Source organism: Platalea leucorodia (genome assembly GCF_965183815.1).
Source record: "Platalea leucorodia genome assembly, chromosome: 1".
In the NCBI taxonomy this organism is placed as follows: domain Eukaryota; kingdom Metazoa; phylum Chordata; class Aves; order Pelecaniformes; family Threskiornithidae; genus Platalea; species Platalea leucorodia.
The window spans coordinates 70,688,235-70,760,323 of NC_138823.1; the positions used below are offsets into that span (position 1 = coordinate 70,688,235).

General features: G+C 39.9%; 2 protein-coding genes across 2 annotated transcripts; one reads left to right on the forward strand and one right to left on the reverse strand.

The window, feature by feature from the left end:
• Positions 1–9,756: 9,756 nt before the first annotated feature.
• On the reverse strand, positions 9,757–17,108 carry NDUFS6 (NADH:ubiquinone oxidoreductase subunit S6). Its single transcript, XM_082317190.1, has 4 exons — positions 16,960–17,108; positions 16,023–16,076; positions 11,846–11,968; positions 9,757–9,897 (listed from the first exon to the last, which is right to left on the reverse strand). Exons 1-4 carry the CDS (start codon positions 17,098–17,100, stop codon positions 9,832–9,834), a joined length of 384 nt encoding a protein of 127 aa, XP_082173316.1. The 5' UTR covers positions 17,101–17,108; the 3' UTR covers positions 9,757–9,831.
• A 77-nt stretch (positions 17,109–17,185) lies between these two features.
• On the forward strand, positions 17,186–18,156 carry MRPL36 (mitochondrial ribosomal protein L36). Its single transcript, XM_082310114.1, has 2 exons — positions 17,186–17,288; positions 17,372–18,156. The coding sequence occupies exon 2, from the start codon at positions 17,382–17,384 to the stop codon at positions 17,712–17,714; it is 333 nt and encodes a 110-aa protein (XP_082166240.1). The 5' UTR covers positions 17,186–17,288; positions 17,372–17,381; the 3' UTR covers positions 17,715–18,156.
• Positions 18,157–72,089: the final 53,933 nt, after the last annotated feature.

Here is a 72,089-nt window from a genome sequence, read left to right on the forward strand (position 1 = left end):
GCTACAAAGCCAGGGACTCTTTTGCAACAGCAGAGTTCAAGTCCCCATCCCTCAGACTACTATTTTTGTGGGAAAACAAAAAAAGTTCAAGCCCTTTCTGTGCCTTATTCAGAACAAGGTCTGGAGACATTAACAGCACCACTGTTCAACGGAACCAGTGCCTCTGGCCGGATGCATATTTAATTTCTACAGATTGAGAATGGACCACTGCAATGATCTAATTACCTTTATAACACAGTCCATAATGGTTTCCAGATTCCAGCCTTGTTTCAATTAATACACCTTTTAGAAAATACCAACCTTAAAAAGACAGTCAGCAATGCTGCAGAATCTACTGCAATCTGTGGTAAATCACATTCATTGTAAAGCCTCCGTTCCCCTGGTCTGAATCTGCTAGTCTATAGCTTCCAGCCACTAGTTCTTATCCTTTTTAGCCAGACGAAAGAGCCCATTATGAAGGTTTTGTTCCTTGCATTTGTACTGGTAGACCCTGATCAAGGCATTCCTTAACCTCATTTGTGAGGCAGTGCAAAGATGAAGCTTGTTAGATCTTTCACAACACAACACATTTTCTACTCTTGTAATTAATGCCATGGCTTTCTCTGAACTTTCTCTAATTTATCTGCATTAATTAATGAACTGTAGACCTCAAACTGGACACAGTATTCAAGTAACAAATGCACTTGTGCCAAATTCAGAAAGATATGTCTACTCAATACATCTCTATTTATTCCTCCAAAGTTCATAATAGTTATTTGAGACACAAAATTGAACAGGAAACTCATAGTGATCTGATGATCAACAAACTCTCACAGTCAAACTTAATGTTTCCTGTTACCTGAAGTCATTAAGGCTGCTATTCACACAGGATAAATCGCAACTCAGGCTGTTAGAGTTATCACTTCACAAAAATACATATTTTTCAATAAATATGGACAGCGTTTTATTTTTCCTGTACAGTTCATTGCACTGAAACACATTCAGCTTTGTGCCAGCTTTGGCTGGGTAAGTGGCAAGGAACGACATCACTGCTGAATCCTCTTCCTCACTTAACAATGCTTCAACCTTTCAATCCTCGGCAAACCATCGGTAGCTATTACATGTTTTTTTAGGACACTGATAAGAAGCTAAGTGCCACAGGGTTGGGAAAGGATGCCATTAAGAGTCCAAGAGGAATGCATCCCCTTTCAGCTACGAGTCTCATTTTACACTGGCATTTTTGCACCTACGAATTAGCTACTCTTTAATACACGTAAAACACGTGAAGTGTTGTGGGTTGGTTACACAACTTTCATTTCTGAATGAAAGTATCATGGACTACTACTAAGTCTAATCTTCACAGAAATCGGAGGGTATTACATTAACACTTTTAGCTTTATCAACCGCTACTTCTAATTTCAAAAACACATCATGCTAGCTAGGCATGGTCTCGTTTTCCTATAACTCATGTTGATTGGCACTAATTATACAACACTTCTTTAATTCATTATTAATTAGGTCCCTTATTATTTTGCCCAGAAGTGATGTCAAGCTGACAGACATGTAATTATCCAGGTCATGCCTTTTACCCTCTTTGAATGTTGGCACGTTAGCCATTTTTGTGCTCTTTCTCCAATATTTCAAAGCTTATCAAAAATCAACATTAATGATCCAGGAAGCTCATTGGACAGCCTTGTTGAAACTAATTATCTGGGCATGCCAATTTAAAAATGTCTAAATTTAGCAGCTACTAAAGAGCAACGCCTTGAGTACCTATTACTGGAAATTATTTCATTGACTTCCTGTTATACAATTACATAATATAACAGATACATCTTTTAATTTTCCTATCTTTTTACATCACTTAATTTCACCACATCCCTCTCACATTAGACCAATACATGTTAAGACTCTTTCTGATTCTAAAGTAATTCAGTGCTTCTTATCAGCCTTAGTTATGCTACCAGTCTTGTTTCTCTTCTATTTTCTTCATTTTCCTTCATCTTTCTACAATATACATATTACTTAATTTTATAGCTCTACTAGCTGTCCTCTGAACATGGGGATAATTTTTTAAACCATGTGGCCTCCTTTAGTCCTGGCTCTAAACCAACAAGTAAAATTTCCATATAGCACGCCCAACTTTTTTTTTTTTTTTTTTTTTTTTAACCTTACTAAATACTCCCAAAAGAATCAGCTCATCATTATTTTCTGGCTTTTACAGATATCTGTGATTTGGCCTTTAAAACAGTCAATCTACCTCTTCCCTACCATTCAGGATTTTGTAGACTTCTATCATAACCCTAAGAGAGTCCCAGACTACTCAACCTGTCCTTCCTTCTACAGAAACCTTTATCTTGTTTGCCCTTCTCTAAGCTTTTTTCCATTTAAATATACTTTCTTTTTTTTTTTTTTTTTTTTAAATAGCAGGATCAGAACTGTATGGAAAATACGAGGTGCAGGTAAATTAGGCAGCAGCATAACTGCTTTCTGTTTCACATGGTTCTTTTCACAATAATTCCTAATACAGACTTGATTTTGTGACTGCTACTGACCTTTGAACTGATTTTTTTAAAAATAGAAATATGATAACCCTGGAATCTCACTCCTGTCTGATTCAGCTCAGATAATAGTTGATAATACTCGGATTCATAATTTTATATGTGCAACCAAGATTACATGCAACACTTTACATTTATCTACACCACATTTCAGTTGCTTGGGGGGATGAGGGGTATTGCCCAGTGAGTCTAAAAGCTCCTTTGGTAATTCTTCAGAATAACTTCCTCTTTACTATCTCAAATAAACTGATAAAGAAGATTCGCCATTTCACTTTCCAGCCCCTTTTCCAGGCCTTCTATGAATAAGTTGAACAGTGTTTTACGGGCACAGCTTTATTATACGCAAACAAATCACAATCATTTCTGGCTGTGCTACCAGTAGTTGTTGCTGTGATTCAGGAACCAGGCCTGCAGGGCTCCTTCTCAGCCACAGGACCAAAACCTTCCAGACTCCAAAGCCCTGACCCCAAACCACTGCAAGATCCAGCTGTACCTTAGTCCCGTTCTTTCTCCTGACCCTACACTTTGCCTTTGCTTTGGTTACAGGAAGGTCATCGAGGAGCATAAGCCAAGCAAAATAAGCCCAAGCGTGTGTTCTGGCCTGACGTCCAGCATTCAGAACTGGAGACCACAACTGTGGACTACATTGCAATGTACACGTGTACAGATAACGTCAGTAATCTTTCTGCCAAGGGCTGCTAGGAATAAAACCAGTCAGCTCAAATACCTCACTGTTCCTTCCCAAAAAAACAAGCAACCCATCCTCCTCAAGTATAAACAGAGCCAGCTTGAAGTCCCATCCAGAAATCTAGGAAACTCCGTTACCAGATCTGAAAATACCACATTTCGCCACATCCAATTCATAGGCACTGAATCCAGTATTTTAAACCTCCATAAACATACCTGTGCAGAAGGAACAAGAATCAAAATAAACTCAAGAAAGTTTATAAATCAAGTAATAAGCCAACAATATTCGATAAGAATCTTCTCCCACGCGTAGACAGGCAATAGCCTCGTTCCTGATCCTCGTGGTTATGAGTGACTAGTAGAGAGTACATTCAAACTTTAGCCCCTGTATCCCCCCTCTGCAAGTCACAGCTTGTTTTTCAGAGTTGGCACAAACTGAACTTGGAGCAGGTCCAGTTCTTACTCGAGGTGTGCTGCTGCTGAGAGCGCCCCGCTGGCGGCCACAGCTGATGGGATTTACAGCTCTGGAGCTGATCAAGAGCAACTGCTACAATCCCCCTGCTGACTTCAGCCCTTACAACACTTCATTTCAGATCTGTCCATGCCCTCTCCCCTCACAGAGGGACCTGGGCGGTTGGGGACAGTAGTGGAATTCTTGCCACATGGCAATATATATTATATTTTTCTGACAGTCTTTCATTTTCAGTGTCCAACCTCCCTTACAGTCAGGCACTCCAGGTTACAATTAGGTCAGGCAGATACCACTCTTCAATCACACTGCTGTATCCTTAGCACCTACCTGATATGCTTTCCATATTTACTCATAAGCTGCCAAAGAAATTATTTTTCTGTACAGTCTCACTACCCATGTGAAGCACTCAAAAAAACCAACCAACCAACCAACCAACCAAAAACTTCACAGTTATTTACCAAAAGGCACTAAAAGAAAGTCCCTGTCCTTACTGTTTCAAGTCAGAGTTCAAGACATAATTTGATTAGGTTAAGATTTAGGACTGTTAACATGAAATCTGCAGTACACATCAGTCACATAAGAATTCTCCGATACAACATTACCTTCTTCCCTACAGATAATGAACAGATGCTTAGGGTTAATAATCCTGTTTTGTATCACCATGTAAAGTTTTCTGCTACAGTCGCTGTTCCACCAATTTGTTTAGCAATCCATTTCTTAGTATCTAAAACACATTTCAGATTTCCTTTCAGCAGCTGATGTCCAAGAACCAGGTTTTACATTTTGTAAAGCGGAAAAGCTTCCAAAGAGCACTTCACAGTCCAAAGATGATACTTTCCTAAGTCTAATTAGGAACTAAATCATAGGTCTGCTACCAATTGCAGACTATTTAGAGAGGAGGGAGAAGATGCATCTTGTGCTCTTTTCTCCTTCCCTTCATCAACAATTCCTTCCTAGAAACAAACAACCACCTTACTCCTCCAAGTTTTCTTGAAACTGACTCTTTCTTACAACAAATCAAAGTTTAGTAGAGAAACGTATATGGCCAGAAAAACCTTTAATTATTTTTTTTTTTTGGTGTTCCTAACTACATCTTTTGGAAAAAAAATTAAAAATCATTCTGTCCCAAGTATATACACTACAGCAGGCTTCTACGCTAATTTCCCGCTCTTCCTTATATCTCCCATAGAGAAAACAAATTTAAATCTTAGAAAGTTATTCGTGCCAATGGAAGTCAATGATTTCAATATTTACACAAAGTTAACGCAACCAGAAATGACCTGCCGTTAAGACAAATCATAAGTGAAGACTAAGAGTTTATGCAATATTTTACCAGGTTGCTATACTATAAAGTCTCTTAGATCTTTCTCCTACATTTGTAATTAGTCCAAAATAAAGAGATCTCATTTTAATCATTTATGACTGTAGTGAAAGCAGTCTAGATTTTGTGATCCACACAACATTAAGAGAAAATCTAGCCAAATGCCTGCCTACTTAGATCACTTTAATTTATGCCTTAGACCAAGTGACAGAGTTTCAGAAAGAACAGGCTTTTGAGTTAGGCACCCTTTTATGGAAGCAGAGAATAAGCATCAGAGGCTGTTCCAAAGAGACAGCTTTAAGATAACCATTGCTTTGTCAAAGACCTAGTCCTTAATAAAGGGATTGGTGGGGAGGGGAGCAACAGAAACATGGAAGAGGACAAGAATGAAAACAGGAAGAAAGTTAAAAAAATGTAAAGGAGAAGATACATCCAAAGCCAAACATTAAAAAAAAGGTGGGGAAGTACCTACGAAGCTCCAGCTAGTTTTACAAAATCCATGATGTTTACGTATATTTTCATTTCACGACTGGATTCACACTGCTTAGGGAGAAGAACTTTTTGCTTGAATTCTAGCACTCACTGAAATGACACCTCTGCTAGAAAGTGCTGTTGATAGCATTTGTCCTGGCATACAGTTGCCAGTACGTCAACAAAAACGTGTGAACAGCAGGCTGATGGGGAGGACTTCCTAAAGCAGGATGTTGCATCAGCAGAAGATGTATGGATAAGTGCAGTTATGCATATTCTCACGGCATTTGTATCACACTAAGGGAAAATAACAGCCCCTTTAAAAAAAGAGAGGCGCTTTAAGGCAATGTTCCCAGTGCTCCATCACATCATCTCCATATTGCACAGATTACACTCCTGGTTCCTCTGTTGCACTTCCATAATCTGTTCTTCCACATGGCAATTTTTGCTTTGTCAGCTCAATTTTTGACACCTGAATGCTGAGGATTTTGGATGGTGAAATGAGCATCAAGTGATTGGATGGCAATGCAAACCTGGAATAATCAATAATGACTACATAACTTTCAGGTGCAGAAAACTAAGTTCCAGTAACTGTCAGTTAAATTCACTAAGTCTCAAAGACATCTGAGCTCCATGAGCTGCTTTGCGCGTGGAAAAACGGATAATCATCATGTTCCACTCACAACGCCCTGCTGCAATCAATCAGTAGAAAATGATTTGGGATCTGGAAACCTGGAGCGAAAGCTCTCACTACGTGGGCATGCGAGGTCTTCAACCCATGTCTTGTTGCACAGGCTACTGACACTGGGCAATGCTTGACAAATATACAAGCATGTGAAAGGATGATCATCCACATCAGTGACATTTACAGCAACGATACAGATCATGTTTCTAATTCTACTCTTTTTGCTCTACTATATTGCCTCTCATTATGAAAACTGAAACTGCTCTTCTTCCCTAGTTACACAAGTCCTAATAGACGTCTGGAGAGGGAGACACATGATAATTTGCACCATGAACTTTATGACAAGGTGAATGCAGGGTCATTTTTCCCAGATCAGTCTATTCCATTGGCAAGACTGAATTGTCAGAGGTGCTCCTCAAGGATCCCTGGCTTTAAATTTAGACAATATACTCTGAGACCACCACAAAAAGATTGAATTGCCTCTCAAAACAATGAAGACCAATATCAGGGAACACACCAAAGAATGCCAACAATGTGGATATTACAGACCCAAACATTTCTATAGCTATTACAGTACGTTGTATTTTATCTGATACTTGCAATAGCATTAAATAAAAAGTGCAAGTATTACTGGCAGGTCAGAGAGTAAAAAGTATGGAGATGATATTTGCTGATTTGGAGAAGCCTGTTACAAGTCCAACTTCCAGAGCACAATCAGATGCCATGCGACTGAAAGAAGTTTTAAAATAGGTGCACTTGCATATTATGCCGTAGTCATAGTAGTGCTTTGTGCTCTTGTGAACAAACAGGACTTGCCTGGTACATTCATTTTACTTACTTTTTAATTAGAGGACAGAGAGCTACCAAGTAATATGGAGAAAAGGATGGATGGTCCTTATTTGTTTCGGAAGTTTAAATACATAGTGATTTTCACCAAGAAAGGCTTAATACAGGTGCCAGTGAAGGGAAAAGAGGCTATCTGGTTTTAGTAAGTAAAGGCAAGATACAGTTGTTAAGACCAGCTACACATCCATGTAGAGTAGTTCATATTTCCATAGGGACAGAGTATAAACTATGTTTGTATTCTGGTAATCAGAGTAAGACACCATAGTTCCAGCCTTGGATGAATCATCTACGAAGAACAAAACAGTGACTGACAGAATTTAAGTCTGAGAGTTTTATTCCATATTGCTTTCTAGTCTGAACTTGTTGCCTGAGAACTGTAATGCTGATTTGGTACTTAGGTGTTTTAGTCTATCCTCGCTTTGATACTAATGTGTTTTAGTCTGTCCTCATAGATCCATTTTCACATGTATCTGCTTGTGACCACCACAGTAAAAGTTTCTGCTTTCCCTCACTACTTCTTTCTGCAAATCAAGGTTGGCCTTTCCACAGGTATGTGGATGGTGTGGATCAAAGTGCAAGGCTTCATATAAACGCCTTTCCCAACTAGATATATAAACTTAGCACACAGAGAACAATAAGGAGCAAAGTCTGAAGTTTTCCTATGGAGATCACCAGAGCTAAGTAGAGACCTTCTTTGTTTCACTAGTGTCAACAGCTTCACATATCAAAAGTACTTTAGGGAGAACACCCAAGAACAGCATTCCATAGTTGAGACCAGTGGGATGGGATTTGTCTGGGTCCTCAGCAGATGCCATGCCAATTTAAACATTGTTAATTTATTATGAGCAGCAGTGATCCAAGCAGATATATTATTCATAAGGAAATCAAAGGCCCAAGTAAGAGGACCACATACAATTACTTGTTTCAGGTCTCTTTGCAGAGACAATTGCACCATGAGTGAACTGTGCCAGCCAAGATGCTCTACAAACTGGCAGATAGCCAGACTAAAAAGCAACCACATTTGTGCTTAAAGACAGACACTACAAGTTCAAGTAATTATTTTATATTTAGAGCATGAGATGGACTTACCAGAAGACCATTTATAACCTCATATTTATGCTCAGCTGACAGGTCATTTGCATAAGGTCAGATAGGCTGAATGCAAGTTACTGGGCTTTATGAAAGGATCCTTTGCCATCTTTGTACACGCTCAGGTGCTACGTGAGACACAACGTACATTAAGTCTTCTTGAACTTGGCCACTGGACTAACATTACAAAACTACAACCATCATACCAGCCATCTAGCCTCAGTCAGACCCTGGGCTTATAGAGAAGTCAGTGCTCAGTAACCTACACAGAATTTACAATGCATAACTCTAATATTACTTCCTAAATGTAGGTCATTAGAAAGAATGAATTGAAGGCCAGTCAGATGATCACTGAAACCAGCAGCAATGGAAAGGAGAATAAGAGAGAGAAGGAGGGAGAAAGGGAAGAAAGGGAGGTTAAGCCCTTACAGGCAGAATGAATGAAAAAAGAGGTGTACGCGCATGTGAGTAATTGCAGTACAGCCTCTGAACACACAACTCCTACAGACAGAATAGTTCAGACCTTGCTTTAAGCCTGACTGCGTTGGTTCAACTTCATCTATAAATTGATGCAAGCAAGTTAAGGAGCTGTAAGCCCACATAATTTGGTTCAACTTGATACCACATCAATTTAACTAAAGTGATATAAACAGCAGGTTTAGAATCATGCCCTGTTAAACTTTGGCCTAGCAGTAATTACTACCTGGGACCACGTTCTATCACCAGCATTAAAAAAAAAAAAAAAAAAGTCACTTACTGACAACAGATTAAAATGCTTTCTGAAGCAAAGACCAAAGCTCAGACCCCCCTTCCCCAGACACATGCCCTGTTTGAGAGTCATGCTTATATGACGGAACGCTACGTAAGTGAAATTAAGCATGAAGGTAGATGATGTCCTACAACCAGCCTCACACAGCCTAGGTGATGTCACACATAGGTGGATGCTCTCATTGTCAGATTATCTGTACTAAAGGAGCAGAAACTACTACCTGTAATGGAGCAATCCCTACTTTGAGTCCGACAAGACCCAGTTCCTAAGGAGGTTTTCAAGGGCGTGAATCCCAAGCAGAAGCAGATATTTACACCCTGATCCTCTCAACTGGAGGACAAATGCTTACATCCTCACCTTTCACGTGTGCCAGCTTAGGTAGTTCTCCAGCTCACACCGATTACCATTCTAAGGCACTGGCTGTTTCTTTTAAACAAGTAGCAAGTGTAGCTACTTAATTCACAGACGACAATCTTGCTTCCAGGTGTAAGTGTTGTAATGCTGAGTATCATAACATCTTTGTGCTTCCATTTGTGAATCTAGCTATAGATAGTAGGCCATGAACAAATTAAGAATGTCAAACAATGCCAAACACCTAGGATAATTAATTCCCCAGTAAACATTTACATCCAATTCAGTGTTGAAAACAATACAAATCTACCCAGTACAAACCAAACCTATGCTGCGGCCAAACGCCACTTCCAAGCCTGCCAGAAGTCTGCCAAACAAGGCAGGACATTTGTACCATGAAAACCAAATTAAGTACAAAGCAGATACTGTAATACCATTCACCTCTCAAACACTTGACAAGCTGGGTTTTAAAAAGGTACAGATTGGACTTTCTACAGTTAAGAAACACAAACGCTAACATTGGGTTTCTAAATATATCGTTTATTTATAGTTAAACATTAGCATCTGAACAGAAACCTGCAAGCACGCAGGGATAATCTTTCAGTGATGTTTCTGTTTAAACTGAAGTCCACAGTAGCCACACGTTCCGGTCTTTGTATCTTTGTCCTGCAAAAATATAAAAATACAACAGCTGCTAGTTTCACTTTATAAAACTTTTAGAAATTACAAATTTTCTCTTATTTATATGTGCCATCTTAAAACAGATCAATGTAGCTGAAGTACAGAGTTTAATCTTATTTGAAACACTGGAAGTAAGAATGATGGTATGAGGTTCATGCTTGATTTCTGCATCCTACGCAGCTTCCCTTCTGCCAGCCTTTTAACTACCAGGCCTAATCTCAACAATATAATTTTAAAATCAAGCCAAGTGATATCTCTTCCGCAGTAACGGATCCTCTTACCAAACTGGACATCTTAAATCAGTTCGGTCATATCTGTTCCAATGTTCTGAAAAGATCATTTCATAATTATGTTAATACATAACAGGATTTGGCATTTCCAAGTTTTATCTAGACAAGAATTTTAGCCAGTAATGTAAACTGACAGAGTTAGTTGAAGGAAGGAGGAAATCTCAGTAGGATTCTGGGAGAAATGCTGAAAGAAAACAGTTTAGAGAAAAGCAGCAATTACTACTGTATAAAATGGTATTCTTCTCTCCAAAAGATACACATAATTTTTTAAAATTTAGAAGTGTGACTGACTGCAAGCTGTTGTTGTAGTCCTCCTTAATATGACAAAAGAAAGACAGTTAAATAAACACTAAGGGATCTTCTGTTATTTAGCAACCTGACTATTTGCAGTCATGAAGTGAAGTAAACTCTTATTTCCCCTTCCTTAATACAGGATTAGAAGTGAAAAATCCAGACTACTCTCCACCCCGAAAGCCTGGATTCCAATTGTTAGAGCTAGGGGAAACAAGCTGGTCTAATACCATTCTCTCTTTGCAGACATTGGATTTCAAGAACTAAACCACAGACGTCTTGTAATTTGATTGTTAACACAAAAAGATCTCAAAATTCACAAAATCTAAAGCATTCCTCAAGAAGAGCATGGCACAGGTCAAACAAATAAACATAAATGCAACCGATCAGCAGTGTGCTACAGGAGTTAACTGAAGGCTGAAGAACACAAGCTTCCTAAGTTTTATGAATTAGAACCTCCAAGCGTCTGACTTTGAATAATGTAAAATGAATCATTATAAAGTGCTTACTTCATTCAAAACAGAAATGCTTGTGATTATACTTAGGAGTTGCAACAACACTGCCACTAAAGGACACCAGCTCTCCCCCACCATTCTTTTGGTATTAACCAAATGTCAACGTTTAAGTGAGCAAGATTTTAAGACATCTGCAGTCAGGGTCTGCCCAAGAACAGTACCTAAGCAACAGGTCACTGTTGATTCCACCAAGGTCATACAACAGCAGCCTCAATATTCTTACCCTCTAGAATAAGAATACACTGAAAACTATCACTACTGTCAGGGTAAATACAAAGATAATAAGATACTTATTCTTCACCAATTCTCTCACCGTGATGGAAACTTTCAGTCTTCAGAACTACCAAGATTCCCAAAGACTGCAAGTTTTGTTTGTTTGGTTGGGTTTTTTTTTGTTTGTTTGTTTGTTTTTTCCCTTGAACATGCAGGATGCAAAATAAATTGTATATTCTTAAGAATATTGCAAATGTATCCTCAGTCTACACGGTGGCATTTAAATAATTAAATAATTAGTTTCACAAAACACAGCAACTATATTATTTTTTGCTCACAAGGCACTGCTTGCTTATATTACTTCGTAGTTAATTTATTTTTTCCAAAAAATTATTGCCCTATCAAGCAAATCAAAATCAAGAGCAAGAAATGCCTGGTAACTTCAAATGGAAACCCTCTTACTCTTCTGAGTAGAAATCTTAATTTTATATTAGGCACCAAATAAAATTTACACCTCAGGTGGTTAATCCTTTTACTGTGTTAAACTACCATGCCAAAAAGTAGATGATCTTACAAACAAGAATTGACAGGCAAAACATGCTATATACAGATCAAAGATATTACCAAGTTTATGTAGACCTTAGGATGTCCCAAAGCTCCACCACCACCATCGCATGATATCACTCTGCTTTCAACTTCACTCACAGGCTGCTCTGCTATCAAATCAATCGCAAAATTCTTGTTCACCTGTAAGAGAAAAAGGAAGCTTTCAGATACCTTCCCCACACAAACAGAAAGCAATTGCTATTTACTGCCTCCTCAACCAGTTCCACCACAGCCATCTTGAGAAGTTCCTGCATATGGTTCCTCCCACCTCCTCCACCAATTCTTAGGCTGTGCTATAAGCCAGATCAGTGAACTAAGCACGTTAAACTCTGCAAAAGTAATCCCCTTCCCCCTACACAGGCCACATCGGTGCTCAGGTTTACAACGTGACCTCAGCAGATTCAGCAGAGAGGTGAGCAGGAACAAGCAGCCAAGAACAGAAGATATTTAACTGACACTGCCTCTGTATTCTGTTTTAGTGACTACACGATAAAATTGCAAAAGACTCACTGCTGATAAACTCAAAAATAATGGTGGAACAAGCAAGGTCAGGAGTGAGATAAAACAACTGCTGGTAATTTAGAGCCTCTCACCATGCGCCTTATTCTAACACTGCACAGCAATCTCAGGAAAACATGAACATGGTGAATAACAACAGTCAGAAAGGCAAATTGTTCAGCACTAGAAAAAAGAAAAACCTCTAAATGTCACTATGCCACTCTGTCAATCCATCTTATACACCCTTACCCAATATGCACATCACTGACAAGTCGGGCTTTTTCCTAGAGCACGTCTACGTGGCCTGGCAAACGGATCCACCTCTGCACAGGCCTGCGGCACAGCAACTCGCGGCTCAGCAGCACCTCCAGCACCCAGCCACCGCGCTTTCCCCCCCTCATCCGCACCAGCCTCTTCCAACCTGCTCCGAGCCAGCACTGAGCAGACAACCACCCCTACCCCTCACCTAAACATGCTCCAGGAGGGGACAGCTTTTTCAAAGGCAACGTTATACGCGCAAGAATATAAAATAATATGCACACCCAAAGAAGGCACTATCTACTGCTCTGTGTATAAGGTTCATAAACATGCTGGTATTTGAATGAAGTTGAGATTCTTAGGAAAAAGATAGCTAAGTGTCCATTAAATGAATACCTAAGAACTACAATGGTGTTTTTAAATAGTTCTAGCACACAACAACTTAGGATCTTTCACCAAGCTTCCAATTAAGTCTCAAATTTTAATTTGCATTTTTAGTACAGCAGTGGAAAAGTCAGTTTTGCCAAAACCAGATTTTCTTTACCTAAAGAAGATGATAGCTAAATAAAGTTAATGAAAAATTAACTTTTGGTATTGAAGCAAATTTGCAACATCAAAAACCTCACTGCCTGGGGCCTGTGTCTGCAAGTCATATGTAATCTTTGCCGACCTGCAAGGATTTTTACTGCTGGTTTTCATAACACTCAAAATTGTGCATCCTTCATCCCATACTAGAGAAGGAGGGAGACAGCACCATGATGCACCTCTGCTTCAAGACCAGAAGCAGAACTCCACTCTGCCCAACACTGCTTAACCACAAACTTATTTGTGGGGCGAGGGGGGAAGCAAGAACCTCTCATCCACTGCACAGCTATGACTTGTCTGTGGTTCAGCCTACCAAAAAAGAGTCTAGGAATTCACAGGGAAAACATGCTGGGAAAAAAGAGAGACTGAGAAAACCTGTGAGGAAAAAAAGAAGTGGTTTCAGTTACATTGTGTCCCTTCAATGAAAGCACAGCAGTAGTTAGCGGGAAGGGGCCATTTCCCTCAGCACATCTAAACGCTCCTTGCCCAATGCATCATTCAATGAGCAATTTCTCCCCTGGCCATAGCGCCAGTTTGACAAACCCATTGCTTCTTCTTTCCACCTACTTGTTTGTGCCAGTACATGGTCTGGGAGACTGAGAGATAAAACCAAAGCTGGAATTGACCCAGGTCCAAAGATCCAGAGGGAAGGCAGGAGGTTACATTTAAACCGGACCAGCTCCAAGCTCAGTTCTTGCAGCTTCAGCTGCTGTACCAGCCCAACAGAAAGGGTAGAGCCGAAGCGGGAACAGCGGTGTCAAATTAGGTCCTGTGGTACCTTAGGGGTTGCACAAGGGCAGGATGACCCTCGTCGGACTGCAGCAGATGCAATTTAACGGTTGCCATGCTCAGTTGTCTCGCAGCTACTTGCTTTAGGCCCTTGCTGGAGAGCACTGACCCCCTGGTTCTGCATATCCAGCGCAGAGAACAACAATTTTAGCTACAACACATGGATTTCATTAACAATTAGGCTGGCAGAACTGAGGGGACAATAGCCACATACTCTGGGCCGTGCCCCTGGGCCTGGCCACTGCCCGGAGAGGCCACATGAGCACTCAGGCGTGGGCCCAGACATCCCCACTGAGGGCACCTGCGTCCAGAGGCTGCGTCCCCAGGCACGAAAGCTGCCACGGCTGGACTGGGCTGATCACAAGCCAGACTCGACCACCCGGAGCGTACTGAAGGTGAAGAGAAGAAGCGACCGAGAAATTACAGTCACCAACTTCGCAGGCTAGCTTTAGCTTCAGAAACAAGACAACATTCGGACTACAGACATGGCTGTGAAACCCTAATACTAGCAGCTGAAACACGCTGGGGGATAATGGCAGAGCCCCTAGAGAGAAATCCCTTTAATAAGCACAGATGAGGATCTTTTTATTATTTAACATGTAAATTTTGTTCCAATTTCACAATTAAAACCTAGCATTAAACCTTGCTCGGCAGCCTTAAAGCTTGTCTTTTGCTGGAGAAGAAGGAACTGGGCCGAACTAAAAACCCTGGCTGTTCCTCACCACAGAGAGTCTGAAATCAGCTGCTGGCAAAGGCATGTCAGTGGGACCTGTGGCCTGTGGAGAATTGGGCTTAAGGAGTATTTCCTACAAAGTTACAGAAGTAGCACAGAAACAGGCACTGCATTTAGGAGAGACCTACTTTGTCACTATCCTCCCAGAAGTAAACTACTTCAGCATTTTAATTGACATTTTCATTTAACTATTTCCCATGTAGAATCCCCATTTTTCCCACACAGCATGAGTTAAACTGTATCCATGACACAATAAGGTAAACGCAATACGAAAACTCAGAAATCAGCATAATTAGTTCAGGTTAATTTAAGAAGGGAATAATTATACGCAACTACATTAAACATCTACCACACCTTATATTTAATGCCTCTACTACACATACACATTCATAGCATTAACACTAAGGCACTAATCAGATGCTCAGGCACTGAGGAACACAATTTAGCTGAAACAATCTCTGTTTCTCTCCCAAAGGCCAGCAGATCCCTCATGGAGCTGTCCTCCTCGATTGTTAGAGAGAACTCAGTGCTAAAGGACTTAAAGTTTCACGTACCCACTCTATTGATAAGCAGCAGCAACAGGCCCACAAGATAACTTCACAGTAGTACACTTGGATGATGCTGGTGTTACTAGACTTTGCCTTTGAGGCTCTGTTATTTCAGAATACTCTAAATTTTAGTTTTATTTGTTACATCACTGCTTCAGCAAATGGTTCCCAGGCTCTGGAAATGAAGTGGCCTCATTAAAAACTCAGTTTGGGTAAAGACCAAGATTTTAACTATGCAGAAGGAAATCAAGCTTCAAAACACACATTTAAACAGATATATAGATGCACAATTCAGCAGAACATTTAATTATGTAATTTTTCTGAACACAAATGGCACTAAAATCATGCTTAAAATTTTCTTAACACACATGCTTAAAACAAAAAGTGGTCCAAATTTAAGATGCTCAAATGCCTACACTTCCACACTAAATGTAAACACTTGACAAGCGTAGGTCAAGTCTTGAATTTTCCAAAGTTGCCCAAAGTAGGGCGGTACACAGAAGCTACTATAAGCTATCCTTAAAAAAGAATTTTCACTATAGTGAAAAAAACACCAAAAAACAAAATCCAAAACAGTTTGGTTTTGGTAGGATTTTTTTTGGTTGGTTGGTTTTGGTTGTGGTTTTTGGGTTTGGCTGGGTTTTTTTGGTTTTTTTTGTTTTTTTGTTTGTTTGGTTTTTGTTTTTTAATGACAATCAAGTTGAGGACATCAATATCAGGTATAAAAAAAAAACAAACCCCACAAACCACGCCCTCTGCAGTGAGTAAAAGTAGGATGAGTTACCTCCTTTTGTCGTCCAACAAATCTAACTCTTCTATAATCCTTTTCTTCATATACCTAAAGTATAAAATAAAACTTGATCTTATTTAAAAAGCATTAACCATAAACAAAGAACACAAAGGCTTACAGCACTGTTAAGACTAAATAGTTTACATCATTTTCTCAGTTTTAAGTACTGCCATCATCTTACAAGTATGTACTGCACACAAAAACTAATTTCCATTTCTCTCACACAGGAAAATAAATTTTAGGTCGGAACGGAGAAAAGAAAGGGGAGGTGGGGTTTAAAGCCAGTAAATAGGAGCCTTAGCGCTGACCGCAGAGGCACACATAACATTTATTACTTATCATGCTGTTCCTTGATCCCACACTGCCATCTGGAAGGTGAACTAAACTAGAAAATTCAAGTTTCACATGTATTTGTGTTCGAGCCAAGTGACCACAGCGAGGGCCCTCCCACGTCGGCTCCGCCAGCCGTGCCTCTCTCGCACCCCACGAGCGAAGCCTCCCTCGCTCCCACGCTCAGTTTTCACATTAAAGAAGAGATAAAACAGAGCTAACAAGGCACCGGCACAAGGGTACCTCCCACCTGTCAACTCTTCAGCTGTACCAGACCACAGCGCTCCGTAGCGGCTAATGACCCTCCTCCTAATTAACACTCTTCGTGGTTTGTTTTGGTTTGGTTTTTTTTTTTTGAAACCGCGCGTACCTGTTCCCTACGTATCACCCAAGAGCATTAACTCCCACAGCGCGCACTAAGCGAAGCAGCGCATCTGCGTGCCGCTCGCAGCCCCGGCACCGGTTTCCCGCAGGCACCGGCACAGCGGGAGACGCGGCCCGGACGCGGCCGCCCGCCCCGAGCAGCACCGACCCCCGGGCAGCGCAGGGGCAGCACCGACCCCCGGGCCGCCCTCCTCTCGCCGCGGCCCGGCACCCTCACCTGCCCCGTGTGCGTCACCAGCTCGCCGGTTTCGGAGGCCCGCACACCGTAGGGCCGAAGGGCGGCGGCGGCGGCGGCCGCCCCCGGGCGGGACGGCAGCAGCCGCAGCAGGCGGCGGAAGGTCGCGCCGGGCGCCGCCATCTTGAGCCGGCCACGTGACCCCGCTCGGCGGGCGGGCGGGCGCAGGCGCGGGCGCAGCCTCGGCCCCGCCCTCTTCCGCCGGGCCGCGGCGTGCGCGCAGGCGCGGGGGCGGCCGAGGCCGAGGGGGAGCGCGGGCGGACGCCGACTGACGCCGTCTGACGAGGGGAGCAGCGGCGGGGCCGCGGCCGGTCAGTGCCCGCGGCCTTCCCTGAGGGGCGGGGGGAGGCGGGGAAGCGGGGCGGGTGTCCTCACCGGTGCGCTGTCCCCGCAGGGCGCGGAGCATGCTGTCCCTCCTGGCCAGGGCCGCCGCCGGGCCGCTCGCCTCGCTGGGCCGCTCGCCCTTCTGTTCCCTGGCTCCGTGGTGGCGGCGGGCGGCGGCGCTGCCCGCGGCGGCCAGCGGGGCCCTGCCGCTGCGGGGCGGGGCGGCCGCCCCCCGCGCCCTGCTGGCCGTCCCGCCGCCGCCCGGGCCGCTGCCGCCGCCGCCGCTCCTGGCGGGGCTGAAGACGAAAACCTCGCTGAAGAGGCGCTGCAAGGACTGCTTCATCGTCCGGCGGCGGGGCCGGCTCTACGTCTGCTGCAAGACCAACCCCCGGCACAAGCAGCGGAAGCTGTAGCCCCGCGGCTGGCCGCCTCTCCCGGCGGGGAGCGCCGCTGCGGGGCCCCGGAGCGGGGAGAGTTAACGCGGTGCTCGTCCCTCGGGCCGCGGGTGCTGCTTTCTGCGTCCCTGCCCCCGGGACGGCTGCCTCTTCCCTGGCTGCCCCGCGGGAGCTGGCTGCCGGGGACACAAATCGCCAAACGGCGCGGGTGACAACGCTTCATCTTAACGCGGACGCAGAGCGGGCTCAGCTCTTGCCGGCCCTCGCCGTAACTTCAGACCGTGGACGCCGAGAACTGAAATGGGAGGCCGTGACTTTCAGGACCTCTCGTCAGCTTAGCCCTGAAGCCTTGCTTACAGTCGCCTCACTGTTAAGCTAGTAAGGGAGAGGCTGAATCATCTGGGGTGCCTTTGTGTTTCATTAAAGCAAAATGAAAATAAACACCGCTGATTGTGCATTATTACAATTCGCAATGAATCTTTTTAAAAAAAAAAAGAACAAAACTAGATGTTGAAGGCTGTGATAACAGAACCAGTAGTTTCAAACTCAGGCGGGCTCTTAAGTGTCAAATAATATTAAATACGTTGCATTGAAAGATGATGTTCTAGCTTTTGGTTCATAGGTGAGTAAAAATTTTTTTTTGAGTTGCAGCAGACATAGTCCCATGTAGCTTCAGTAACGCCAATGTAAATAACCCTTGCTGCTTATGGTGGGTTTTGAGGGGAGATGGTGATATTTTAATTAGTATAAAGTAATCAACAGTTTTTTAAGTTTTAGTGTCTAAAGTGGTATATGGTATATACCATATGGTATATCGACCATTCACAGTGTATTCGGAAGTATTCTTAGCCTCCTCTTCCTTCAGAGAAGTCCTCTCTGATGTTCCTGATGTACCTACTATTCTACAGTTTCCCGAACCTTAGCCCAAAGAAAACAGCAATACCTGGGAACCATTGCCTTTTGAGTGGAGTTTGCAAACCATTTTGTGTAGCTGTCTACAGCAAAGAAGATAAAAATAGTAATTTCAGATTCCAACTAATTTGCCTTAAGTTTCTGCCAAGCTTTAGGCTCACTCACATAAATCAAGGAGGCTTTAGAATTATACTTTTTTTCCTTTTTTTTTTTTTTTTAAACACAACTTTTCCTGTATGCATTGAAACAATTCTCTTGTCATAGAGCTGTGGGGAGAATGCCTGGGAACAGTAATGCCTCAGAGGTCCCATAGCCAAGCATCCTGTTGAATGCAAAGTCTAATGGGCTGGTACCGTGAATTACAATTAGCCAAAATCGCTACAGTCCCCAAAGGCGTTCCTCATGCTTCTGGGTATGGCTGCGCTTGAGGCAGGAGTGTTCGATCTTCCTGTGAACCACAAGTTCCCAACACAAGGTACCAAACTAAACTTTTGGACAAATAACAAGTTACTGCTACGAGTTTGCCAGGGTACTGTAAGAGAGCTGTCCCCAACTGAGAAGAGGTGAAATTGGTTGAGCACTGTGTTTGAGGTTGCTGTAACACTGGATAATATGATGTCCTCCTGAAGAACTTTCCTGCCCGGTTATAATCCTACAACTTTAAAAGTGCCGTAACTTTCATAATTACGTCTTTTTTTACTGGGTGCTTGGTGGACAGTGAGAAGCTAAGCCTGGAAAGCTGTGGCTTTCCCACGTGCTGGGTGGTTCCCATGTGCTGGGCAGTCTGTCTTTTCGCTCCTCTCTCTCATCACTGGGAATGCGGGTGTGGAGAGAGAGGAGCAGGTTAGTTAACATACCTCCATCTTGAGGGGCGTCAGACAAGTTCGTGGCAATGAGGGAGAAGAGACATGGCTAGCTGCATCTAACTAAAGAGAGACAGACATTCAAAATGGAAAAGCTTCCTCAAAACCAAAGAACCTTGAAGTAGTGGAAAACTTGCTGTACTTCAAAAGGTTTGGTTGAAGTTTAGGCACTCACAAATAAGAACAACTACTTTCTAAATACCTGTAGCTTGCACATGTAAATAAAATGTAAGCAGACGAATTTCTTGGAAAAGTTTTACGCCTTTAACGCACTTTGCCAGCTACGTAGTCTAGGCAGTTGGAGATTTTAAAAGCTTTAATTCTCAGGTTGGAGTTAATGGTATGCATTTCTAGGTGTGCGCTGTGTATTTTGTTCCGGCAGAAGAAAAGGCCTGTATGCTGTGAACCCCCGTGATACCTCGTGAGTGTACCTATTAGTGCACCTTTAAGGTAAACAGTGTATGTATGTCCAGAAAACCCAGTGATTTCCAGGCCTACCCACTTTCCTGGAGGATTGTGAGGAACGCGCAAGCACTGAGCTGTGGATTGGATGAGTTGGCCATCAGATGAAGTGAGGGTCTGCAGCAGATTTGTTTTAGGAAAGGTAACGGGCAGCTGGTCTTACCGCCTCCTGAACAATTCATCCAGCCCCTTGGTTCTGCCTGAAAAAAGGGGCAGCTCTCTGGTGCAAGACAAATTGTGCTGGTGGGTCGCTGGGGAGGTGTTCAAACAAGGGCTCGCTTGCCAAGAGCAACGTCAGGTGGTGAAGAGAGAGACCTCGAGTACGAGCTGCCAGGGCTCGGAGCAGCAGTCGATCTCTGGCCAGGCTTTTTGAATGCAGTAGTGTGTGGGACTCAGGGCCAGATTTACTCGCGCCAGGCTGGTGTCTGTTAAATGCGGTCTACGCTCAGCAACAAGAAGTGAAATTCAGGAATAGGATTACTGTACAGCGGAGGGGGGCACAAATTACTATGTTTTCATCTCCTCCTTTAGATTAAGACTTAAGTTTTTATGCAATGCTGACTCAGCAGCCTATTTCAACACCTTATAATCAGGAAAAATTGTTTCACAATTAAAGCCATTGAATTTAGCGCTGCTAGTGAGAAACTTGAGATGTGAAGTAATTTGAATTCAGATGTTTAATATGGCTGTAAATTATTCATGTGTCATCATCTGAACAGTCAGTTTGTGATACCTGGGGTGGAGTGTTCAAAAGAATGGAGCCTTCACGGCCATCACTGAAACAGCATATTTGGTTGTGCTAATAGATTTTGGAAAGAGGATTATAGGATTAGAAACTAGAAGGCTCTGAATTGTAATTGTACTCTGCCATTGACTTGCTGTATAATCTTGAAAAAGTAATTTTGCCTTTGTCTCAATTTCTCCATCTGTTAGGCAGGAGTACTGAATCTCACAGTACCTTTTTTTGGTTGACGTCCACAAACTGTTACAGCGGTGTTCTAAAAAAAATCAGATTCTATAGCTTTCTGTAATTTGGATGACATGAGGAAGGTGACTAGAGCCGGTGGTGGTGCATGTTTATTTTAGGCTTATTTACAACAACTACAAAATGAGAAGCTGAAATAATGTCAGCCAGTAGCCTAGTTGTTGGTAGCTGTCGGGGTTTAACCCCAGCTGGCAACTAAGCACCACACAGCAGCTCACTCGCTCCCCCCCGGTGGGATGGGGGAGAGAATCAGAAGGCTGAAAGTGAGAAAACTCGTGGGCTGAGATAAAGACAGTTTAACAGGTAAAGCAAAAGCCGCGCACGCAAGCAAAGCGAAACAAGGAATTCATTCGCTGCTTCCCATCGGCAGGCAGGTGTTCAGCCATCCTCGGGAAAGCAGGGCTCCATCACGCGTAACGGTTACTTGGGAACACAAAATGCCATCACTCCAACCACCCCCCCTTCCTTCTTCTTCCCCCAGCTTTACATGCTGAGCATGACGCCATAGGGTACGGCATAGCCCTTTGGCCAGTCTGGGTCAGCCCCCCTGGCTGTGCCCCCTCCCAGCTTCTCGTGCATCTGGCAGAGCACAAGAAGCTGACAAGTCCTTGACCAGTGTAAGCACTACTTAGCAACAACTAAAACATCAGTGTGTTATCAACATGATTCTCATCCTAAATCCAAAACCCAGCACTATAGCGGCTACTAGAAAGAAAATTAACTCTGTCCCAGCTGAAACCGGGACAGTAGCTGAAGGTTCACATCCTTTGTTACGGACTTTCTGAACATTGTGCTACTTAAACAGCTTTTTTCAAAGGATAGAGTACACACAACTGCTACTTAGGCTACCCAGGCCAAAAATTTAGTCCTGGAATACTAAAAATACTAATCTATATTAATTCCATAATTGTATGTGTTTTCTTTTTTATTTCTCCCCCCTCCACAGATGTTGTGTGGGCAGAAGATGAAAGGGAAGGGAATGATAAGGAGAGCACAGCTAGAATGCAAAATGGTTTAGGGGGGTAATAAGACCCAGTAACACAGGAAGAAGAATCCATGCTCTGAAAACTGAAATAAGACTCAGGTTCCAAGGACATTTTCAGCTTCCAGTTTCCTGTTGGTTTTGTGTCTAGGCTACCCCTTCCCGAAATTCTTCATTCTTCTTTAAATCCCCACAGCAGAGTAGGAATGTGACAACTGATGTCCCCTATGACTGTCTCCATCATACCGTTATGAAAATCATTTGCAGTTGTGAGTGACTGAACTTGCTTAACTCCTCAGAACTGCTGTAGGGAATGAGACTGTCAGATTCCTGATACGCAACAGGTAGAGATGTATTTAGGTCAACCGGAGGATAAATCTTAGAGCTCATGTATACTAATGACTGTCAGATTTTGTCTGTGGTTGTGTGTATGGGAATTACAGTATTGGTTGCTGAATTAAGGACAATGGCTCTCCAACAATGACAGGTGAGGGAGAAGTCTTTGGGAACTGTACTACTGGGGGAGCTGTGTCTGCTCGGATCGAGGCAGCAGACGCAGAGGGTAGCTGACTGACAGGTGACTTTTCCAGATTCTGACACCACCAAAGTCAGTTTCCCAGACTCAGTTAAAATAATAGCTATTTTTTGGTTCTGTAGACACCATGTTGCTCTTCCAATTGTTTTATCATACCATGAACATAAGCAAACAAATGAAAATAAGCACAAGAAAGAGCAAACCTTAAGAGCAATTCCTAATGCCTTTGCAAAGTATTAACAATTGGAAACTTTCCTTTATTTGTAGAGGCGAAGCAGATGACTCTTCTGTTCGGTAATATCCATGAGTCTATGACTAGGCAAAGGAAAATTAAAAGTTGGAAGTATTATTTTACAAGAAAAAACAAAATGAAAACGTAAATACTCTTAAAAAAGGAAAGTGAGAAGCAGGCTGCTTTCCCTTATTTGTTTAACAGTGCAAATGGACACATCATGCTACTGCAGGCACCGTTCAGAATATCTTCTCCATAACGCCAAGGTCTTTCTGTGGTTTCAGTGGGCTCCATGCACCTGATATTAGAGAGGTTTCATTACCAAAGCTAGTTTACGGGTATCTGCAGTGTCACCATATTCTAAAGTTCTGAATCAGCAAGGCTGGACATACCTTGATATACACGGCTGAAAACTAACAGATGGCTTTTAAGATGCAAATTGAGGATACAGTAGTCCCATTCAGTTTAATAAGGCTGATTATACATTTAAATACTTGCATTCATTCCATTGCAGCTCATCAGATTATTAACTTGGAGCTTGAAATCTGTACCAGTAGCTTAAATGGGGGGGGGGGGGGGGCTGAACATGTTTGCCCCAGAGGCTGAGAAGGGGCTGGGTTATTTCCAACGAGCTGGGACAGTTTAACCGACCACAGCTATGAGGGCTTGTGCCCCGCTCTGTTCTGTCTCCTCTGCTCTCCAGGACTGGATTTTTCTTCCTGTAGGAATAGCTGAAATTCCCACAAAGCTGCTATTGAACTGTCACACTTTACAGCCCAGTTTATTTAGGTAAGTGGTGGTGTTTTACTTCTATACCTCTGGGAGATAAACTGCAGCAGTTTCGTTATTGCTCCGTATCCCATTCGTAGTGGAGGCAGCAATCTTTATAAGAGCTTCATCACAGTGAAGACATTGAACCTGATCTGAAAATGATGAAAGTGGGTACGGGGAGAATATTGGCACCCAAGATGAAGCTGTCACTTGCTGGAGTTATCCACCTGCCTCCAGAAATGGAAAATTCACCATTTCACCCAGAAGCTTGTGCATTAGACTTTGAAATGTGTTGTCTGTGAATACGGTGTTGAAAAAGAGCAATATTTTTCAAGAAGCCACCTGTTTTTATGTGCCACATTGTGCAAAAATGAAAAAAAAAAAGTTAACTTTGTGAAGTTGTTTGATCTAAAAATACTTTGATTCCATTTAACCGTTGAAAGTAAGCAAAGGGAGTAATATAAGCCTCTCTGTTGTATATGACTGAAGATTGGTAACAGTGCCTAAATGAGGAAAAGGCTGGGAACAAGCAGTCTCAGAGTCGATACAGTTTAAAAAGGGACTCATCACTGCGAAGGAAATAACCTAGGAAGGTAGTCTTTATAAAAGCAGTGACTGAGATATCTAAAACAGGTCACTTTCATAGGAAGTTCAGGCTTTGGTAAGACCCATTGCATGTAGATTATGTGCCAATTCCTTTGGTTTTGCTTTGAATGCTCATCCTGCTATTAAATAACAAGTTGGTTTCAAGAAAGTTGTCTGGTTGTTCATTCCGATCACCAGTTGCATAGTCACAAAAAGGGAATTTATTTGATGTATTTAAGTGAATGACGATACAGTAAATATGAAATGGTAACCCGCAGCTTGGTCTGAAGGCTGAAGAATTCTGTTCTACCAGAGGTAAAGGCATGAAGCCTAAACCAGAGCTGCAGCCAGAGACCACGTAGTGGATAGGCAAGCAGCCAGTCATGCAGCTATGAGTCTGCTCCAAAACACTGGCACTTCACTGTCAAAAATGTGAGCTTGTTTGCTTTAATTTGCAGTTACTGAATTTTGTTGTGCCTTTCATTGTTAGAGTCCTGTATTTTTTTTCTTCAGAAGGTAGAGTCACTAAATGCAAGTCACCCTTTAGCCTTCTGATAAGCTAATGAGAATAATCATCTTAGGTTTCTCGCTATAAAATATTTTTTCTAGCCTTTGGCTATTTCTATTTTCTGTACCCTCCCCCCATTTCTTTTTAAAAAATGCAGACACAGGAACTGTAAGCAGAATCAACCTTAGTGATGCTGAACGCCGAGGCTAAAATGCTTTCCCTAAAGAGTTCTTTAGGGAACTTGGCTACTTGTAGGACAAAAACCTGTGCATACTGGTATCACAAGTAAAGACTCTGAGGCACCAGCGTAAGCTGGCCCATGAGTTGTTCAAAGGCTTTGCAGTGCTTAACACTTCACAGCCCGCTGTTCTGCAGGTGTAGCTGCAATGCCTGCTTGCTGGATGTACAGCTTTGCATTTATCTGTAACAAACCAAAAATTTTTTGAGCAGGTTCAGTGTGTTGAGCAGCATAAAATTTTCCCTGCAACTTCCCTTCATTATTACCTTTTTGCTGATTTTTATTTTGTCAGTGCTTGATCTACATCACTCCTCAATCACTAATAAAAACAGGGTATCATCTATCACGTGTCCTAGTGCCTCTGAAACCACAGTGAAAGACATTCAAATTTCATGATGGTTCCCATTTGCAGTTACGTTTTGACGTGTTACTCAAGTAGTTGTTAATTCATACGCATATATTAGGGTTTTCTTAGAGTTTTGAAACATAAGACATCTCATGAGTCAGTTTGAATCGCATTAAGGCTCTCAGTGAGAGGCGGCGTAGTCGGGTGCTAAGCATGAATCAGACAATGAGGGGCCAAGGCAGAGGTCATTGGTGGTAAGGCCTGTGAAACGTTCAGCATTTGGAGTCTCCTTAAGTGCTACATAGTTGTAGTGCTTCCAGGCACTTTAAAAGATGCTGCCTATGAGTAGTGTGGTCACAATCAGCTCTAGGCCAGCTTGCCAGGAGAATGGTGATCACTGGAAAAAGTCATAAAGGCAATATATATACATAGATTCCAACTCCCTGCTATTCTGGCAAGTACTTAATATAATTATTTAAATAAATTCATTGAGTTCTGCATTGAAAATTAAGTGTCTTTTGCTAATACCACTGTTTGAAAGACAGTCTAGAGCTTCCCTCCTCTTCCCAATCTTCTTCTGACTCCAGCTCTACATTTATTTAGGACTTCTTGTTTATACTTATGCTAACATTATCTTTTATGTTAAATAGCACTTCTGTTCCTGGGGACTTTACCCGCTTGATATTTATTTCTAGGCAGCTCTGATGTCCTTTCTCAGTCTTTGTTTTCCTAAGCTAAACAAGTCATTTTAGTCTTTTCTCATGAAGCAGACTTTCTGCTCCTTTCATCGTCCTAATAGCCCTTTTGTGTAACTTTTAAATTTGTGAGATAAGGTTTGTAAGGAGAGGTAATATATTTTATTAGATCACTGATATAGTTAGAAAAAAATAGGAAAGCTTTTGGGTATACAAGTCATTCTCATGTATGCCCAAAGCTTACCAGCTTTTTTTCCAACTGTCTCAATTGTCTAATAAAAGATATTGCCTCTGCCTACAAGCATTTCCTCTCATACATTCTTAGACATTATTGGCAACACCATACACCGTTTGAGTTAATCTTTCCTGAAATATTTTATATAATTCTGCCCTCCCAAATATTTCTGGTTTTGCCAATATGACAGATGAATATCTACCTCTGTGTTTCTTGGAAACACACCTCACCCTAGATATTTTAGGACTGCCTTTGAACAACTCGTGGGCCAGCTTACGCTGGTGCCTCAGCATCTTTACTTGTGATACCAGTATGCACAGTTTTTTGTCCTACAAGTAGCCAGCAGCCTCCTTTCCTTCAGTTCATGGGTGATTTTATGCTTCCTATACAGTATTTCCATTTTCCCCCATATTGGTTTCCAGTTGCTACCTTGCCTGCACATTTGATTGAACATTGCACTTTTTGTGCTAGGTCAGAAGGGACACACCACTAGCTTCTCTTCTCAATAAATGTTTGGGGTTTTGGCACACCCATCTAACACCTCGCTTTTAGTCACTTCCTTACTAACCTTAAAATTCGTTACGTAATCCTCCCTTTCTCTGTTTTAATTAACGGCATAAATGAACAGTCACATGTTTTCCTGAAGTCCTGATAGATTAGATCTAATGTATTTTCCTCTTTTAGAAAAAGTCAAAGAAAGATACTTTCATTTGACATGATGTACACATGCTACATCGTGTTTCATTTAATCCTGTTTTCTGTTTATTTTCATGTCATTACTTTTTTCCATATCAAAACCCTTTTACACTGCAGTATTTAGCTTACAAGGTTGTGGTACTTTCAACTGCTGGTATTTCAGTATTTTAAAAAATATATGAAATCAATAGGCCAAAAAATATCCTGAGCCAGCTCTTTAAAGTCTCCTGGTCATAAGCTAACTGACCAGCTGCTGTAATGTATTTATGCCTAGATAGATACACACTAATTGTTGTCTGTCATCAAGTGGTTTGATTGTGTAAGGCTACCAAAAGACTGAACAACAGCTTATGTTTTGGGGTATTTTTTGTTTGTTTGAAATAGCAAATAAGAGCAAAGGCTATTTTGCTCTTCCCCCCCCAAGTTTAAACATATACAAGAGGTCATGTTTTCACAAAGGAAAACAACATGCCTTTAAAATGCTAGCTAATGTGTACTCAATTCCTTATGAGCACAGGAAAAGTTTAGTTTCAACGCATGCTACCAGGGGTGTCAAAAACTCCAGCAGTTTCTTAGCCACCCAGTGCATACAACCATAGAAATCTCTCTGCTTACACAAGGGTTTTTATATCCTTCAAGTAGTATGTATGACACAGTAAAAAGAACCCTTCATTACCTTTCAAAAGGTACATGTACATGAATTTGGATACTGAAATACATTAATATTTGAAAATAAATAAAATATTAAAAATAAATAAAGTAAATAAATAAAGTAGATAAATAAACAAATAAAGTAAATAAATAAATAAATAAATAAAGTAACATAGCACAGGCCTGATCTAAACCCCACTGAAGTAAGTGGGAGGAAGCTGAGTGACTTCAAGGAGAAAGATGCCATGTGTATGTTCTCCGCAGAGCACACCCTGTCAGAGGTCTGTCCCCAGAAGAGGGGATAAGGTGGGAGCTGGGATGTGTGAAGCCTGTCCAGTGATTCATGCCTGTGCAAAACAGCTGATCTAAGGGCTTGAAGAGTCCCTCAAGGACACGCAAGCTGCATTTCTAATATAATTTTGAGTGAAGATGGTTTCCTTTCCAAAAGTCATCCTATTTTCAGCTCCAAATAATAGATGATCCTGCCAAAATTATATAAAAATTAAATGCCTTATAAAGAAGAATGGTATCCTTTGTAGGATATCAAGTGCACTCCTCTTAAACAGTCTATTTTTAGTGATTTCTTAAGAAATTTTATGCGTGTTTGTATATGTGAAGGTTTGACTGGACTCACCAATCTTCCTTTTTTTTAATAAACCAGCATAAAGTAGAATTTATTTACATAATGCAATGATCCATGAAGGTTACCATAACATCAAGGGACCATATTAACCGCTTGAATGGAATTCATTAGAAATTAACTACCACTTAAATTAATTTTCCCACATTCACAAGGCTGTAATGGTGGAAAAAGGAACCGTCCATCAGCATGTACTGACAGGAGAGCTGTCACTGCTTTTATTTATAGGTGAATACATTAACCCATGAAACAGCCTTTTCAGATCAAATCTTGAGCTTCTGTACAAATAAGCTCCTTCAGAAGACTTTTCTTTTAATAAGTAATCCAGCCTCAGTTAAACAGGAACACATACTGCCTAACACTTTTGCCACTGGCTATATACGTTGTAGCCTTTTCATAAGAACAATAGAAAAATTTGCTTCTAAAAAATCCAAACTTCACACTGTATGTCATTTATTTTCAGTGGATAATATTATTGATTAGATCTAGTTGTAATGATATGGTGTTATCAGTATTGGTAAAACTATACAAACAAAAGATTTTCCATTGATTCTTCTTATTTTGTAATTTGTTACATCATTTGAATTTTTTAACTCTCTTACTAATGAATATATGTGCAAATCTCCAAACTGTAGGGTGAAAGACAATGAGACTTGCACCCGTCTGCGATCTAGGTATACTTTAGGCAAATTTACTGCATTACATTGCAGTAATCAATTTGAATAAGCTGCAATGGGAAGGAGCTTTGTGGCACCTGTTAGATGACCATGTTGTCGCAAACCAATACAGCATTAGAGGGGGGTGTCTTTTATCTATGTAAACCTCGTAGCTGAAATGATCTTAGGACAATTTCCTGCACAGTTTAATCCAAACATTTTTTTTCATGAATAATTATAGCTCAGAGCTAAGAACTGGCCCTTACTGATTAATAACACTTTTTGTTTTCTTTTTAACAGAGAAAGTTCAGTAAGAAAACGATAGGATTGTTAGCTTTTTAAGAAATGCCCCCTACCTCTCTCTGTTCGTGTTAAAATAACAAAATAAAATCCATTTTACATATTTTTCCATTGAATGCTACCATATCTAATAAACACTGGTGACACAAGAACATCAAATGTGGCTGTATGCCAGCAGTACTGCTCACAGAACTGTTTCACTCTCATTGCTGTCCAGAAAGAGAAAATACAAAAGTTACAGTGAATCTCACAATGCTGTGAACACTTTCTCTTATGCTCCTCCATGGTTTCCATACCAGTGTCAAAGGAAGCTTCACCACACGGTTTCTCGTATGAAGAATTTGGAGGGCGGGTGGCCTTCTCAGGTATTTCTATGAGTTTATTGCTGTGTTCAGACACTTGGCAGGCATAGAAATTATATGAGCTTTTCCTGGGTTACCCACAAGTCCCTATATTCTAGGGAACTAAAGGCTGTCCTGTCACTCCAGTGATAAAATTGCATGTTGTTATCTTTTATGTTGTCCCCTCTGAACAGATTCTTTTCAACAGCTTCGCAGAGGTACAGAGATGTTACATGCTCAGGGCTAAAAATATAAACTCAGTAAGTGAAGAGAAAATCTTTTACATGCTTTTCCCCACAATAATATATGTAGTCTTCCATTTCAGTTATTTAAATATGGCAATACTACGCTGTTCAACTACACTGAATTAAAAACTCAATGTTAGCATTACCTAAAAAGACTATCATTGCAGTTACATCAGTCTCAGCCTGATGTCACACAATGTAACAAAGAATTTGTTCGTGTTCCCTTTTCTTATTTTTTATAGTTATATTTTAATTAGTTAAACTGAAAATCCGTAAGTACTTCTACCAATGGCTTGGGATGCTATTTGTTTAGAATATAGGCAAGCAATTCTCCGATGTTCTCATGGCAGCCTAAGGAAAGCTTGTAGCTGGAAGCAGACTAGCCACTCGCCTTCAAAAGCAGCAACTGTCACCAGTACAACATACGATTTATTTATTATTTAATGGATTTAGAGCATTTAAAATCTTTACAAACACTGTTTTGTCTAATTCTTCCACATTTTATGTGGCACTGCCTTTTAGTTTGTCTGATTTGTATACGCTAATGTACACACATAATGTATAATGTGAATGAGTCAGACAAACTAGAAAATTATGCCATTCTACTTAGTTCTCATCAGGGACTATGGTTAATTTGGTTAATTGATACAATATTGACTAAGTAATGACTCTCACTTCTGTCAACATTTTTACATTTGTTAAATTCCCCTGCCTGATTCTGCTTTTCTGCTTTATTTCCTTTTAAAATTTAAACATCTTAAAAAAGGCTCTTCTCAATTAATGCATTTCATGATTGAGGAACACTGAAATTAACTTTTAGCCAATTAAATTTTTACGAGTATTTGCTATTGTCGACAGTAGTAAAAACTTCTGTTTCAGCCACATCAATAATTAATTTAGAAGCACATGCCTGAAATACTTCCCCACATGCCAAGGAGTTATTATTCTCCCACCAGCCATCCTGGTGACTCCCTTGGCACTAGTACGCCATTATTTTGTTGGCAGCATTTTGATTTCTGCATGGTTATGATTAACCTGTACAATGTGTTCCTCTTAATGCAAAGCTGTTTTTTTATCCCTTCAATTCTACAAACTGGAAAAAGCATATAGCCGGAGGCCACACAGAATAATACCAGTGTCAAGCTTTAAAAAACATATTTGTTTTGTGTCCTCTAAGGACAAATGATAGACATGTAAAAATGTTTTCTCTGTTTCTCTTTCAGGGAATACTTACTTTAGAATTAACTTCTGTCACAGAAAACATAATTTGAAGCATCAACTGTATATTATTTCTGAGCATTTCTGCTATAAAAAGGGAAAATAGTACATTGTGTATGACATGTGTGATTACAAGGTTATAGAAACTCTTTATGTTTCTCTTGTTGTTATGGTTTCTCCTTAAGAAAGCTTGTCACTGGAAACAGAAAAGCGTCCTTCCTTCAAAAGAGTCAAGTATATAATACTATTGAACAGCGCAGTGTAATGAATGTAATTTTTAATTGCTTTATAATACTTTAAATTCCTACACCTCTGAAGCACTCAGCATTCTTCATGCAATCCAGTCATGTATCACTTTTGAAATATTTCAGAGGAAAGAGATTTTTATGATACATGCTTAAGTGTCCTGATGATTACACATGCTGTAACCTATTTCTTCATAAACGCACTCCATCTTTAATTTTGTCCTTTTCAAGATACAATCATCCTAGTGTCCTTTTATTCAAAATGATTGTTCTTTTACATACTTTCTCTGTCTTACCTATTTGTTAATTCTGTTTCTCTGTGATATCAAGCATACTTCATTTCATGCTTCATTGTCCAGGTTCTAGTTTCAGCTCCAATATATTAAATGTTCCCACCCTTTTGCTCCATGTTTTATAGTTGACAGTACAGAAGTGTTAAAAGCCTTTCTCAAGCAAAGAGAAAGATGAGTGTTCTTAATGTGGAATTCTCTTCCTTCAGAAACTTGATTGACCCCAAATCTTATGACTCCACAGTCAAGAAAAATAAAACTCATTCAAGGCAAAAAGTATCTCAGCAACACTTCTCTGAAGTTAAAATATTATAATTTTTCTCTTTTTTCCCTATTTCCCACCCCTTTCCCTTGAAATAAAGATAAAACCTATACATTAAAATGGAAAAAAAAATGATTAGCTGTATATTTTTTGCTTAAGTCTACATATTATTAGGAATTTTATGTACCCTTGTTTCTGATACCAAAATGTTCTACTTCATTACATTGAAGACTTCACTTTTTGTTTGAAATCCTTAATTTCCTGGCTCAGTTGTTGTAGTGGGCCTGATCACAGAAAAGGATTTCCAGGATTTGAGGAAGTCCCGATAAAAGGGGGGCAGCTTGAAAAGGTCTCTTAGAAAACCGTATGGCGGATGTAAAAGAGATGCTAATTATAGCAGAGTCCTTGGAGACTGAGGAGATGCTCATAAAATAGTCATGGTTCAGCCTGTCTATCATTTTCTTTTGGTCAAAGGCTAGGTGGCTGAATGACAAATGATCCTGATAAGTCAATTAGAGAAGATCTTGGAAGCAGCACAGGTCATCAAAATAGTTGTGGTCTGAGAAAGTACAGGTTCGGCCTGAATGGATGACATTCCCCAAACTGGATCCATGCTGTAGAGAAATAACTTCTCTATGCTCTTAAAAATCATGCCGAGAAGGCATATGTGGCACGTGGTCAGCTCATGAAGGTTGGCCTTCAACTGCAGAGTGAGCACAGCCCACCTCCCTGGGAGAAGGAGCATGCAGTTTCCTGAGGACTTGGTCAGGAACATGAGGTGCCCTGGGCTGAAGATCCATGGTCAGTACCCAGGGATTTAGTAGTGAGCACCCAAGAGAGCACCTCCAGGGGTTTGGGCTGAGAGGTAAGTAGTCCCTTCAGCTATTCCTGGTCACACTGAGTCATGGGGGAACCAAGTGCCAGCAGTGAGAGTCCTTCTTCAAAGTCTCCTCTTCACAGCAATCCAGCAGGGGAACTACAGCAATGGCTCGGACAGCTTGGCCTGGTGGGTCTCATCAACCTGTGTGCCAGAGGGCCCATAGCAGCCTCAGCTGTTGTGCAGGATAATTCTCTCTCCAAAATGGAGGGAAACTGAGCCCTGGTTTGTGCTTTCCTTCCTTTCCCTGGAAGATGAAGTCTCTGCATTTGTTATCAGAGGGTCTGGAAGCCGTCAGCCAGCAACAGCACGCAGGGCAAAATGGTCTTCCCCCTTCAGACAGCCTGCTCTCATTATTTCTTACAGCCTCTTCTTGCCATTGCTGGCACCCTTGTGTCAGTAGGGTGGGCATCCATGGGCCAATGCCCCCCCTGCACGTTTTGGGAGCCAAACACTCCTCTGTGCTGGCCCTAGCTGAGGAGCCGCTGAGAGGAACAGCACAGCATCCCTCTGCACTGGTGGTATCTGCATGGACCTGCCTGCAGCGGGGAAACCCCCTGCGGCTGAGCTGAAGAAGGCTGAGAGGGGAGCTTGTGAGGGCAGCACTGGGGAGAAAGAGCAGGGCAGAGGGGAGACTTCTTTCGTTGTTTGCACAACAGAATGATTTCTGTAGCTGTAGACGCCTATTCGCTCTCTAATATCTGTTGTATGATGTGCTGGCACTTCTCCAGAGTAGAGGGTAAAATACGCACGGGATGCTTTTGTCTGTTTTGTCCCCTTTGCCTTTTTCATAGCATCTTTTTTCTCAAGGACAATTAAATTATCCTCAACTTTCCCTCTTCAGTTGCAAAGCATTCTGCAGATTTTCTGCCTAGAGGGGAATTGCAAGAAATTTTTGAATGTATTTGACACAGATATATTTTAATTAAATGTAAAATTCCAGCAGTTATTATTGAAATATTGTCTAGGTCTTGGGTTCAGCTGGGTTTTGGAGAACACACTGGAAAACAATGACAAAGAGCAGTTAAACAAAGACAGAAGCACCAAGAATCCCAACAAGTAACAACTTAAAAATAGGGAAAAGGTGATATCAATGAGTAACAGGAATAAAGCTAAAAATATTGGCAGCATTAAAAATCTAAAATAAGATAATTTTATTACAGCAGAATAACAAAGCAAACCAGCCAGCTATATAGATCTTAGTTGTCAGTTGAAATGCTTTGAACAAGACTGTAGAAAATGTAGATGTTATCTTTATTTTACCTTGTGAACTGATTGCTTCAGAACTGAAGGAAGATACTATTTTACTGATGGTACCTGGATAGAACAGAAAGAAGCACATGTGTTCTCCCTGATCACGATCCCATAGTAGTAATTAAAAACGCAGAGGAAAGGAAAGATTTTTCTGTCTATAACAGTTGGCCTCATTAACGTATCAGCTACTCCTTCTTTGATTTAATGGAGTATCAAACAGGTTGTGCTCCCACTTACAGTCATTAGGCTTGAAGTGCTGATTGCTGTATATTCAAAGCCTCCGGCTTCTCTGTGGCACCATCACGAGGAATACCCACAGGTGTCTTTCTTACTGTTCAACAGTCTCGTTTGAACGTGCATTAAAATCTGATTAATTTGTCAATGAACAAAGCTGATTTCTGGGCAGGTTGAAAAATTTTTTATTTATATGTGTATATATATACATACACACACGTATGTATACACTTCTAAAAATTCCTAGGTCAGAACTTCTCCATATAATATATTAATGATTTAAAGCCACACTTAACACTTTTTAGCACACTTTCTTTTCTGTGCATGTGCTTGAAAATTCTTATAAATAAAAAGATGATAATTTATTTAGGTTGACAATGGTTTTCCATTATTTCCATTAGGCAGCAACTAAGAAACTGAAGTACATTGTTACTTATAATTATGGCTGCTCTTAGAAAAATAGAATTTATCAATCGAATTTCTTCACGGATCAACTGTTTTTTATGGGCTACACCACTGTCTGCTGTCCAGGCATTTTAGTTCACTTTGACAGCAAATACATTACCCATTTTGGTGAAAAAATGAGAGCTACTTCCTCGGAATAAAAGGGCCGAGCCTTGTTGTGATGTTTCTGTTGTTTGTAAAACAAACTAAATGGTATGCTTTACTGCTTCTGCTTGGACCACCATGCTGTGGTGTGGCACAGAGTTTAAAGCAGTGAGTGTCACAGATAAATGCCTGCTGATGAGCATCATCTGTTGGTGGCTCTAAAAAAACCCCTTCCTTTGGAGGCCCAGTAGTCTAAGTTGGGGAGCCATGCAGTTCAGAACCCTAGCATACCTTGAGCCCTAACTCATGCATCTGTTGAATGCATGAGCAAAAGAAAATTGTGGAAGTGCTTGGGTGGTGTTTTCATTTTGCTTTTATGTGATTGCAGTGTGGCAATTAGTAATTTTAGAGAATAAACAAGATGACAACTGCCTAACAGCAGAAGGCAGAAAGAAAGAATTCATCAGTGCTGGCGTACTCCCACTCCCATCGTCCCATTCACATTATCTCAGTCACACACCATAACTGGAAGTTAAGGCAGCAGCTCTTTTTCACACAGCATAAAGATATACAAATAACAAGCATTAAATAAGAAACATCGCACCACATCAAGATTAACAAAAGTAATAATGCTGACCTTGCTAGCACTCAAGTCTTTTCAACCGCGAATAATCTTCCATCCTGACAGGGAAGAGCAAGACGCCTAATCCTCTAGCATGTTCATGATAGAAGAATTGCCACTCCTTCCCAATTAATCATTATCTGAGACAGTTCCCTTATACTTGAAAAGATTATTCCTTAGCCCTTTGCCAGCTAAGGTTCCCCTTGTACAGAGAAGAGCCAGCTAGAGGTCTCTTAACTTTGTTCCAGTGATAACCCTTGCATTTCAGATCTAGCGTGTTGTATTTGCCCAGGCCCAAATGCCCACCCCCCACCCTTAAATGGCTGTTGGCTGCCTTTGCCCCAGTATCTTAAAGAATCTAAATATTTTTTAGGTTTTCTACAGCTCAAAACTAATGTCTATTTGCAGTTTTTGTAAACATGCTTTGGGTAGAGCTTTAGCATGGTATGAAGATTAATGACCCTTAAGAGGAGTCCTGCAGGTTTCATTTGTATTCTTTGCGCTGTTTTCACACTTCCAGAGAGCAGCGCTGAACTTCTGAACCACTTTGTCAACCTTGTTAATTTGACAGTAATTTACATCTCTCTTAATTCATACTGGAATATCTTCAGCTGTAGCTGTTTATTAGTTATCCCACTCAGAGGGGGAAATCCTGGACTCACTGCCACAGCACAAGGTCTCAGCACACCCAGCTGTGTAAATGACCTTGACCAAAAGCACCCATTTTTTCATCCCATATTAGTATCTGAGTGTGTGTATAATAGAAGTCAGGTGCATTGTGTATTCTGTTTCCATTTCTTACTCAGGACCTAAGTGTCTCAAATCTTTCTCTTCCCCCCTGAAAGGAGAAGAAACAGGATCCCCCTTCCTAGAGAAGTAAATATGTACAAGCAGATGAGACAGTCAACAGTGTTCATATCTATATTCATGTGATTTTTGTATAATGACTTGAAAAAAAGTTGGGAGTTCAAGGTTATGCCTAATAAAATTCCTGCAAAGGCTGACGCAATTACACCTGTCGTTAAAATTATTCAGTGTATTCTGATAGTGTACACAAACAATATTCAGCACATCAGTTCTGCAAAGTTGTACTTGCCCTTACCTAGAGATACTGACAGTTTCTCTGGAAGGACTGGCTTCTAACCCAGCAAGCTGCAGAAACATCTGCAACCGCTGCAAACTTGGCTGAACTGTGTTTCATACTGGACAAAAGGCTAAAGCAGGGGCTGACTGCCTTATAGGGCACCATCGATTTTACAGAAGCGATGTTTGACGAAATTTCTGTTATTAGGCTTTTCAACATACCTTTTGAGACCATGGAGCACTAGAATGCAGCTGCTGTCAGCTGGAGGGTGGTCTCAATATTGCACCGCCTTAAACTTAGTGAGTATCTCTTCCTTTTTTACATATATTGAAAAAGTAGATCTCTCCCTCCAAGGTCAGATTAGCTGTCTGTAGGGTACAATTACATTCTATTTTTTTAGGCAAGGATGAGCAAACTCAGCTCCGCTTTCCAATGTATCTTGTGGCCACATGGCTCTAGTTAGTATTTTGTTAAGAGAAGTCAAAAAGCCTTGAGCAAGACAAAATGTATTGACTTTGTCTCAGCAGTGCATTAATGCTGCTAACTGATTTTTGCTTGGTTTGGAACATGGGCTAAGTGATATGGATAATATGTGTCTTTGAAGGACTATAAAAATATACTCTCCTAACCTCAGCATTGGACAGGAGGGTTCAAGTTCAGTTGATTATTCATAGTTGAATATAAATGCTTCTCAGTTGCTGCTTCCTAATACACAGCCTTTTCCTCTTCCTTAAAATGGCACTGTACACTCCCCATCATATTGTAAGTGATAAGTGATGTATGTTGTACTTCTCTGAACCAAAACGTATAACGATAATTGGCACCCAAATTTGTAAGACATCCAGTTGTTCCATGTAGGCATCTTATTATTTACAGTTCCATCAGTATTGAGGTAACCTGTGTTACGGACAATATATCCATTTGATTATGTATTGTCATTTACAATTACCACTTGAGATCAACAGACTGTAATCAATTCTTTTATTACTGTTATATTGATTTAGCTTGATATTAACCTTTTAGCAGAAATTGTGTCTAGCTGCTGCTACAAACTGTATGAAGTTCAACAAGGCTCAGTGCCGGGTCCTGCACTTGGGTCACAACAACCCCATGCAACGCTACAGGCTGGGGGAGGAGTGGCTGGAGAGCTGCCTGGCAGAAAAGGACCCGGGGGTGTTGGTCGAGAGCTGCCTGAACATGAGCCAGCAGTGTGCCCAGGTGGCCAAGAAGGCCAATGGCATCCTGGCTTGTATCAGGAATAGTGTGGCCAGCAGGACCAGGGAGGTGATAGTGCCCCTGTACTCGGCACTGGTGAGGCCGCACCTCGAGTGCTGTGTTCAGTTTTGGGCCCCTCACTACGAGAAAGACATTGAGGTGCTGGAGCGTGTCCAAAGAAGGGCAACAAAGTTGGCAAAGGGTCTAGAGCACAAGTTTTATGAGGAGCGGCTGAGGGAGCTGGCGTTGTTTAGCCTGGAAAAGAGGAGGCTGAGGGGAGACCTTCTTGCTCTCTACAACTACCTGAAAGGAGGTTGTAGCGAGGTGGGGGTGGGTCTCTTCTCCCTAGTAACAAGCAATAGGATGAGAGGAAACGGCCTCAAGCTGTGCCAGGGGAAGTTTAGGTTGGATATGAGGAAAAACTTCTTCACTGAAAGGGTAGTGAGGCATTGGAACAGGCTGCCCAGGGAAGTGGTTGAGTCCCCATCCCTGGAGGTATTTAAAAGACGGGTAGCTGTGCTGCTTGGGGACATGGTATAGTGATGGACTGGGCAGTGATAGGTTAACGGTTGGACTCGATGATCTTAAGGGTCTTTTCCAACCTTAACAATTCTATGATTCTATGCTTCTAAACAGCTAACTCATTTTCAAAAAGTTTGGAATGCAGCACAAACTGCACTCCTCCAAGTTTATCACATCATCTGCTGCTTTAGGATAAGGTAGCCAAACTCTGTCATATCTTTAACATGCTTTTATTCTAAGCAATCTGAAGCTTGTTAGATGATGTGATCTGGTACAATATTGAAAATTTGCAAGAAATTCTACTGTTACTTGAGATATGATTAGACTCTTTCACATTTTTATCCTTAATCCAGTATATCTAAATGCATTTTTTTTTCACTTTAAGGGACTATTGGTGTATACGCTTTCCCTTTCTGCATGCTTTGACAGGTGGCACTAGAACACCTAGAGAGGCCCAAGCTGTGGGTGATAAAGTTTTGGGCATTTCAGTGTCCATCTATGGGGATTTATGGCACCTAGAGGCCTGTAGACTTCCATAAAGTTTGTCCTTAGAAATAAGTGTGTCCTGCCAAATGCTTGCAAGGACAAGAACTGAGGATGCATCTGAGTGAAATAATTTTATGAACTTATTATATGTATATCTAAGGCAAACTACATGTATATCTAGGGGTTTTTTTGGATGCCTAAGTTGCTGGTACAGATCTACCAGCAAGACCGGTAGAAAAAGATGGTAAGTCTTAACAGACCAGCTGAAAGAGTTGGCAACAACTGACATCTTCTATCTCAAACCTTCTAGGCAGGTCTGATGAGAAGCCACAAAGTCCCAACAAACTCCAGGTGAGACACAATTGCTCTTCTGCTGTGATGCCTCCTGGAAGTGTCCAGCAGTGGTACTGGCTTCAGGGTCTTCCGCTCTTCTCTCCCTTGCCGTGTGCTGTCCTGCTGTCTCAGCCATGCTGTGCTAGCCCAGCTGGTTTTACTTATGGTACGTGAGCTCCCTTTGACGGGGAAAGATCAACAGGAAGCTTGTAAGAGGCAATAATAGTCTATATTTCTAAGTCTATATTTTAAGACTGAGAATGATAAATGCAGTCATTTTATCATGTTGACAGTTTCCCCACAAAAGATAAAAAAACTTCTGAATTGTATGTTTTTTTCCACAAGAATTCTCACAACAGTGAAATTCTGGTAGTACTACTAAAATTAAAAATTCAGAGTGTGGTTCACAAAAAAGCGATGTGAACTGAGAATAAGGCAAGGACCCCTGGTTTGGATAAAGCGATCACCTTTGTAAAGTAATAATTTTTGTTCTTTGAAGGAGGTTGCTCTGTATTAACATTCTTTAAAGGTGTGAACTTACATAAAAAGAGTGTAGTATTTGTTGAAAGGAAACTGCTTTCCATATACTCTACTGTCTGTTATATTTCTCTAGAATAAGCATTGCTTTTAGTATTCAACTATTTAAATTTCTGTGAAAGTTAGGGTTATTAGCAGTAGTAATAATTATATGAATTGTAACAGAAGAGTAAATTTTCATTAAATACACATTGCTTTCCTGCATTGTATTTTTTTTTAATCCAATTAATCGTCTAAGTGGAAATTATAAATATTGCTACAGATTTTTTTCTTTATTCACTGGGGGAGACTTGCACATAAAAGGCTTACTTACATTATTTTTTAGAATCATTATATTTGAAAAGAACTCAGTCTCTAATAAACACTTCTCCCTTTAAAAGAACAAAATCAAAAGCATTAGTTGCTTCATGTGATATATGTACTTCAAAAACTTAAGTGTATATGAAGTCACTGACACACTTTATGCTTTACCAAACTTTGCAGGAAATTGAGAACAGCGAAGAATCTGCAAGGTTTTTTTTTTTTATTTTAAACATCATGGTCTTTTGTATTAATCTTAATCAAGCATCATACAAAATCAATGACAATTTGAGTTAAGGAATTGGATATCAGAAGAAAATCTCTGTAAGGGCCCTTTTCATCAATAGGAATGTGAAGGCATTTTCTAGTAGGCAAAGAATGGCATAGTTGCTGGCTTTTTTTTAATATATATTTTTAATTTATGAGATAAAGAATCCTAGTTTCAGAGATACTGCAAAACAACATAAGCACTGACTACCAGGAACTGTGGATCCAGTTTTGAAATTCAAATACCAAACCAAAAATATCCATAACTTGAGAAAGCTTCTCTGCATAGTTTCAGGGAGAGGTGAAAGACACATCCACAAACAGAAAAAGAATACAACTTCCAATACACTAAATCATTATTACTATTATTTTAATGCATTGCATCAGCACAAGCCAAGGATAGATTTACAGTATTTAAAATGGCAATAACACTGTAGAAAAGGCAGAATTGTTCAGCAAATACTTCTTACCTGATCTAATAGGTAGGGCATCCCACCCTGCCTATAGTTAGCATGGAGATCCCTACAATGTGTCCTTCTTCAAGCTCCTCCCTCTTTCTCCCACTAGCCCTCTGAATCTTCTTTTTTTTTTTTTTTTTTTTTGAGTGTAGGTTGACATCCCACTAAAATAGGAAGAATGAACTTGTGCAAAATGTTGGTTTAAAGCCTCCTGGGCCAGAAAGGGAACTAAATTCAACTTCCATTACTGGGTGAATGCTCTACTTGCCAGATTAAAAAAGGTATGTAACCAGGTGATAATTTTTCTTAAACATGTCTTCTTTTTGTCTGACTCTGTTTTAAATGGATGCAACTACAGTTTTGGCTACCGAATCCAGTCTGCAGGGAGGCCCAGAGACCACAGCTGATCAGCCTCCCATGTGGCATGGGCAGAGAGGCAGATAGTTTCACAGTGCGGCTCAAGCACGAGCCTAAACAAGCACAGCTGGAGCAGAAAAGTCCCTCCTGCTTGGAGAATTGGCAGAAGTAAAACTCTTTGCTCCTCAAAATTTTCAAGGTCAAAGACAGGAGCATCTAGGAAGTTTAACTGCTTCAGGAATGAAAGACAGCTGAGCAGAAGTTTACGGGATTGCAGCTTGGCTTGTCCTCTGTCTAGCACCTCTTCCAGTCTTTCATTTTCCTTGTGTGTGCGGCCCAAAATGGCTAAGCTACGATTGCTTGACTAACCTTGTTACACCGACTAGTTTGCAGCATGACTGCTGTAGCCAACAGAGAAAGCAATGCCCCTCTATAAAATGGGAATAATGAATCTCTTTTCCCTTCTAAATCTTTTGAAACATACAGATGAAAGTCTTACACAAAAAGTAAGTTCCTATTTTAAAACAAGCCTGCAATGTTGTTTGCCTGCAAAGAAACAAAGGTTACATGTTTCAAAAGTTTGCACAGTAAGTACTTACAAGCTGCACATTGTTTTTCATTACCAATGATTTGTTTTCTTGCAGAACAACTTCTTCTAAAATATTAAACATAGTCAAAGTGACTAATGCATTTTTTTAATCTAAGAATTGCTTAATTAAAAATTTACAAGGCACGCAATTTTGATTTCTGCCGACAATAGTCAAAACTTGTGTATAAAGATTAATTACTTATAAAGTAAAACACATCTCTTAAAACCTGACATTAAATTTGCATCTGCACTGTATATTGGATTTTATTCTACTCTCTTTAAGCAAAGGACTTCTGATGGACTTTTGGTACAGTTTTAAACTGCTGATGGAAATGCACTGTATGAATTGACTATACTTGAAGCAGCTAAAACCGAGAAGCAAACCGTATTTTATACTTTTAGTTCTGATGTGTTCATTATACCCTATGGACATCCTACTTAGCAATATAGAAAATATACTGAATTTTGAATTACATTATATTATTGTGAATTATTGTCTTATGCCAAAAGGTATTCATAGTTCATATAAAATTAAACAACTTTTTGTTAAAATCTTCTTTAAAAATAGTTGCGCTTTTTTAACTATGTTACAACATTTTGTACTGACTCTACATCACTGAGGTTTCTAATGACAGAAAAATTTATATTTCTTTTACTATACCAAGACTGCCCTCTAGAGTCTCATTGGGCCAAATTAATCTCTGGTGTAACTCCTCTCTCTCCAGATGAGCTTTGAAATGCACACATCTTTACAGGCCCCATTATGCAGTGCTCCAATTTGAATGATACAATGCTTGCTTGAAAAAGTAGGTAATACAATTTCAAGACAAAGATGGGAATTTTTTTCACTTACTATGAGCTCTGATAACTCATTACAAATAATTACTTGTAGCTTCTTTGCTGCACATATTTCACATTCCAATTGAGTCATAAAATATTAGGAAAATGATGAAAAAGAGAATAGTTTTAATCTCTTCCTAAAACCACATGAGAGATGTGTATGTCTATAAAAGATGACAGAGGAAATGCATGCAGGATAACCGAATTAGGCTGGTACTTGTTCTTTCTTTACAAGTGTTAAAAAGCAGCACTTCTCCCCTCTGAGGGTTGGATTAAGCTTCCACTGAAGCCAATGGCAAACCTTAAGTAATCAAGAAAACAGAATTATTGCACTGATTGCCAGAAGCATTTGTATTCAGTTGTTAAATTAATAATGGGTATCTGGTTCAATAAACAGTTGTGTTTCCCATTAAATTGTAGCTGCAGTGCTGCTTCTTATTACTTACCAATATATTATGCAAAAAAGGCAGGGGAAAGAGGACAAATGTGAAGCAAACAGACTCACACAATTTGGTTTTAAAATATACAATGCAATGAAACAAACTCTTAGCGCACACTTGAAACCATGTACCACCTTAAATCATTGAAAGAGAGACTCATTTTCGGATTAAAAGATTGTAATTCGTAATTGCAACTCTATAATTTAAATCAAATAATATAATAAAAATTAAGATTTTCTTTTTCTTCCCTCAAAGAACTGAATTTTCACTTTTTTCCTGTTTCCCAGCTCCTAGTAGGAATGGCTCATTCAAATCAGGTTGCACTTTGCATTTATTATATATTCTAAGGCAAATCTGGGATAAATAGCCCCAGCGAGCTAACTGAAATTGGCTTCACTTAGATAAAGCCAAAAGGATTTGGCCCTCCATTGATATTTACAGCAGATGCATGTGAGACTGAAATATGGTTTATTGAATTATTTACTGGAATCTGCATTTATTCAATAAAGTTTTTCTTTATTCTGATCTCCCTGTAGGAAGTAACAAAAAAATCAATCTGGACCACAATGAATGGTGCAGAACTAGTAACTGATTTTTTTTTTTACTATAATTTTGTTGAGAATAAATCCCCGTTACTTCATCATTCTGTATTATATGGTCCTAAGTTCTAGTAATGTAACTGCACCAGTGTCTGTCTTACCAGGGAGATCCGAGAGCATTCCCTCGTAAGCAGCAGTGCACAGTTATTCTTGGCCACTGTGACTGCCACGTGAAGAGTTACAGGCAGTCATTTTGAACGTCTAGGACCAATTCCATATCCTGAGGGCAGGGCATGCAGGAGAAACACTATACACACAGAATACCAAGAGCCTTTACTTTGTTTGGGAAGGTTGCACACAACCTGGGAAATATTTCATTAGTATAACAATGCAAAGAATCGCAAACATTATAGACCAAAATTGACAAAAACACTTATGAAATAAACTATTTTTTTGCATCTAAAAGAAATGTTTGGAGGTTAATCTGAAGACCGCTGTAGTTAGTGGAAGTCTTTCCATTGATGTGAGTTGGCTTCTTACCTGTTCCTTCTTATCCTCTGTATACTTGAGATGGCAGGAATCAATTTAGACCATCTCCTAAACACATCTACACAACCTAATGATCACAGGACACTGGATGAAGAATACAAAAGCCTCATACATCTCCCTGCTGTTCCAGGAAACCAGTTTTGATATCACTTTCTTCGGTACTTCCCTTGGCAATAATAGGAAAATATTCTACATTTCTCATTATCTCTTTTAAATTGGAATAGGTTTCTTATTACTCATTATAGTTTGGATCCTCTTTTTCTGACTATGCCTTGGAAATACTTGCAGTCATTCCCAACATAAAGATATGCTTTTATCTTTTAGGGAGTATTGATTTTTTTAATCTTCTAATTTTGTTGCCTTCAAGCCGATCATTTTTCACTATTAGGCCACTCTTTCACTAAAGCAGAAACACAGAGCAAAAAAGAGGCATTTTAAGAAAAAAAGCTCACTACTGATTTTGTCAAAAGTCACATCAAACATTTTTCCCCACCTACCCCTATTACAACCATGATTTCGCAAATAATGGATAGTTCATTGGATTTGGGTGCTAAACCAAAGAGCTGTTATATTTTCATGATTTAGAAAGATAAGACGCACTTTATATAACCACCTGCCGTAACACATGCATGAAGGATGTGAGCTAGAGTTTTGTACTCAACTGAATAGCATCCTAACCATTAGCCTGCAATTCACTTTGAGGCACCACTTTTCCAGTGTCCCCAGTTGGAGCAGTTTCACTCTGTCTGAAATCACTGTGATAAAGAGTAAGCTTGTGAAAATGACTCCACTCCTTGGTATTGATGGTGCATGCTTACATAGTGGAACTATATATAGTGTTCATCGCATTCATAGCATACTGTTACCTGCTTTTAAAAATGTTTAATTATTATAGAAAAGGAAATTCTGTAGAGAGAAGAAATCAAGAACTTATCCTTTCTCCTTTTTCCAAATATTCCTTCTCTTACTGATTAGGACAGTGTTTAAGAGTAAGATTTGTGTGTACTCCCCACAGTGGGAAAAGGGAATTGTATGAATGTGACCAGTTGACACAGTGATCGATTGAACCACTGTAGACGGGGATCCGTGGACATTTCATCTGATCTGGTGCCGATGCAGAACCGAGAGCACATTTCTGCTCTGTGCCTTGCACTGGCAGTAATGCAAACAGGTGAATAGCCAGTTCAGGGAGCCGATCCAGCTGAAACCTTGCAAAAATCAGGATCACCTCTGCACGTGCAAAGGAGTGGAAGGGAATGCATGGCGTACAGCTGAGGTGGAGGGAGGTACAGCAGCCCTGAGAGAGGGCAGCTTTAGCAGAATAGTGCCTGAAATATTTTGAGCAGAACCAATAGCCTGTGGTTGGTATAAGAGGAGGTCTAGTTCCTGCTCTTCTTCTTCTTTATGATATTTGCCCACAGATGGTTTTCTAATCTCATATTTCAATACTGAAATAAGTAACTTGCCTTTAAAAGTGCTGATGATTCAAATATCCTCAAAGACATGCTTAGACTACGTTAACAATTTTACCAGAAAGTTCAGCTAGAAATTGAACTACAAACGTGGTATCTGTGGAGAAACAACACTAAAACAGTTTTCAGATAGGAAAGTCACACATTCCCCCATGTTGTAATTGCTTCCCCATATTATTTTCAATACTATCATCTTCAGATTAACTATTTCTTCAAGAAGGGGATATATAAAGAGGAAAATAACTTGAACACAAGCAATAGAACCTCAGTTAATTATTCTGTCAAAACTTTCTTTCTTCTACTTATTTTCTCCTTCCACAATACCTTCCATTTAACCAAACATGTTTCTTTTTACATCTTGGCATTACCAAGTTCATCCTCTCTCTAACATCGATTACACATACAAGAACTGTATTGTCGCTTTTGGAAGGAAACTGCCACTCAATGTTGTGTGATTGCCTGACACTCCATCTCTGATTATTGTTTTAACTTTTTTTAAAACTGTTATTTACAATCCTAAAGTCCAACGGTGTGAGAGAGAAAGAATTATAGCATATGAGATGTCTAAACATACTATTATAAAGGTATCATTGTATTTAAGCTGGTAGACAACAACACTAGATCTGTGTGTGTCCATGTGGGGGTGTATTAATTTCAACAGATGTCCATATAGCTAAATTAAGAAAGAAAAAAGTCTATGCTTTTTTTTTTCCTAGACTTTCAATTTATTGCTCTTGCTACATAACATTGATGTCAGGTAAGGATTAAAGATACGGTGTTTCTTCTATAATGCAGAACAACAATGCTCTAGTTAATCTAGAGTCAATTCTGAATTTGGGGTCAATTGTTCACACCTTACTCCTAAGGGCGCAACACCATCCTAACTGCTGTCCCAAAGAGAAAACCAAAATATAAACTGAAATTTTGTCCCAGCATGGTGGATGAGCCTTTCTGGTTCCCCCAGCACAGGAGGTGCATGTAGAAGCCATACCTCTGGAGACAATGACATATGCTGCATCGCTGTGACTTCCCTGTGAGTCTGCACCAGTGGTATTGGAACTAAGCCAGATCCTGGAGTGATTAAAGCTTACAGATTTGAAATTATTTTTGCAAAAGCAGCTTGAAATAGCCACTTAGAAACTCCCTAGGTTCTGAGATATTCTGTTGAGCTGGCATGGTCTCATTCTGAATTTATACAATCTCGCCAGTAAATTTTGAAATTTCTTCAGAACTTCCTTCAAGCTTTCTTTAAGGATCTTTCTGAATTCTTCCCTGTAATTAGGGTTATCCAGATAACAGACATAATTGATCCCTTGCATTTTTTGTTCCATTATTCTTCGGATCCCATAGGCTGTACTGGTTACCCTCCTCAGTAGTCCTTCACAGCCAATATTGACTTTATAGTTCCCACAACTTCTCACAATACCTTCACTGCATGAAAGGCAAACACAGAGTCCTACAAGTAATCTTGAGTCTGTAGTTCATTCTGGTGCTTTTCCACAGGCTGTCACACTATGTGTGTCACAGGTCTAGCTGTAAAAGATACAGGAGCTGCATCACCAGCCACAACTGGCCCTGAAGTGACTACCTTCTACCAATTGTATGTCTGTACTAAATGTCTCTGACATTACCCTTGTGCTTCCCAGTCCAGTCTTAAATTTGCAGCCAATTTTTTATTCTTGTGGAACAAACTTCTACTGCAAATATCTCCAAAAGTAAATACATTCATAAGCTGCAGTGGCAGAAAGCATGGCAGAGACTGCATGCCTTTGGTAATAAATGCACTTTTTTTAGCCTTATTCCCACCCTGGAAAAAAAAAAAATCTACTTTTGTCCCGTAATAATCACAGGTGATTAAACTCCTAGAAACACAGAGGAAGGTGCATATAAATGCTGTCCTGTAGCCAAAAGTCTGTTCCTGTAACTGAAAAAGATCTTAAATGTGGTTCACTGGAACGTAGGACTAGGACCCTTCTTGAGTCCTGGCCCATGCTATCACAAACAACTGTATCCTAAAAGTGATTTAATAAATGTATTTGGTTTCATTTCAAAGTTAGGTCTTTTTAACTGCAATGACTTCTCTGGAAGAACTAGGATAATGCTTAGGAACCTTCTTCTAACTTTAGGTCTAAATGCATTTATAATCTTTTTACATCCACTTCTTCTTATGCCAACATTGCCTTTTAATTGAAATAGTTATTTCCCCTCACTGTGTTTACACCCTTGATATATTTATAGATCGCAATCATAACCTCCTCCGCACTACAATCTACTTAGATAAACAAGTCAGCCTTCTGCAATGCCCTTTGATAAAGATGGGTTCTCTGTTTTTCTAGTCGTCTTAGTAGCCTCTCTGTGCACCTGATCCAGTTTCAGTTCACTGCTTCAGGGCATGGGTAAGAAGAATTACCTGCAGTACACTAGGTAAAGTCTTGCAATGTCAACAAGCGATGTCCACATGTAATGTCACTAGCCCTTGTCCATCTCTACTGCTCGACCCTGTAGTATTCCAGAAGTCTTCAGTATTGATGGAGCTTTCGACTTTGTACCAGCATCATCAGAATAATTCCAATACAATTGTTTTGTTCAATCATGAAAATATTAAATAAAGTTGACTCCAAAGTTCATGAGCCTAACTCGTAACATTTCACCCTTTTATTTTAACCTGCCCCTTTCAGCACTACCTGTTCCAGTCTTCACTCACCTATTTTCCTTAGAATCATAGAATCATGGAATCGTTAAGGTTGGAAAAGACCCTTAAGATCATCGAGTCCAACTGTTAACCTATCATTGACAATTCCACCACTAAACCATGTCCTTGAGCACCACGTCTACCCATCTTTTAAATACCGCCAGGGATGGGGACTCAACCACTTCCCTGAGCAGCCTGTTCCAAGGCCTCATTACCCTTTCGGTGAAGAAGTTTTTCCTAATACCCAACCTAAACTTCCCCTGGAGCAGCTTGAGGCCGTTTCTTCTCATCCTATTGCTTGTTACTTGGGAGAAGAGACTGACCCCCACCTCGCTACAACCTCCTTTCAGGTAGTTGTAGAGAGCAATAAGGTCTCCCCTCAGCCTCCTCTTCTCCAGGCTAAACAATCCCAGCTCCCTCAGCTGCTCCTCTTAAGACTTGTGCTCTAGACCCTTCATCAACTTCTTTGCTTCCTACCTCCCTTACACTTTCTCCAATAACTACCATTTTCTCAATTTTGCTTGAGGTTTCCCTCATGTCTCTTCTTCAGGTCCACTAATGCAAATCAAACTGACGAAATATACTCCCTCTGTTTGTTTGCATATCAGTCTCAACAGGTCAGTCCCACAGGATTTTCTTTTGATTCATTCTTATTGCACATTGCATCATTTTCTATTTTCTTTCTATATGTTTTCATGTGTTCTTCCAGAAATTCTTATAAAGTATAATATGTGTTTGAGATGAGGTTTTGAGGCCTGCAATTAGTTTAGGTCACATTTTTTTCATTCTGTAAAAGAGGCATTACATTCAGTATTTTTTAATCATATTCTCAGTCATCCCAACACCAGTTCATACCCCAATATCCTTCTCCTCATCTGATTGCAAGACTGTTGAAAAATATCACTTGTGTTGCTTTAACTGGAGATTCCTTTGCCAATTTTTTGAGAAATCTCAGATTATTTGATCTCCCCCAGCTTGAATGCAATAACGTTTCTTAAAGTGTTACTCCTGTCTCAGTTGAAGCTGTTTATGCTTCCATAATCTTATTAACATTTTCCATCTTCCTTTTGCTCCCACTAAAACACCACATTATTTGAAACTGAATCAAAGTATTCACTTAGTCTTGAGGCTAAACTGAAAATGCCTTCCATCTAGAAACTGTGTAGACGCTTTACTTCTTCTCCTTTAGTCCTTTGTCATTTGTTTTAATATTCTTTGCAAGGTCTACTTCATGTTGAGTCTCTGCTTGTTCTTAATGTCCTTCTTGAAATGTCTGTTCATCCAGTTAGCTCTGAAGTCCTTTCCATGATTTTTTTCCCATTTGTTTGAGACAAATTTTAATAATGTAGGCACCTTGGGTTTGATGTTGAAGGCCCTGAGACTTCATTCTACCTGGATTCATTATCTGATTCCCTTTGTTTATTTTTTTTTTTTAATTACTTTACTTGTTTATTACTTAGCTACAGGTCTGTTCATGTTTAGCCTTACTTCTAGCTAAAACTGAATTGACTTGTGAACACTAAAGTTTTCTTTCTGTTTTCTATTTTACTTAAATGTCCTTATCACTAACCAAGATGAAGCCTGAAATGGTATTATCTCCTGTTTTAGCAGTGACACTTTGGTGGAGGAGATTGCTGCCATGTAACATGGGATGTCTGTATCACACCATAGTCATTAGTGTTTAGCTATTTCTACATTTTTGTTGTTTATCATCTTCTGCAAAATGGTTCAAACCTCTGTTTCATCTCACGCCCATATCACACGTTCTTGTTCCTGACAGAAATCACCACTGCTATGTTGCACTAGGATTACACTGCAGTAGATGCACATAGATATAGTGGTTCAGTAAGAAAATTTACTGTTATTAAAATGTAAGCACATTGTTAATTTACAAGTGTAACCAGTAATGTTTTTTAAAGGATTCCCACTTCAGTTGTCTAGGAACAACTGAGCTCCTTTTCAACTTTCTCAACTCTATCAGCCTCAGAAATGTTAAGACTATGGGGGACTATGCGATGATCATATTGTCCCTCCACCTTTAACATAAGGTGCTAAAGTTTGATCCACTTAACTCTCTCCCAAGATGTTTCCTGTGTAAAAACAGAATATTTTTAAGGAATACATAAATTTTGGATATGAAGATGGAAAATCCATTTCTTCCCATGGTAATTTGAATTTGCCTATTTTTAACTTCTATTTTTTATTATATACTTCTACACTGGGTTTAAAAAAAATCCTTTATCATTGGATATTTTCTCCCTTTAATCATACTGCCTTCGCATCACTTGTCAGTCTTCTTTTTCATAAACTAATTGAGCCCTTCAAATTTCATACTTTAGAGTGTTTTTTCCAGCTCTTGAATTTGATTGCTTTCTCCAGTTTCCCCACATCCTTTAAAAAATATGGACAGCATGAGTGGTGATAATAATTTGGTATGAGTCTTAGTGCTACTTCCATTTCTAGTGCAACTTGCTCTTCTCTTATTCATTTATACTGAACAGCCTTATTAGCTGTTTTTTTCTTGGAAGATACATAGGACATTATCATTACCATTATCAGCATGTGTGCACGAGGTGAGCACTAGAGTTGTCAGCATGCTAAGATAAAAAGAGTGGTATTATTTTGGCCTTGTCCCCCCACAAAACACAAAATATCAGTCACAAGTGGTGCTGATGTGCTGTGCCTCCATGCTGATCCAGACTGTCTGAGATTTATTTTCAAAATGGTGGAGGGTAAATCAGGAGGGATTGTCTCTCTCTGTTGTGCAAGGTGAGAGTAAAGATAGGAATGAGATTTAGGAATTAGGCACTGTACCACCCTGCTGCTTGGCTGCACTACTGACTATCATATTCTTGGAAGAGAGACATTAACGTGGTCCCTGATAGGTGACTCACCTGAATGAAGGAAAAATACTGTGACAGTAACAGCTAGTGAGTGTGAGTCAAAATTAATATTGCAGGATGAGATGTCTACTTTCTTGAATTTATAATTGCTTAGCAATGAAAATATGAGATTATAGTTGTCAGGTACTCTGCTTTTCCTGACTTGGTCTTGCTATAATTTTCAGCGCTCACAATTTCTTTGAAACTGAAATTCAAGAATTGCAAAACTCAAATGTCGATGGAGTTTTAAACTGTCCTGTTACTAAAACTAATATAAACTACGATTTTTAAAAAGCACAACAAAAAGAACAACAGAATAATCCTGAAACAGAAAACCATTTCTCTGATGATTCTGTCTAACAGAATATTACTTCTGGATGCACCAGTTTCTATCAAAGAGAAACTTTTTTAAAAAAAACAACTATCGTTTTATGAGAAGATAGCACTCTCGTCCTCTCTAGTAAGTCTAACAGGGTAAAGTTATCAATATACACAACAGTGTTTAAACCCTTCTGCAAGAAAACTTTGTTTGCCACATGGATTTTTTATTGACCTGTGTTTTTTCTTTCAAAGACCATAAGCTCTATACACTTTTTAGTACTTAAAACATTGTGTTTGCATGTTCTGGACACTACAGAAAACTGTCCCCACACTGAAAATGTTTAATCACAAGCAAAAAATGTAACCCTGCCTAACCCCTTCTAGTGGAAGTGCTGCCTGGCAGGGGGGTCATCGCAAGAGCCGCGTGCCACATCCTTACCAGTGCACATACCCGTGCCGGTACTCAAAATATGGCACAAAGGTAACCGGTGGTGTGATTTTCACTGGCCCTCTCTAAGGGCTTCATTTTAGTCTCTAAAAGCACCCACATAGCCTCAAGGTTCTCAAGGTGAAAGAGGTGACGTTATGTGAAGAGTCTATTGAAGTTTGGGTAGGATACCACTGTTTTAACAGTTAAGCGATGTACAGCAACTTCTTCGTTCTGAAGCTGTTGAAAAATCTCAGAAACAATAATGTTTTTGTCCACTGCACTTTTCTATGTTTTCAAAGAGGCAACATGACTTACCTTATGTTTAACTGCAAAGTATAAGTGCACACTGTAACAAATAAATGTAAGCGGTGTAGGCTGGAGCCCTGGGACACATATTACTTATACATATCTTGTTGGTAACAGAACATAAATACTTCACTAAAGTCTCCATTTGTAATTTGTGCTGAACGTTTCTGAACATATGAAATATGAATTACGTTTTGTAATGGCCCTTTGTGTTGAGGTCTAGCGGGAAAATATTGTTCTCCATGAGACAAAGTAAATTGCAATGATTCCTGAAGGGACTTGACTTTTGTACAAGAAAATACATTTAATCTGACATAGTTACTCTAATGATCTCTCATGTTATCTTTTATTGAACACAAAATGAGGTACAGCCATCAAAGTTTAGCATGCTACTGAGTGCACCATCATTAGATTACCAATATAAGGCTAAAGGGAATTTACTTAGCTCTACACACTTTTAGGGACTCACAAGTTTAGTAGAGTGGTCTGTGCCACCTGGTATTTAAAGGAAGAAGGCTTGCAAAATGTAGTTTTAGGAACATGTACACTCAAAAAAAGTTAGAAACAATCATTCTCTCTTCAAATGTATAAGGCATCAAGGGATCTCTTCTTAAGAGAGGGCTAAGAGGGGAATTCATCGCTGTCTTCAACTACCTACCGGGACATTACAGAGAAGGCAGAGCCAGACTCTTCTCAGAGGTGGACAGCAAAAGGACAACAGGCGATGGGCTTAAGTTGAAAGAAGGGAAATTCCAATTTGATATTAGGAAAACAATTTCACAGTGAGGTGATCAGACATCAGAAGAGATTGCCCAGGGAGGCCATGGAATTTCCTTCTTTGGGGGATGCTCCAAACTTACCAGAAAGGGCCATATGCAACCTGATCAAACTTCAGAGCTAGATCTCGATTCAAAGTCAACCCTGCTCTGAAAGGAATTTGGGCCAGATGTCACCACAGGTCCTTTCCGACCTACATTATTGCATGAATCTATGATCTTAGCCTAGATTTTATCATAATTATAATGTAATGTATCTATTATGTGAAACCTTATTTCATCTGTAAAATGGAGTATAATCATCTGTGACAGATGTTCTGAAGAATACAAATACAGTACAGTTCCCTATGAAGAATACAAAATTACTATTGTCTTGTATTATAGATATGACTAATAATACTTCTTTATGGTTAAATCTGCTTCCAGTTAGTTATATGAGAATGAATCTGCTTCAGCAGAGGGTTTTATTAGCTTTTAACAGAATAACTGACAGCATAATCAGACTTTTTATTATTTTGATATTCTTCATATACAAACAATTGTTATACATGAACTTCATAACTATTTTGCTATTTCCATGATATCCCTTTCTTCATCTGATTACTGTTCCTAATCTCAGCACAGGATGAGACAGCACTGTGGAGAAATGGCGGGGTGGGGGGAGAAGTATAACGTATGTAAATGAAGCCTGCTGAAGCTACACTTTACAGTCTTTTGTTTATGCTGTTCAGTTTGGTCTGGTCTATCTTCCTCCTTAAAGAGGGATCAGACATTTTTCTTCTTTAATATTCTCATTTGCAAAGCTTTTGCAAACAACTTTTTTTTTTTTTAAACCCAGAAATATCAGCTCCAACATCAAAGCAAGCTCAGAGGAAACAGCTGCACCCTGTACATTGATTTGAGTTAAACTAGCACAGAGAAAACGTGTTCCTGAAACTTGCAAAGGTCTTTTGCAAAACCCAGCATCACATGTTTGATAGTATACAGTTTCTTTCTGGGTTTTTGATGCTTTGAAAAAGAACTTCTGAAACTATATAGCCCGTTCACCATAACATTCAAGATTAATCTCAGTTCTGTTCTGATATTGTAATACAGAGCCCAGCAAAGGTTTGTGGCATTCGTGTACATTTCCATGCCTTCACACATATGACTTTATTTCATGTATGATAGTGGCAATTAAGTATTTTAAGTTCATAATGCTTGTTTTCATTATTATATCCTTTTAATGTGTTAACTATACGCTCAACTTTAACTTCTCATGAATGTGGTTTTGGGGTGGAATTGGTTTGGGGTCTTCGTTTTCATTCTAGGAGATAAGGAAATGAAATAAAAATTTTCAAGCATAGAAAAGCTGTTACTTGTGCCGGACTTTGTCTTACTCAGCCTAGACCTTTTGAGAAGTTGGGAGTAGTTAAAAACTTGTCCTTGGTAGCTTGATGTAGCTTTTTGTAGTAGATGCTTTTTGTTAGTTAGTCACTAAGGAATTTCAAAGGTTAGGATGAATGCTGAAGGAATCTAGAGGAAGTAGGTGTATCAGTTAAAGAGACATAATTAATTAGGGAGATGCACAGCTGTTACTTAATTCTGTTTTTTAATATAAATATAACACTTTCTTGAAAAGATTAAAGAAAGGCAGAAACCTCTCTATTTACATTGCAGTCATTTTCCATTATAAGGCTGTATTTATACTTCTTTGCAATATTGTCTTTGACTACTTATTTTAGCTGAAATTTATTCTTAATCTGAAGGTGAAAGTAAGGGGTTTTGCATATTTAAAAAAAGAAATTAAGACATGGTATGCTGGTTTTTTTTAAATGAACCTCATTTAAAAGCTTGACCTATCTATGTGCCAATGGCATGCAGAAAACCTCATTTAAAAGCCTGACCTATCTATGTGCCAATGGCATGCAGAAGAAGTTCTAGTTAAACAAAGTGTATAGTGGTATTTAGTTACAGATAATTTCAGACTGAAATGCCCCAGACTCCAGAAGATAACACATGGGTCTCTTTAATACTCACGCTGTCAGTACCCTGCCCACTGCTGCCGCATCTGCTGATCCTGCGTTCGCCTCTGTGGTCATACTTGACATCTTCTCGCACTGTTTCCACCCCACCAGCAGCCTGCTTCTTTCTCTGGCAGGGAGCATCACTCAATGAAGGCATGTGTCTGTGAGGTAGGACCATTGGCCTCAGACTTCTGGGACCCAGAGGACTCCTGCCAGAGACCTGGGAGGCCAGAGGCTGCAGCCCTCTGCTGTCTGTGTGCCCAATCTGGCACCGTCATCAGCAGCGGATCAGGAAGGTAAGATGTCAAACAAACCTGTGAGGCCAGCTAGTGCCGAAGAGCATCAGAGCAGAATTTCAGCAGATTCTTGCCCCTGTGAAAGTCAAAGAAGATCTGATTTACATCTGCTTTTCTCCCCTTTCCCTGCACTCACTTCACACAGTCTCTTCTTTTTCCCTGCACATTATCCGAGCAGGCAGTGTCTCTCCGTAGAAAAAATATTAGTCACAAAAGATATATGTAGACTGCCCCTAATCAAGAGGCTCATCCCACTCCCAGAGTAGGATTGTGGGCATCAACCATGCATCTCCAAGAGTCAATGTCTCCACTCCTTTATCCTCAGTCCTACCTTCCTCCCACCATAAATCCCAGAGCTGCCCTACCCAGGCTGTTTCTTGTTTTGGAGCTGGTTTTCCTGCCAGCTGACCCGTCTCTTTGAGAGTACCACTGCCTCACCCTGGGGATCCCGGGAGCAAAGAGGGCAGTACGGATGATGACGGAAGCAGAGCCGGTGAGTGAAACAGGGAGTCAGCCAAGCTCACAGCACTGATGCACCTGACAGGAGTGTCTTCTGCATGGATGTACATGGTGAGTCCTGGAACCATGGAGTCACATTATCGTGGTATCTGGCTAGCAGCTGCCTGCCTAATTTAGTGATGTTTCCCCTGAATATTTCCCTGGTATCTTAAAATTTGCAGCTCTGAAGTTTCATGAACTGGAGGTGATAATTTTTTTTTACTTAATAGCCCCAGTGAGATTTGTCCTCTGTTACTTTGTCTTAACACTTATTGAACCTGTGCAAACTTTTGGCATTTACACCATTTACGCCATGTGGCAATCGGGTCCACAGTTTAATGAGCCTCAGCATTTGCCCAGTAATTGGTTGCAGTATGAGCTTGAAAACGAATAGTTTCTCTTCCTGCATCAGGACAATGACCCATTGACTCCCATGGCCAGCTCAAAAGATGCTCTTTTTATATTTAGTGAAATAAAATAAAAAAATTAGTAAACAGATAGTTCAATAAGTATTTAATGTTACTTGACAACCAAGAATACTATTTAAACCCAAATGATACTTTTTTGTAACGCTAACAGCCTGACAACACAGGCAGGACAAGGTTTGTAGAAGTAATATATCTTAACAGAGCAAATAATCTAGACCCACTGTTCTAATAAATGATATTACCTACAAATCTTATCCTACTAACTGAACTAAGTATAATTTAAAATTTTACAGCTTAGGTCACTTCTAGAGATGTTTTTGTAGCATCATGTTTGTGTCTTGTTTTTAAACCTGACAGACTTTTCTGTCAATAAAATGTAATACAGAAGGCAATATACAGAAGAATATTTTTCTTTTACCAAGAGTAAAATGAAGCTTAACTACTTTCCAAACACTCAAAAGGGGATCCAGACGGGTTCAGGCCTTTTTCACCATGCATTTCTGAGATGGAGATAACAAGAAACAGAAAGTTTGTGATTCATCATATACCATGCAGCAAAAATCTCACAGATCTTGATGGACCATCTTGCCACAAGATACTACTTTACCGGACTAATTCATATTCCTCAGCTTGGCCCAATTCAGCAACCCCTCTTCTTGTCTACAAAGCACATATACACTCAACTTCACCTACGTGTCATATTATGTAACTCAAATTAAGCACATGTCTAAATCACTTGGGATTTTAATTAGGCAACTAGTGAAAAAGGCTAGCATCGTAAAGCTACAAAAGATTTTGAAGAAAAAGGCTTGGAAGCAAGAATTCCAGCAAGAAAATATGAATGAAAATTGATACCATTAAGCCCAAAATGCCATCAAAAAGCCATAATTCAGCAGTAATGAAATAGTTCTGCTGCTTTAAGTGACAAAATCAGCAACACAATATAAAAAATGAATAAACAAGTGCTAAAAAAGAGTTATTGAATTAATAATGTAGATTTTATATTAAGAAATGTAACTGTCAAGGAATACAGATATCCTAAGAACGTATCAGTGAAGGTTTTTTTACAGCATGGTTTCAGGACAAAAGCTTATAATTTTAACTATCCAGCAGTAGCAAAAGAAATCCCAGTAACCATTACAAATCCATTTCTATCAGGTGAGAGAATTTGGAAATGTCGATGAATAGTCAGAAGTGTAACATTTGGGGGCTTTGTTTTAAAGGCAGAAGAGAAATACTTATCAAATTTTTGAGTTCGTGTCCTTATTTTTAACATTATCTAAAGAAAACATTAGATAGTATCTACTGAATGTAAACATTAAATCATCAGTTCTGTATAATTTTTGCATAGATTTTCAAGGCACTGCCTGGAGAGCAATAGCCGACACACTTTTAATAACTTTTAATAACTACTGAAACTGTAAGTGTTGGAAGCACTAAGGAAGTGCTGGGAACAGAGGGAAAAACACTGTTGTATGGTTGTTTTCAAAGGGAAAGGGTAATGATCTGAATAAATATGGGCTAATAAGTCTGATGTTGATACCAAGCACAACAATACAGCCACTGGTGTGGGAGTATTACCAATAAGGAATGGAAGAGCAGACATATAGTGGAGAGACATGTCTGCTACAGAACCAGTCTGCGCCACTTTGGTCAGCAGCACTGCACAGTTATGCCAGCATGAACTCAACTTTCTTCACTTTGTAAAGGGTTTCCACCATAGAAGGACAGTCAAAGCCTACCAGCAATCAAACAAAATAACCCTGGAACGAAGCCACCTGGAAGGAGCTGGTGGCTTTAGTATGGTTTTGGAAAAGAAATCTGACCTGCGGGGGGTCTCAGTGACTCTGCTCAGGTGTGTGCTGTGCACTGTGTGTTGCTGAAGCACTGCATAACCATGGCGGGTGGTTGGTCCATGGAGGAGTAGCCACAAGATAAAGCAAATTAAATACCATAATAAGAAAAAAACTTTCAGCTGCAAGTTAATAAAAACTTTTTTTTTTTCTAAACCTATATTAAATTACTGGAACCAAAGCTTCTGATCTAAAATATCACAGACATGGGAAACTTTGTTACAGAACATAGGTGGATCCCTGGCTATTTGATAATATCTAACATTTCTACAAAGATTCTACACTTCTTCCCCTCTGCAAACTAACAACTGGCCGCATGGTAGCTGTTCTTACAAAGGGAAGAATTTGAGCTATAAATACTTCCAAAGACACTCTGCTTTCAAATAGGCAAAAGACAATGCAAAGTCATGCACTGTGGTGCCATATCTAAATTTTACCTCTTTCTGCAGCTGTGATGCTTATGCATAAAATCTGTTTTTGAAAAATAAAGAGATGAATATTGTTCTGTTGCAACACTTCGTCTTGTTTTTTTTTTTTTTTTTACTTGAGTTAAAAGAAATGTTAAGCTGGCTTAAAAATGTAATCAAAATATTTGGAGGTAGTGGAAAATGCTTTGTGGTATTTTACAGAATGATTAGATTACAGAAATAACAAAAAGAAAGACAACAACTGTAAGAATTTCATCCTAGTGCTGCCACTGGTAGCAGGGTTACTCTAGGCAGGCATCTTTTGTGCACTCTGCCTGGTAAGTTATGCTTTTGAATGCAAAAGTTTTGACCATCACTTTTCCTTAGTACTAACAGAAACTTTAGAACAATATTACAACTGTTTTCAGAAACAGAATTTGTCTCAAGAAACTAGACTGATTTGTTCAACAAGATATTCTCAATGTCTACCTGCATTGCAATCAAATTAGGCATGTGGCTCACAGGGTTCAGTTCAACTACAGAAGTGCTCAACTGAGTAAGAATTTGCTTATCCTGAGTGATAAATATGTATTCTGACCCTCTGTTGTCTAGCAAAACACACAGAGGATGGATAACGTTGCATGTAAATGCCTAATGACAAGTGCCAGGATTAATGTGACTAAGCCTGGCAGTGAGATAGACCTACTTGCTGCATATTCTGCTAATGGATCAAAAGAAGAATTGTACTTGCACAACGAGTTGCAGCAGAGGTTAATGCATCTTGTAGAGAAAGGGAAGATCCCAATCTCCTAACAACAGCTCACAGGAAAAACTCCCTCTTTGACTCTTCCTAGGGCAATTATATCTAACATCTAATTGTTGGGGTTTGCTTTAGTTCAAAATATAACATGACTGTCTACATTGTGTGCAAGCAGTTCATTGTTCAACAGAAATATCACTTGTTTTATTAATTGTATCTCATATAAATCAATGATAGTGATACCTGTGCACGTAAAGGTAAAACAAAGTTTTGTTTTACGATTTGACTTGTTTATAGGCAGCCTTCAAATGCTTTGTGTGAAAGAGGTTGGTTGGTTGTTTTTTTTTTTTTTTCATTTGTATTTGCTAAAGAGTGATTCCTCCATCTTTAAGTATAAATGAATATTCAGTTTTTTTCAGCCTAACTTTTTATTCAGGGGATCATCCATCTCAGTGAGAGAGAATATTTGTTACATTTAAAATTTATTGTCACATTCTTTGTGGGAAACTCAGACTTGCTAAGAACAAACCATTCTGAGCACCGTGCCAGATCTTTCTGCCTTTTCCTACCCCTCTCTATGCAGAGGAAGGATGTGAAAGTACGGCATCCTACCATGGCCATGCGCAGTGGTCTCAGGAGGGGCAGACAGACCATATCACCTTCCTGAAAGGAGAAAGGCCAAAGGTCTGTGAGGATGGGGATGAGCTCCGCAGGGATGAGGATGCTAGCGTGGGTTTGGGGACATTTACTGACCCTGAGCATGCCCGTGTCTTCTAGCTGCTGTGCTCAGTGCCCCAAAGCTCTGCCCCACAGCCTCCTTTGCTCACATGCCCTGCCCCAGGCTGAGAGGCTCAGGAAGGCACTCACTGACACTTCATCTTCACCTGCCATGGAGGGGTACTCTCTCAGAAAAATGGCTCTGAAGATGGTCTCCTATGAGTTTTTCATGTACCTCAGCCAGAGGGAGGACTCATCTGGAAAACTGGCAGCCTCCTGGCAGGGAAGATCTGGCTGCCTGAAGGGAGAGGACCTTGCAGGGTGTACTGCAGGGATATGCTGTGTTTCCAAACGTGGAACTGTCCCACATAGACAGTAGCCTGGCTTCATGAACCAGCTAACAGAGCAAGACAGAGATGGGCAGGCTGACATGCTATGCTTCTGACAGTAACAGAGCAAGAGATGGGCAGGCTGACATGCTATGCTTCTGACAGAGCTAGACACTTGGTTATAGCAACTCAACTTTCCCCTTTGTCCCCTGTAGTATGACATCTCTCTGATCTGATACCTTTGGCTTTCCCAGACTAAAACTTCTCAGTCAATCTGATGTTAACTGCTGTTTATTTGATCACTTCTACTCTGTTTCTTTCAATTTCAAGACCACCTGTAGCTCACAGCTCTCTAGCCAGACCCTTCTCTGTCATGGCATCTGGCAGCCAGTCAAGTGCACTGCTGGCATTTGCTGGCACAAGTGTATTTCAGCATTTTCCCATGGTAAACACCACTGTTTCAGGGCCACGTAGGAGCTCATATGGCTAAAGAAACATCTTATTGTCTTGTGGTTTGATAATGCTTTCATATTGCTGGAGCCTTCTAACAGGCAGCATCTGCCTTCTCCACAGCTGACTAATGGTAGCTCTGCTCTCCAGCGGAGTGCCAGCTATTGCTTTCAGTTTCTTGGTCTCTTTCAGACCGCACATACCTAAAACCCAGCTAGCGGAGGGGTAGGGGAAAGAGCCCTGTCTTAGGTAACTGAAGTTGCTAGTCACAGTATAATGTAAAGAGTTCTGCAAGCCCCAGTGCCAGCAGTTTGGTATACTCCTTCCCTACATGGAGCAGGCTGAACACATAAATTATGAAAATTGATTCTGGAAGGAGGCCCAGTGCTCACAGCATCCGCAACAGCTACCAAATACTCAGCATTTGCAGAAAGATTCTCCAGTTGCTACCACTGAGGATTCCCCTTTGGCAGCATCCACACTTTGCCCGGATCGCTTGCATTACGTGAGCACACGCATTTCTCCCCATAGGTGAGGAAGACTGTGCAAGGGGCATTTCTACTCATAAGAGCAACTGCAGAGTTTCAGACCAAAGGCCCATTTCATCCTGTATTGTGCCTCTAACTGTGGCCATTACGGGATGCTTAGAGAGAAAGCATCGAAGGAAAGCATGGGGTAGTATCTCCCTGAAGTATCTCATCCAGCTTCCAACAGTTTGCAGAACAAGGCTATTTAATCTCTTGTATAGAAATCATTCCTTACTTCAGATCCCATTCCTGTCACTGTTCTCTGCACATTTTCTAATTTTATAATATCCGTTTTTTTTGTGACAGAGAGGGCCAGAACTGCACACAATATCCCTGGGCACACCAGTGTTTTATATAATGACATGACAATGCTTTCTATTTTGTTCTCTGTTTCTGTCCCAATAGTTACTACCGTTCTACTTGCCATTTGATAACATTTAAGTACTAAGCATGTTTGCAGAAATCTTCCACAAAATCTTTTTCACACCAATATATATTTAAAAAATAAGCAACACACCCAAAAAAAACCCCACAACCAAAACAGAAGAGTTATTTGTCTCTAATTTAAAGTTGTAAATTTTCTCTTTGTCCTAAGAATTAAAGGAAAACCTTGCACAATATAGTCCTTAAGATACAAATGAGTTAATATTCTTTCTGGAATATTTTTTGGCCATTCACTAATGTTGGCTAAATTCATTATATCTATCTACCAAACTCTAAGTCTTGAGTATTCAAGCTGTCATTCTAGATGTTTCATGTGCACTGGTCCTCTGTGTGTTTCCTGCTCACACTATGAACTTACTGAAGTGAAACAGTCTAATTAAGCAAGAAACCCTCTTAGGTTCCCTGCACATGTATTATTAGGGCTGTTGGTATTAACTTCATATGTGTGACTTTCCATTAAAGAAATGCTCAAAACCTTTTCTTGAGAACTCCAACATTTCCAATGCTTGCAAGAGACCTTCTTTGTAATTGAGGAATTGGGGTAGGGAAGATGCTTTTGAAATAAGTTAATGTAATTAAATGCAGATTTTGCTGGCCATGAAATATTGAAAAATTACCAGTCACTGGCTTTGAACAGCTTGATAGTATCAACAAGGCAAAAAAAAAAAAAATTTACATATATATATATATATATACACATACACATTTTCTTGTTACTCGAAGAAGCATGACTGGGAAAACAGGTAGCAGAGGTTCATCCTTGCAACTTTGGGCGACTTCAGAGCACCCGTTGTCCCCCTCTCTGCATTTAAGTGATGTCATGGGAGGTGGGTTGAGGACCAGTCTTGAAACTCAAATGAAGATGACAGCTTTCGTAAGGGTCTTCGGGCTCAGCTTAACTAAACACTCTGCAAAATCATGCAGCATCTGGAGGATCCCTGGTAAGCAGAGGACAACACTGAAATAGCTGCATAAAATAAAAAGGTGTTCCTTATCGTATGTTTTTCTGGTCAATGAGGAGAAGGGGAAGTAATTGCTCAACTCTGTAAAGTAGATGTATAAGGTGCCACGTTAGATGTAAGTAAGTTTAACACAGTTAGGGATACAAGATATCTTGATGGAGTATAACACCTCCACTAGCGTAGACTTCAGACACAGAGAGATTGCTATGATTGTGGTCTTCTCCGTGCCAAAGGACAAGGCAGAGGACCAACTCTTAAGGCTGCAACACTTTCCAATTCTTTGGCAACCAGACATGCAAAACTTAGCTACACAAAAATGATGAGCCTCTGCCTCTTGGACTCAGCTTAGATTGGCCTGTCAGCATGGACAGTTTAGATGAGCCCTTGACCAAAGATTTCCAGCACAGTATAACTTCTTGTCCATCCCAGCAATAGTGTGAGATTTTTCCAGCATGAGTTTTTGAAGAGCTCAGCCAGAGATTGTGACCATACACTCTGTGGCGTCACGTTCATTTTATGAGACCTTGAGACATTACTGCTGACTCTTTCTGGAGAGAAGAGGTCTCACTCCTTCCTCCATCAACTCCTCATTTTTCTAAAACACCAACCACTCTTGCTTGCTATCTGGATGTTTTGCCAATTTAAAAAAAAAAAAAAAAAAGAGAACTACAACCCCCAAAATGAATATACTTACTCTGCCTTCTGTTAAGCAGCAACACTTCATCAAATTATATGTTTGTGATTCAATTCAAGATAAACAATTGATTAATAAAAGCACAGAAAACTCAGATTTCCACTCAAGAAAATGAGAACTTTTAAAAATTTACTTAATTTGCATTTTGTTCTGAATGTCATTGTTTCCATTTATTTGACTGGCAAAATTTTGTTGTCAGAACAGGACTACCTTTGCCAAACTTTCCACTTTAAATGCAATTTTTTGACCAAAAACATATTGAAAGATTTCAGCCGGCTCTAATATTTCAGTTTTATGTCTGTGATGGTGCTTATTGGCTCTAATTACATTGCGCTAGGCATTGTATATGCTCATTAATAACAGTCCTTTCTCCATGTCTGCTCTCCAGCTTCTTCTGTGCCCACCCCCACTGATGATCACCCCTATGGTGAACGCAGCAAGGCAACCTACCAAGACTATCTAGCACTGTCTTCCAGTGAGATGGGGTGATGAGAGGAGCAAAATATCCAAGCTTCTCCTTACCATTCATCTTCCAACAAGCAAAGAGAGTTCTTAGAAACCTTAAAAGAAGGGATGAAAAATATACCTAGGGGAAACTTGGTAGCAAGAATCTCTAGATTTTTTATGAAATAAAGGACGACTTCATAAAACATAAAATGCATGAGGCCAACTCAGCTCTTTGGAAGAGAAGGGTTAAAAACTCACTCAGACATGACCTAGCCTAGCAGAGAGAAAGAATTGTGAAGAAAACCATGCCATGGTAATCACAGTCATGATAGAGAGGACTGGACCCAGAAGACCTAAGAAATAAAGCTGAACTAAACATTTCAAGACTCACCAGTCCTTGTGGATGCCAGACACCAACCCATATCAAAACCAGGTGATCCTCTGTTAAACTGTTTAAGGTATGGCTAGGTTTTACGACAATGTTGGAATGATGTCCACTGTTGGAGAGGCCAGCAAGGCCCAGAGCATTTGTCTTTTGTTGATGATCTCCTCCATCTTGATCTTACCAAGTAAGAAGAGGACATAGTTTTACTGGGAATGCATAGGTCAGGGAAACAAAAAACAAAACCTGCTAGACAAGGAAACCAGAAGAATTTATCTGCAAAGAGGTGTTACCTCAAAGGAGAGAGTAGCCCTCAGCAACTTTAAAGACTACATTTGGATTGTCAACAAAACAGTCTGTATTTGGAGGAAAAATTAGGAAGCAAAAGTTGGGGAAGAATTACTTACTCACAGTTTTATTACTATTCTTTATATACTTTCATTCAGAGACGTTAGACAAAGCAGCGTGTTCTAGGCTGCAGTACTATGAATAAACAAATTATTTTTGATGAACTGAGCAACCTTTATAAGGTAGGGAAGACTGAAGGAAAATTGTCCCAACTGAAGGAAATGGCAGAATTAGGGAAATTTGATGTGACTTTTAGGAGCTTTCTGAGTCCTCTGAGAGGCCTTTCAGAGATTAAAACAAATTGCCTTGGCATACAATATGCGCTTTATTAAATTCAGATGACTGGGGGGAGAAAATCTGGGTTTTGATACCTGCATTCACCCAAAGAAATGTCTTAGAGAAGGGACATCATCCAGATTCAAAGGAAACAAAGTAAAAACAGCCATCCTATATATGTAAAATCCTCATGAGCCTGCCAAAAGACTCATTTTCCCTTGCATTTGTTTAGTTGGAAGCAAATTCCCTAAGCATAGCTTGAAAATGTGAAATGGTTAAGAACTCCATTATCATTCATGCTTCAGCAACTTCATTATGTACACAAGCCCAGTCTTTTACAGGCTAAAAGAGCAATCCTGATCCATGCTGCATGCCATCTATAACGTAGCCTTGCTGAAATACCCATACCACTAACATCTGTCTTGTGCAATGTTAAAAGGAAAAAAAAGGGGAAAGATTCCATAGATAAAATGCACATGAGGATGACAAAAAAGGAAAATACAGAAACCTATGACAGACAAATTTTATTAATGGCTCGACCATATGCATTCAAGGAATAATTAACTATTCACAGGTGAAATTAGCAGATAGGACTGTCTGTCAGGAGCAAATTGAATAGACCCTGATTATATCAATAGTTTTCAACCAGTGTCCCCTGGTTATCAAACTATCAAATAAATTTGTCCACTCTCTCGTTTTCTGGGAGGAGGGGGTTAGGAGGGAGGGAGAACTTTAATTATCCGGCCACGGTATATGGCAGGTCATTAATAAAACCTAGTTATCTGGCTGCAGGTTTTATAGTTTTACTGTTATCTATCTTTTATCTAAATAAACATTTGGAAAATGTCCTTAAAATTACTGGAGATGCTTTGCCCCTTCTCCGCCAGATATTTGAAAATGAAACTTTGCTGGATTTTACTATAAAATACATGGCGTCACCTCAAAGACTCCCACCTTCTTCCTCCTACCACTATAATGGAATTGTAGAGTTTGGCGGTACATACATTGATGGATCTAACCAACCTGCAAATGCAGATAAGGGTAAAATCACTTGATGGGTTAGTTCTCCTTAATGTATATTTACTCAGCCTTTATGTTATGTATGCATTTTTTATTTTTGTGCCACATATATCAATGACAAATGTAAGAATTGAAAAGCCAGTAATAACATAAAACAACAGCATTTTTTTTCTCTACAGTGCAATTGCCAGAGACAGTATCTTTTCATTTGAATAAAGAATAGTAGAAAATTAACATTTTTGGGGTCCTGGTCCTGATTCTGTTCCAAGTAAATCCAATTTCTAAACTCCAGCTGACTTCTATGATACAACAGAGGTTTCCGATAACAAAAGCCTTAAATCTCATTTACACCATATTTTTCAACAATAAGTGACTATTATAATGATGCTTCTCATAAAGGAATATGATTGTTTATTTTATATACACTTACACAAGCTCAGTATGGAAATGGCCTACATAAAAATGCTTCTTTTGAGGATAACCAGTTTATAGATATGCTTTCCCAACCAACAATTTTCAATATTTTCTTTTCTGTCTACAGGATATAATATATATTTTCTGATTTTTAATATTGCCTATTTCCTTTTTGTATTGACCTTCAGAAATGTGAAAATCATAACATTCTATTAATTAAGAAAGATCCTGGTTATCCAATAACTTAAGAGGGAATATATATTCCAGGTTGGGTTTTTTTGCATATATGATCTTTCATAATGCTGGGAACATTTTTCTACAGCTTTTAAGCTCCAAAAATAAGAAAAAAAAAAAGGAATCTAAATCAAATGGCAGGTTGGTGAAAGCAATTTAATTCCCATTTTCAAAAATTGTAAGCCTCAAGCACTTATATTGCAGGTTTCATTAGCAGAATTATTAATTCTGTGAATACTCTCCATGTGACCAGGAGCAAACTGGCATAGGGCACACTGCTGGGGTGGGAAATGAAAGGAAAGCTGATGTACTGAAGTCCCTGTAGAAGTAAATCAGGATTACAGAAAACCTCTATGTTAATGCTCTATTAGATAGAAGAGGAAAAAACATAGTAAGACCTTTTAATGATTTTACATTTACAGCACTACAATTCCTTTCAGTACAATGGGATTATTCCTGATTTAAAGAGTAAAAACATTGATGAAAGAGTGAAAAGTCTCTCTGCCTGATAAATCTCTGTAGTAGCAAGAGCTTGTGTTCACAGCAAGTCCAAATGGCCTTGGTAGGAGCAGAAGAGGGAGGAGGAGTCATGCTCCTTTTTTGGAGTGGAACTTGGAAGAGGGTTTATATACTTTTTCCAGCTGGCATATGCTGGTTCATATTTAACATCTGAACTACAGGAAAATATAAGCAATAAATACATTGGAATTAATGTAGTTTCACTGAAGTCAAAGGAACTGTGAACTTGTTGAAGACTTGGCCCTTTGGGAGTTTTTTATCTACATAGTATGGAAATGCAAAAATTTGAAGTAGTACATGACTGTCACAAAAGAAAAGGAAAAAAACATCTACCAGTAAAGTAATAATGCATTATTTACAATTCCTAAAGAATAAGCTTCTGGTCAGATATAGTAATCTTACAATTCTTTGTTGGCTGAGGTAAGTTAATCACATCCCTTTACTTTTTGAAAGATATCAGTCTGAAACATCTTTAAATAGTGATTATATCAGGGAATTCACCCTTATATAATTTTACTAATTATATCTTAGCATTATTTTTATATTGTCTGCATTAACTGTATATTATAGCAAAGATTTTTTTCCTTTGCAATTACAGTTGCTCCATTTTCCATACATTGGGCTTTGGTGGTGATATAATTAAAAGTGGTGCTTTGCACAGGCAGTACTGCACATGGTGAAAAATGGTAGCTATTTCCACACTTCACAGATCCAGCTGCTATGAGCATTAAAAATTACTTAAAACACAAATTTATCGCATTGTGATTACAATGGATTGTGTTGTTATATATTAATTGAATTGTAAATTGCTGTTTTAAATTAAAACACAGCTTATTAGGAATGGCAAGATAATAATAAGGGATGAAGTGATGTTTCATGTAATTGCCAAAATAAAATAAAAATCTGAAGAGAGAGGGGAAAAAAGTATGTTCCAGACAACTACCTCTGGTGAAAAATTGCCCTGGAGCTATTGATGGACTGTATGTTTCAGTTTCTGCAGTGAGTAACACCCTTTAGTCTCAGAACTCAAGGAACTTTTTGTAGCTAAATAATAATATTAGCAATAATAATAAGCCTGGAGATGAACTACCTGCAGATCAAACACCATTTTTACAAACGTGTTATTTTCCCATATAAACTCCATCTCTATAAGAAAACAAAACCACTGGCTGGCAGTTACAATTATGTAGGCAGTCAGGAAGATTATAGGAAAGTGGGGGAAAATCCCAGCAGATGCAAAAGAAAAAACTTTCAGGACGACATATCCTCTGCAAGTGATGTCATCCAAGAAGAGGCTGACAAAGAGCATCCGAAGAAGAGCAGTGAAGCTGGTGAAGGGTCTAGAGCACAAGTCTTATGAGGAGCGGCTGAGGGAACTGGGGTTGTTTAGCCTGGAGAAGAGGAGGCTGAGGGGAGACCTTGTTGCTCTCTACAAATACCTGAAAGGAGGTTGCAGCGAGGTGGGGGTCGGTCTCTTCTCCCTAGTAACAAGCAATAGGATGAGAGGAAACGGCCTCAAGTTGTGCTAGTGGAGGTTTAGGTTGGATATTAGGTTATTAGTATATTAGGTTGGATATTAGTCACCATCCCGGGAGGTATTTAAAAGACAGGTAGATGTGGTGCTTAGGGACATGGTTTAGTGGTGGACTTGGCAGTGTTAGGTTTACGGTTTGACTGAATGATCTTAAGGGTTTTTTCCAGCCTAAATGATTCTATGAATCTGTATACACTCTGCGAAAAATGAAAAAAAGGTGGACGTAAGTCACTAACATTCAGGAACAGTGTCAATAAATAAAGTTTCTTTTTATTAGGAAACATAAAAATGGGCAACTAGACTAAGCTCAAACATGATGTATTTCTATACAACTCTAAGGAAAGTGAGGGAGATGAACCAGGATTGCCAGATTTAAAACAACCTAGTAGAAGAAATATTAGTAGACTATTGCAATTAGTTCCTTCGGCTGGGGCTGCACAGCTAGAAGGCGCGTCCCCTGGGTGGTGGATAGGGGATCCCTCTCTGGAGGGTGCACCGGATAAAATTGAAGAAGGTGCTGCGAACCAACGCAGCCTAAGGGAAGGCCACCCTGACACAAAAACCACTGGCCCTCCAAGTCATGGGGGTTGGGCAGGAGGCCAACTACCTCCTCCTGGAAAAAAAAAATAAAAAGTTGCAGAAATGACGAGCATCAACTTTCAAAAAAACGAAATGGCGGAGATGGAGAAAATCAGTAATGAAGTGAGGAGGAGGAGATGGAGCTGGATCGGTCGTGTCCTGAGGAAAAAAACCAACAGAAGACTGCACTGTGGCCCTTGGGTGGACTCCAGAGGCGCATGCAGCCGCAGACCGATCGAAGTGGAAGAACGATGTTCACGCCTTGTGTGCCTCCTGGCACTGAGAGAATTCAGAGAGAGATTGCAATTAGTTGGATGCAGATCAAGCCAGCTTCTGAAGGAGTGGCTTTCTAGGTTTAAAGCATAGAGCTAAATAAGGCAAAGTCATTTAATATGTAATTAAATATCAGGTACGTAAGGATTTGAATTCCGCATCTGTCTAAAAAACATATAATATTGAGGCTGTATTACAGAAAAGCTACCAGGATGTTCATTAGAAGTGATGTGTTATGGAAGATTAAGGAGGTTTTAAGGAGAGAAAGGTTAATTGAAGAAGGACAAGGGAGATGAGAAGACTTGGTCATGTCACCTGTACCAGGTGTCACCTGGTACAGGTGACATTATTATATAAATTATATTAAAAAAAAAAATTATATAAACATATAAATATGCCAGACTTTGACTCTGTATTTTGAGCAGTGAATGGATCAAAACCTTTGTGCTGTTTTTGGTGTCCCTCCCTGGCATGTCTGGGATGAGCAGTGAGCTGAGCTGCTGCTGGTCACCGTCCAGTTCCTCAGCCAGACCTAGGAGTGCGTTGCATGGTGAGCTACCAGCACAGGTCAGATAGACATGGACTACTCCTACTGCTGCACACCAACCTCGAGCACCTGTCACAGTCAGAGTATTTCCTATTCCAGGAAGGTCTACATCTGTGTTGCCATGATCAGAGTGTCTCACGGTCAGAGGCCAAAAAGCCTTGAGCAAGGGTGGATGAAAATGTCCCACATTTCTTGGCTATGCTATACCTAATGCCAGTCCTGGGTCTGCAGATGGCTCTACACGAGAAAGCAGCAAATGATCCTTGTCCCTGACTAAAATGACATGTGTATTGTGACCTTGATGAGTCATGTGCTAGTTCCTACCTAGGAAACAAGCCTTCTGTTGATGGGAGAAGCCACCAGAGTATGTGGATGTTTCCCAGGACTGGGTATGGAAGGTGGAAAAAAGTGAAATGGAAAAGAGGTAACAAAATAGAAGCACCAAGAGTCAATACCAAGATTCTACAGTCACAAATACTCTTCTTTTATAGAGATACAGACCAGCCTAACACCATCGATAGATGCAGGACTGTTATGAGGTGGTGCCTTTAAATATGTCAGTGCTCATTACAGTGTGTTAGTCACCTCACTTCTGTGATGATGAAGCCCACTCAGAAATGGCATTTCAGCTTCCTTCCTACAGATTTGAGGCTGCTGTGGTGGATGTTTATCTTGACTGTGAAGCTACTCAGTTGACTTTTGGGCAGGGTCCTAGGAAGATATACAGTGGTACAGAGGATAGAGAGTGATGACCTTCCACCTCCAGCCCAAATAAAACAATCCTGTCTCTTCTGTAGTCTCCTGGATTGGAGTCTCCTGGATTTCAAAGAAGGTTATCTTCCAATCCAATTTACCATGCTGTAATCTCATCCAGTCTCCCACCAGCCAGTAGCTTTTGGAAGGCAGAATTAAAATAATTCAAAAAGTGACAGACTTTGTTCTCAAGTCCAGTTTAAACATATTGCTCAGGATTCAGATAGGGCTTTTATGTGAGTCTTTTATGTGAGGGACTATTTGTTTTCCTTATAAAATGACTGTGCATCTGTTGTAAAAGAAACTGAAAAAACCCAACAACAACCCCCCTCACTCCCCCAAAAAACCAAACCCAACCAAAATCAAAATCTAAAAATAAAAGCTGGCATTGAAAAGAAAGTGATGCTACGTGAGGTATGGTTGTTCTTACGGATATTCATCAGCTATCCTCCTTCCCTCTCTCTCAGAGTCCTTGTATACTAATGGGAGCTGCGTTTTTATAGTCTATGTATGAGTATCCCTAAGCACAGGAAGGATTTGAACCTTGGTCCCTTACATTTTGGGTTCTTTAAGATACCTATAATCTAAATCTGAAGGAGAACAGCCCCTCTTGACAGCACAAGGCAGATGGAAACCTATATCCTGAGTGGTTGGCACCTACTGCTGCAGAAGGCAGAAGAATGGAAGGGGCCAATATGTACAGCTGTTTTTCACATTCTGCTATGTTTGAGGGGGCTTCTCCAATAGCATAACTTTATTTCAGGAAGTTGAAATGGTAATGGCAGTAATGTGTGAAAAGCACAGACAATAAAACTGTACCTGGACTTACCTCTGATGAGCAATCACCTTAACTCAAGCAAGAGTTCACTCCCTGGGCTCCAGAACTCCTACACAGCACAAGAAGCAGTGACTCCAGTGAGGATGTTTTTTCTCCTATAACAAAATCTGAACATAGATATTAAATGCTGTGGTATTCCAGCTAGGAGCTGAGCATAGTGCAGAGGAGAAAGTTACTGCAGTGTGGCAGGAGGAGTGGCTAGCCAGAACTGCAAGCTGGGCCTGATAGAGTAGACACGTGGCTAGCAAGGGACACATTGTCAGCTGCAGCTGCAGTAGGGATCTTTATCCTGTAGCCTGAATTAGGATAGGGGTGAGAGATGTGGCATTCAACACAGAACAGATTGCAAGCTAATATGCTAATGAGAGGTAGTAGACTCAGCAACTCTCTCCTCCTACCCCCCCTCTATTTCTTCACTAAAAGAAGAAAGATCTTTACCCTTTATGTACTTCAGGGAATGGATTGTTTATTTTTCTGTTTCTCATATTTTGCAGCCCTCTAACCTTTTCCTCCTTTGTTTCCATAAATGCTGTTTCACTAAACCTATTTGGTTGCGATGTCTTGTGTTATGCCTTTTCACATGAAAAACTGGACAGAAAAGAGTAGAAGATCTAGTTGTTTACAATGGTATATTAAGGTATTATGGAACATATTTTTTTACCCTTTTTAGTATGGAGTAAATATTGGAGGTTTTATTAAAGGGTGAGGATATGAACAATTCTGGTCAAGGAATAATTTAAAAAAGAGTTTGTGTATGTAATCAAATTTAGTAGAATTAATGCATTATACAACATAGGAGGCATTTGTGTTCATATTGGGTTTTTTTAACATTTGCCTCCTGATCTTTTAAATGTTGTAACCTTTGTTTAGCCCACCTTTCCCCAATCAGTTAGTATAAACAGCAAGTCAACTCATTCCTCTTAATTCTTTTTATTCTTATTCTCTAGTACCATGTGCTTTTGCAACCAGAATCATGGGATATACTTAAAAGATGCTATCACAGACATTCTAAATAGATGAATGTTTTAAGTTTC

Excerpts from the sequence above, each read along its gene's own strand:
- MRPL36 (XM_082310114.1), top strand. The coding sequence starts at position 17,382 with ATGCTGTCCCTCCTGGCCAGGGCCGCCGCCGGGCCGCTCGCCTCGCTG.
- NDUFS6 (XM_082317190.1), bottom strand. The coding sequence starts at position 17,100 with ATGGCGGCGCCCGGCGCGACCTTCCGCCGCCTGCTGCGGCTGCTGCCG. Across the intron at positions 16,077-16,959 it reads TGGTGACGCACACGGGGCAG|GTATATGAAGAAAAGGATTA; the intron begins GTGAGGGTGCCG and ends TTTATACTTTAG. Across the intron at positions 9,898-11,845 it reads CTAAGGTCTACATAAACTTG|GACAAAGATACAAAGACCGG; the intron begins GTAATATCTTTG and ends ATATTTTTGCAG.